General features: G+C 31.6%; 3 protein-coding genes, 1 long non-coding RNA gene and 3 other non-coding genes across 7 annotated transcripts; 3 read left to right on the top strand and 4 right to left on the bottom strand.

Moving 5' to 3' along the window:
- The first annotated feature begins 15,441 nt into the window (after nt 1-15,441).
- On the top strand, nt 15,442-16,287 carry LOC124933453. Its single transcript, XR_007098971.1, has 2 exons — nt 15,442-15,890; nt 15,967-16,287. It is a non-coding gene; the product is annotated as an uncharacterized LOC124933453 (long non-coding RNA).
- Nucleotides 16,288-19,504: 3,217 nt separating this feature from the next.
- LOC124937238 lies at nt 19,505-19,701 on the bottom strand. The gene has a single exon (XR_007099342.1). It is a non-coding gene; the product is annotated as a U2 spliceosomal RNA (small nuclear RNA).
- Nucleotides 19,702-22,946: 3,245 nt separating this feature from the next.
- Nucleotides 22,947-23,143, bottom strand: LOC124937115. Its single transcript, XR_007099227.1, has one exon. It is a non-coding gene; the product is annotated as a U2 spliceosomal RNA (small nuclear RNA).
- Nucleotides 23,144-42,859: 19,716 nt separating this feature from the next.
- On the bottom strand, nt 42,860-43,057 carry LOC124937240. The gene has a single exon (XR_007099344.1). It is a non-coding gene; the product is annotated as a U2 spliceosomal RNA (small nuclear RNA).
- Nucleotides 43,058-44,009: 952 nt separating this feature from the next.
- Nucleotides 44,010-44,642, bottom strand: LOC124934736 (zinc-finger homeodomain protein 9-like). Its single transcript, XM_047475248.1, has one exon. The coding sequence runs from the start codon at nt 44,640-44,642 to the stop codon at nt 44,010-44,012; it is 633 nt and encodes a 210-aa protein (XP_047331204.1).
- Nucleotides 44,643-48,389: 3,747 nt separating this feature from the next.
- On the top strand, nt 48,390-50,764 carry LOC124936274 (protein LIKE COV 3-like). The gene is made up of 6 exons (XM_047476757.1): nt 48,390-48,599; nt 48,777-48,829; nt 49,115-49,224; nt 49,692-49,859; nt 50,012-50,236; nt 50,655-50,764. The coding sequence occupies exons 1-6, from the start codon at nt 48,459-48,461 to the stop codon at nt 50,759-50,761; spliced, it is 804 nt and encodes a 267-aa protein (XP_047332713.1). The 5' UTR covers nt 48,390-48,458; the 3' UTR covers nt 50,762-50,764.
- Nucleotides 50,765-66,238: 15,474 nt separating this feature from the next.
- LOC124937036 lies at nt 66,239-68,002 on the top strand. Its single transcript, XM_047477548.1, has 3 exons — nt 66,239-66,531; nt 66,730-67,068; nt 67,413-68,002. The coding sequence occupies exons 1-3, from the start codon at nt 66,244-66,246 to the stop codon at nt 67,896-67,898; spliced, it is 1,113 nt and encodes a 370-aa protein (XP_047333504.1). The 5' UTR covers nt 66,239-66,243; the 3' UTR covers nt 67,899-68,002.
- The last annotated feature ends 4,087 nt before the right edge of the window (nt 68,003-72,089 follow it).

Here is a 72,089-nt window from a genome sequence, read left to right as displayed (position 1 = left end):
GTAATTTGCTGCTTTTAGTTTACATATAAGAAGAGTATTTGGTAATTATATAAATGTTTGTTATCTGCTGAAATATATATTTACAAACTAGTTTATATGAAGTTAAAATGTTTGAAGATAATTATCAGTAGTTCATATCTCTTCATTTTTAGTATATGAACCTTATTAGTACAAAACTAAAAATTTTGGTAAGTATTTGTATCTTAAACGACTATTTTCAATAAAATCCACTTCCATTTTTTTTTATACTTTTTGTCACGGAATTTCAATTTTTTAAATTTCTTGTTGTATTTATTTTGTAGTTAATTGATACCAATTATAAGTTGATATAATTGTAGACTGGATTTTTATGTATATACCCTTCTAATTCTTCCATCTATATTTGTTTTTATTGTTATATATTTGTTAATAATTTAAAAACTAAAAGAGCTGTGTAAATCCATGGGAAATTTCAATCTAGGTATCTCATATATAGAGATAAATTGGAAATACTATCCCAAATGCACAGAGGTCTTTATAGAACTTTATTGTCAAGAGTTGGAAAATGGTAATTTGATGAAAGTTGCCCTTCCAATTTCCAAAGATACATATAAAACAATTAGGAGAGGGTTATGGGACCAACTCCAAGTCCATCATTACTTAAAACATTAAAAATAAATGTAATGAAAAAAATAGGTATGGAAAGCTTGGTTATTTCTTAAATATATTCTAGTAGAAATGTCAAGTCTAGGATGAGACGTTAAGGCACTTAGTTATTAATGAAAAATTATCGGATTTTGATCAGATATTTTATCAGAGTTTATATATTGTAATAGGTTTTAAGTTTTTTCATAATTTTAAAACTAATAATTTAATATTTAAGAGATATTTAAGAGATAAGTGGAGACAAACAATTGAACATCGAGAAGAATATTCATGTAAAAGTAATCAATGAAATGACAATATTAAGAGATAAATTGTCATCTAAAAGTCGTCAAAAAATCAATTAAAAATAACTCATGTATTATTCAATTAAAAAAAATAGTTATTTATTGTATCATTATGTTAAAATAGAGTGAGATATTAAAAATGACATCACATTCATCAATTTGTTGATGCAAATTTTAATAGTGATTTTTTTTAAAAAAAAAATATATAAAAATTACGTTGTTTTTAGACACAGTAATTACTAAGTATTAGTTGAAAACATATTTGGAAAAAGTTAATTTAATAATTTGAAAATGAAATCAAATAATTTCATTGAGTTGGAGGGGTGCGCCAGCCTATTGTCACTCACTGTGCTTTTATCTTCTTAACCGAGGGAGTCTCAATCGTCTAACTAGGCACAATCAAAGAATATTTTAGAAGCATTGGGAGAAGATATGCCCTAGATTAATGTACCATTAATAAAGTAGTTGACTAATAAGTTTAAGACTAATAATTTAATATTTATGTCTTTTGATTATTTTTATAAATAGATACATTGTAAGTTGTAACATAGAGTTGTTTGGACCATATTTCATGGAAATATATATATATATATATATATATATATTTTTTAAAGTGTCCGGATTGCCAGGTCGAGAACTGTGGTTAATTTGGATATATGTGAGAGTAAATTGATACCTGGGTCGGATTGTGGGTTGACCCGCTCATAAAAAATTTACCGTAATATTTTTTTCACGGTTTTTTATATTATTACTCGTGCAAATGCACGGGATACATGCTAATTTATAGAACTAATTTATAGAATGTACGAGTCCTTAAAGTTGTAGGCATTTATTGGTCGAACCTTCGTTATATCTTGTGTTTATTATTTTTTACATCTTTATCTCTATATTTTTTTTTATCATTTGTTTAGATTATATATTTTCTTAACAAGTGCTATTGATGGAAATAATGAAACGAAATTACCAGCATAAATGGAATATATGGCAAGGAATTACTACCTCAAATTGAACACCTCTATATCTTAACTTATAACAAGGAATATATGGCAGATTCAAATAAATCCAAGTTCACGAAATGAATATGTTAAAAAAGAAGCAAAATTTGAGGTGATCAATTTCCAAACTTGTTAAAATATTTTTAAGATATTGTTAAATTTTATTTATGATTCTAATTAACATTTTGGTTTCAATTATCATTTTGAAACAGAGTCAACTAAAAGATTATAACAAGGAATATGTGGCAGATTCAAATAAATCCAAGTTTACAAATGTGTATTTCACCAATATTTTGATAAAGAAAAACATTTATCATGTACTGGAGAAGAAATAGTAAAAATTGTCGTAGAGGGAAGAAGATGTGAATGTTGATATTAGAGATCGTTTGACAACTTGAAGTTTACTTTGGATACAAGATATCTTACAACACAATGAAATTTGTTTCTTTAGGTTTTGTATGGACCTTTTTTTCATTTTATGAGTTACTAAATGATTTACCTCAAAATATAGACTAAGAATGCAAAATAAAGGATTAATTCTAGAAGAATCGCTCGTCGTCTTTTTACATTGCGTAGGTCAAGGCAGGGCGGAGCCAAGATTTGAAACCTACCCGGACTAATTTTTTAACAAAAAAATCTACCCGAGCTAGTTTATAATAATATCAAACAAACAATCAATAACGACGGGAAACAATCAATAATGACGGTAAATTACCGTCGTTATTAATGAATGCATACATAATATCTAGGGCTACCCGGGCTACAGCCCGGGCCGGCTTGTACTTGGCTCCGCCCCTGGGTCAAGGTGAACCAAACATGGCTCAACGGTCAATTTTCTATTAAAATTGCAAGATCATTATTGGGCAGAAAGGTCAACTACAAAATATCAAGATGTTTGTGATTTTGACATCTATTTGCCTTTTTTATCGGTTGGATGCGAAGGATCGTTACACGATGCCTCAATTCTAAACAATGTTAAATCTAATAGATAACACAATATTTCATATTCAATTGGAGGTAATATTTTATTCTTAATTTATTATTTTCCATTTCATTAGAAATATTTATTAACTAAACCAATTTAAATGTTCACGGATAAATATTATCTACTCGACTCTGGATACACTATTACAAAAGGATATTTTTATTTCCTTATCGTGAAACCCGATAACAATTGGAACAATCAATACGAGCAACACTTAACAATGCACATTCTTCTTTAAGAAGTTGTATCGAGCGAACATTTAATATTTGGAAAATTGTCAACATGTGTCATTATCAGATGCATGTTCAAATTCAAATAACTATTGAGTAATGTCATTACACAATTTTGTAAGAAAATGCACCATTAATTAGTTTCGAGAAGAATATTCATGTAGTAGTAATCAATGAAAGGACAATATTAAGAGATAAATTGACATCTAAACGTCATAAAAAAAACAATTAAAAACAACTCATATATTATTCAATTAATAAATTAGTTATTTATTGTATCATTATGTTAAAATAGAGTGAGATATTAAAAATGACATCAAATTTATCAATTTGTTGATGCAAATTTTAATAGTGAAAAAATATTTAAAATAGATATAAAAATTACGTTGTTTTTAGACCCGATAATTACTATAAATTACTATTAGTTGAAAACATATTTGGAAAAAATTAATTTAATAATTTGAAAATGAAATCAAATAATTTCATTGAGTTGGAGGGGTGCGCCAGCCTATTGTCACTGTGCTTTTATCTTCTTAACCGAGGGGAGACTTAATTGTCTAAGTAGGCCCAATCAAAGAATACTCGAGAAACATTGGGAGAAGATATGCCCTAGATCAATGTACCATTAATAAACATTGGGAGAAGATATGCCCTAAATTAATGTACCATTAATAAAGTAGTTGACTAGTAAGTCATTAATGAGATAGTTGTCTAATATATCAATAATGTGATAGTTAACTAGTAGTCATTAATGTAGTAGTTGAGTAAATCCTATTAATACATCAAATGTATTACTTTGTAAATCATACAATATTCAAATAATATAATACTATTCTTTGTAAGAGTTCATCTTTTCTCTCTAAAGTCTTTGTATTTATTGAAGCAAACATCGAATGTTATTTCAAATAAGGCTGATTAATTACTCATTTTCGCGAAGATCGTAACTAGTACTGCACGGATCGTTGGTGGAAAGACCGAGCACGTGATAATCCGTATCAAAATAGAATGACAAAGAGATTGAATGAAAGTGCAACTACTAATAACGTGGATGAAGTGGGGAAACTTCCCAAGAGATCGAAAATGATATTAGGAACCCTTGTTAGGTTCAAGCGGGAGGATCCAAAACTATCAAAGAAAGAGAGAAATCAAGAGATGATATTGTCGACATTATCGCAAGGTTGGAGAAGATAGAACCCATCGTGTCATATGGACAAGATAACTTTAGGAACCTAGAAGAACGCATCGTCGAGCTTGAGAAGGAGAGAGACGAGCTCCGAGAAAGGATGCAAGGTACCTTGAATGATGAGTTGTCCAAATGTCGAGAACAAGCTCTAACCATGGATCAAACCTTCCTTTTTGAGATTAGTACCTTGAACGAGAAGCTCGAGGGAATGACCTCCAAGTTACAAACCACTCAATAGGAAGTGTTGATACTCAAAAAGGCTATCGCACAAGAGTACAAACGTGCGCCTATAGGAGTCCTTAATCTGATAAGGATAGATGTTTCAAGGCCTACAACGTATTTAGGCGAGAGGAACGCAAAAACGATCGACAATTTCTTATGAGGTCTGGATCAGTTTTCAAAGTACTCAGCTTAGTAGAAGAGGCGAGAAAGATATATACTGCAACGACATACCTAGAAAACACCGCAATGCTGTTGTGGAGGCGAAGGAGTAGTGACATAGAAAAATGTATATGTTCTATCAATATGTTACGCCTTATTTGTAACTTAGAATTTATGGGTTCTTGATTTCAAGAATCGAGTTCTTGATCTCTAGGACCGGGTGGGAAATATATAAACAAAGGGCAGCGGAAGTGTTTTGTAGTGGAGAATTTGGGATGAGGGGAAAATAAGAATCAAGGGTGAGAAAAAAATATTGTTGGTCTATCTCAAATAGTCCAAAATAAAGGTTCAAAACCTAAAATAAAATAGGGGTGAAGAACTTTCACAAGAAAATTTAAATATTCATTATTCTATGGGTCCTTAGAGAAGAGGGATCAACTTTTTATAGGTGATGTCTTGCCCTAGAATATTCAGTTACAACAACTACTAGAAATAATATAATTCAGTTTGAAAAACAGAAAGGGAAAGCAAAACAAATTATTAAAATAAAAAACATAAATTTAGCCCAAGTGCACATTAGGACCGTGGAGGGTGCTGGGATTATTTTGGGACCGCAACCTTTATTTCTAGATCGTAGCATTATCCCCTCCTTCAAAATTCGTCGCACTCGACGAAAAGACCGTGGCCTGGTCAACCTCTAATGCGCATGCCCCTATCTTCAAAGAGAACTATTTTCTCTTGCTTCGGTTGGACTTCAACAGGTTCAACAAGGGTCGGAGTATAAGACCACAATCCATTATAAGCCTTTGATAACATCTTTTCTGTAGTGGAGTTGGCCGGGTCCTTGTAGTGTTTAGCATTGCCGGGTCAGTCGCCACTCCGCCCATGTGGGAAATTTCCGTGCACCCAAAGTCGAGTTTTCTGTTGTTAAGAGTTGACCTTTGTTGCTGCAGTCTCGCTAGGACCTGGAGTAAATATATACAAAACTTCTTCTAGTTCCGATTATACTCTAGAGTATCTTCAACAATCCAGGCTAAGTCTTTCTTCTAGACCATCACCACCGGCGCATCAAAGAAGCCATGACTTCTAATTATTCTTCTGAGTGGTGGTCGGTCTTCGGGTAACTGGAATAGAGCATTGAAGACTTCAAATAGTTTCTAGAGATCTTCAGGAATTTCTTCCAACGTTATTGTCGCAAGTGAAACAGTTTGGCCTTCTCGCTGGTTCGTTATTTGGATCATGGTAGCAACACTATATTTTTCCAAGGTCCTGTCCAGATGGTTGTCATGCATTATATTGACCTGTGTTTGAGGAATACCCTTTAGGACCGTGGTTCTGCATTGCTTCTCATAAGAAAGGGTCAGCTTTTCGAAATTCCAGGATGAAGGACCTAAAGTAATCAACCATTCAATGTCCAACACAATATCATATCAGTCTATGGAAATTACCTTCATTTCTGTTTGGTAGTCATTGCCTTCCATTGACCATTTAAAGTCTTTGCAAATGCTAGAGCATAAAATATTTGATCCATCAGCCACTCTAACCAATTGCGCCTGGGTTGCCATGCTTTTGTGGCCTATTTTCTCCAAAATCCTGCTATTGATAAAATTATGGGTGCTGCATGTATCAATCAGGATTACCACTGGTAGGTTCCTGATTTTACCAAGAATCTGGAGCGTTTGAAAAGTTTTAGAATCAGTCAATGCATACAAGGATATGGCTGGTTCATCCCCTGCCCCAAGAAAAAAATGTAGATCATCAAAAACAGGTTCTTGAATGGGTTCTTGGACTTCTTGATGATTGGTACCATGAACAATTTGGATTTGCACATATTGTTGGGCTCCCACCTTTCATTGCAAGTATAGCATAGGTTTTTCTTCCTTTTCTCGTCCATTACAGTCGGGTCTAATTGCTTAATTTGGCCCTGGTTTGTGCTTGAAGAAGACGCATGTGAGGAATTCTTGATGTCAGTATTCTGGTTGGTGCTCGGCCAGGCTGTGTTAATATTGGATGGCTTGGGCAGCAGCGGTGCTTCAACGTCGTACAAGTATCCGCTGCTCATTAGGAACCTGTACGTTGCTTCTTAGACATTTTCCATGGCCATGGCTTCGTTTAGGGACCCAGGAAATTACAATCTGATGCAATTCACAATCTCCTCCCTCAAGCCGAACAATTAGCAATCTATTACGTATTCCCTTGGCATGCTATATAAATTTTGAGAAATTGACATGTATTGCATATTGTATTCTTGAACAACAGCAACCTGTTTCAGATTCATTAGTTGTCTAATTGGAGTGTCACGTATAGAGGGCTCAAATTGCGTCATTAGGTCTCTCCTGAACAAAACCCATATCAATGCTTCCATATGGTCGCGGTTCTAAAAATATGACTCATACCACATTCTTGCTTCTCCAGAAAAGTGAATGGGGCGATTTCTAGTTTAGTGGCATCCTTAATCTTGTCCACCTTGAAGAATTTCTCGACAGATATTAGTCAACCCTCCACATCGGGACCATCAAACCGAGGAAAGTCGACATTGGTTAGCCGGGTTGAAGGAACATAGTGTGCGTCGCGATTCTGGCCAGGGTGTTGGGGCCTAAACGGGGAAGAACCGTGGCAAGAATGATCATCTTAGGGTCTAGTGCGGGGATCTTGACCATTTCCAGACGCACTACTTTCAATCGTTGCAAGTCTTTCTTCGACAACATCAAATATTTGGTCCATTGAAGCTTGCATAGCAGCCGTTTGTTGGGATAAGCCTTCGATTAGGGTCTTTAGAGCATCCATCTCTACTTGCTGGCGGGTTTCTATCATTTAAGGATCGTCTTGCTCTGATACCAAGATGTTACGCCTTATTTGTAACTTAGAATTTATGGGTTCTTGATTTCAAGAATCGAGTTCTTGATCTCTAGGACCGGGTGGGAAATATATAAACAAAGGGCAGTGGAAGTGTTTTGTAGTGGAGAATTTGGGATGAGGGTAAAATAAGAATCAAGGGTGAGAAAAAAATATTGCTGGTCTATCTCAAACAGTCCAAAATAAAGGTTCAAAACCTAAAATAAAATAGGGGTGAAGAACTTTCACAAGAAAATTTAAATATTCATTATTCCATGGGTCCTTAGGGAAGAGGGATCAACTTTTTATAGGTGATGTCTTGCCCTAGAATATTCAGTTACAACAACTACTAGAAATAACATAATTCAGTTTGAAAAACAGAAAGGGAAAGCAAAACAAATTATTAAAACAAAAAACAGAAATTTAGCCCAAGTGCACATTAGGACCGTGGAGGGTGCTGGAATTATTTTGGGACCGCAGCCTTTATTTCTAGACTGTAGCACAATACATGGGGTGAATTCAATGAGGAACCTAAGAGACAATTCTATCATTAAACTCCATTCAAGAAACAATGGCCAACTTGAGGCGGCTCTCACAAAGAGGGGATATCAAGGAGTATGTCAAGAAACTATTTGCATTGATGGAGAAGCAAGAAGCCAAGAACGCCTTCATAATGAAACTCGATTGAGGTCGTGACACCTCCTTAGTGTCGCTAAATCAAAGTTTGAAAATCCAAAATCTGTGAAGAAAGGACGACTGTCATGAAAACAAAAGTAAGAACCACGTGGTTAAAACTTTGTTGGACACGGGAGCCAACACCAACTTTTTAGAGGTAAAAGAGGTGGGAAGACTGAAGATCAGGTACACTAAGGAGCATGGGTGACTTAAAACAGTCAACTTGGTACCAAGTACAACTTATGAAGTTGCTCGTAATGTAAACGTCAACTTGAAAGAGTGGACTGACATCCTAGGTTTTTCCATTGTTCACATTGACGACTACAAAATGGTCATCGACATAGAGTTCCAAGACAAGGTAAATGCATTCTTATTCTTTTTTATCAATACTATGTAAATTCTAGAGCAATACAATATTTGCATGATACCTTTAACAAAGGAGGGAAAGATAAGAGTTAGGAAGCTCTCTGTCATGCAACTCTAAAAAGGTGTGAAGAAGGCCCACCCAACACCCTTTGCTGCCTTGAAAGAATATGAGAAAACTGCGTCTAAAAAAAACACTCCATAAGTTACAACTGTCCTAGATAAATTTCAAGATGTAATGTCAACTGAATTACCAAAGAAGCTCCACCCTAAGAGAGATGTGAATCACAGAATAAAGATATACAAGCTCACATTCAACCAGGACTTTGCCTGGATAGGTCTTTTTTATTTGGTATGGTTGTGGATTCTCTTGAGGAACCTTACTTACACCATCAGTATAGGTTAATTTTTTAATCTTGGTACCCATTATGATGTATAGTTCATTGATTAATGTTTCAAGGACCTTACCCTCTCTAAATATTGAATTGAATACAACAGACAAGTTTCTTTATCACTGAGAAGCTCAGGTTGTGTTTATAGTTTGGTTGTAAGAAAAAAAGATGGAGGAATGAACATGTTGCTTGATACATAACTATGCATCTTTTGTCTTCATTGAGTTATTTGTCATTTTAAAACTGTGGCATTTAAAGGTAGGACATAGAATGATTGTTTTAACCATTTCCTGTGTTTGCAGGTTCAATTGCTGATTTACTTAATGCTTAAGCATGTGATGGAGATTTTACTTTCAGAATCGAGTGTGATCACATCATATTACTGCAGTTGGTCTACAAGTGTTGTCTCTATTTTTCTTGCATCCCTTGGCCTTACAGTTCTCCCAGTGAACATTATTATTGGGACATACATTAACAACATGTTTGAAAACAGGTATTCCAATCTTCACATTTCTCAAAAAAAAAGAATTTACAGGGTTCTTGAATACAAGTATTGTCTAATGCATGCATGCAAGTTCTCTTGGCATCACAATTATTTGGAATTTATTCTGTTGAGAATTACATTGTCAAGTGTTCATGTTCGAATTGTCTTTCAGATTAACCCGAAAGGGTCGAATATTCAATGTAAGGTAGTAGTTTTTGGAAGGTTTTGTTGCTGCACCCTATCTTTTCTTAGCATGGTGAATTCACTTTCGAGTGTATTCATATATTTGACCTTCTTTAGCAATGATGATTTATAGTGTTCTCAAGTTTTGTATTTTGGTTATAGGTATTAGAACTTGCAACTTCTTTAAACAAATTATTGTATACATCTTTAGAGGAATTTAACTTCTAATTATTCTATATATATATATATATATATATATTGTACAATATCAAGACAACACTTGGGTCTATATATCTGTTTTTTTGTCCCTGGAAGTTGCTTGAAAAGCAATCCTCATTCTTTGTGTAAAGAATATATTAATAAAATGTTTATTTTAATATATAAATTACAGTATAGTGATTACCTCACATATTTAATATTTAATTGATATCCTAACTCTTTTAACGGAGTCATTAGTTTCTTTTTAGCCATCTTGCACAATTAAATTTATATATAAGCAATACATCTAGGTAAACACAAAGTCCCTCAAGTAGCACATTTTTTTTAAATATTCAATTGTAACATCATTAGAACTTGCATTATCAACTGTAACAGTAAATACATTGCGTAAACTCCAGTCAACCCAGTACAATCCAATAGTTATTCTAATATCTTAATCCTTATGACTTATATAGATTGAAAATTTAACACATTTTTATGCAATTTCCAATCATTATAATAAAATGTGCAATGAGACACGTGTTATTAGTCTTTTACAAAGATGTCCAAGTATACGTCGTCAAACAAACCCTAAGAGTTGTTTGTTTAAGTTGACCTTTAAGTTTAGTGATTTTATCCCTAAATAGTTGATAATAATATCTAGTCACAGTACTTCTAGATGGCACAACAAGTGAAGGTTGAGATGTTTTCATACATCGTCTAAAACTAGCATTTTCAACAAACTTAAATGAAAGTTCATCAATAATAATCATCTCAATTATAGCCTTCCTAAAGGCTTGTTGATCAAACTTTTAAACCAATAAGAGATAAATTGTCATCTAAACGTCGTAAAAAATCAATTAAAAACAACTTATATATTATTCAATTAAAAAAATTAGTTATTTATTGTATCATTATGTTAAAATAGAGTGAGATATTAAAAATGACATCACATTTATCAATTTGTTGATGCAAATTTTAATAGTGAAAAAATATTTAAAATAGATATAAAAATTACGTTGTTTTTAGACCCGATAATTACTAAGTATTTAAATTACTATTAGTTGAAAACATATTTGGAAAAAGTTAATTTAATAATTTGAAAATGAAATCAAATAATTTCATTGAGTTGGAGGGGTGCGCCAGCCTATTGTCACGTCACTGTGCTTTTATCTTCTTAACTGGGGAGCTCAATCGTCTAAGTAGGCTCAATCAAAGAATATTCTAGAAGCATTGGGAGAAGATATGCCATATATTAATGTACATTAATAAAGTAGTTGTCTAGTAAGTCATTAATGAGGTAGTTGACTAATATGTTGTGATAGTTAACTAGTAGTCATTAATGTAGTAGTTTAGTAAATCCTATAAATACATAAATATATTACTTTGTAAATCATACAATATTCAAATAATATAATACTATTCATTGTAAGAGTTCGTTTTTTCTCTCTAAAGTCTTTGTATTTATTGAAGCAAACATCGAGTGTTACTTCAAATAAGGCTGACTACTTACTCATTTTCGTGAAGATCGTAATTAGTACCGCACGGATCGTTAGTGGAAAGATCGAGTCCGTGACAATTGATATCAAAACAGAATGACAAAGAGATTGAATGAAAGTGCAACTACTAATAACGTGGATGAAGTGGAGAAACTTCACAAGAGATTGAAAATGATATTAGGAACCCTCGTCAAGTTCAAGCGGAAGAATCCAAAACTATCAAAGAAAGAGAGAAATCTAGAGATGATATTGTCGACATTATCGCGAAGTTGGAGAAGGTAGAACTCATCGTGTCATATGGACAAGATAACTTCGGGGACCTAGAAGAACGCATCGTCGAGCTCGAGAAGGAGAGAGACGAGCTCCGAGAAGGGATGCAAGGTACCTTGAATGAGGAGTTGTCAAAATGTAGAGAGAAAACTCGGATCATGGAGAAAACCTTCCCTTTTGAGATTAGTACCTTGAACGAGAAGCTCGAGGGAATGACCTCCAAGTTACAAACCACTCAATAGGAAGTGGTGATACTCAAAAAGACTGTCGCGCAAGAGTGCAAACGTGCGCCTATAGGAGTCCTTAATCCGATAAGAATAGACGTTTTAAGGCCTAAAACGTATTTAGGCGAGAGAAACGCAAAAGCGATCAACAATTCTTATGGGTTCTGGATCAGTTTTCAAAGTACTCATCTTAGTGGAAGAGGCGATAAAGATAGATAGTGCAACGACATACCTAGAAAACATCGCAATGCTATGGTGGAGGCGAAGGAGTAGTGGCATAGAAAAATGTATATTTTCTATCAATATGTTAAGCCTTATTTATAACTTAGAATTTATAGGTTCTTGATTTCAAGAATCGAGTTCTTGATCTCTAGGACCGGGTGAGAAATATATAAACAAAGGGAAGCAGAAGTGAAGAATTTGGGATGAGGGGAAAACAATAATCAAGAGTGAGAAAAGAATATTGTTGGTCTAACCAAAACAGTCAAAAACAAAGGTTCAAAACCTAAAATAAAATAGGGGTGAAGAACTTTCACAAGAGAATTCAAATATTCATTATTCTATGGGTCCTTGGGGAAGAGGGATAAACTTTTTATAGGTGATGTCTTGCCCCAGAATATTCAATTACAACAACTACGAAAAATAACATAATTTGGTTTGAAAAACAGAAAGGGAAAGTAAAATAGAATTATTAAAACAAAAAACAGAAATTTAGCCCAAGTGCACATTAGGACCATGGAGGGTGCTGGAATTATTTTGGGACCGCAGCCTTTATTTTTAGACCGTAGCACAATACTTGGGGGTGAATTCAAGAAGGAATTCAAGAGACAATCTATCATGAAAATGTCATTCAAGAAGCAAGGCCAAGTTGGGGCGGCTCTCATAAAGAGGAGGTATCAAGAAGTAGGTCAAGGAGTTCATCGATACTCTCCTTGAGATCCCTAACTACTCAGACGACGAAACCTTTTTCGCCTTCACTGACAGTCTACAAATGTGGGTGAAACTAGAGTTAGAATGACGTGATGTCCAATATTTAAACACCGCTATTTATGTGGCTGAATCTCTTATTGAAATTAGAAGGAAAGTCAAACCAAAGTCGACCTATGAGAGGAATGACAAGGGGGGAAATGGTGGAGACCATTTCTATAACAAAGAAGACTCAAATAAGTTTTACCAAGCCCAATGATAGAGGAGATCGGGATGAGAAAAGTGGAGAGAGACCCTAAATATTGTACTTCTTTTGTGAAGGGTCGCACAAAGCAAGAGAGTGTCTTATGAAGGACAAATTATCCGCATTGATGGAGGAGCAAAAAGCCAAGAATGACTTCATGATGAAACTTGATTGAGGTCGTTACACCTCCTTAGTGTCACTAAATCAAAGTTTGAAGAGCCAAAGTCTGTGAAGAAAGGAGGACTGTTCGTGAAAACAAATGTAAGAACCACATGGTTAAAACTTTGTTGGACACGGGAGTTAACACCAACTGTCTAGAGGTAAAAGAGGTGGGAAGACTGGGGATCAGGTACACTAAGGAGCAGGGGTGACTTAAAGCAATCAAATCGGTACCAAGTACAACTTATGAAGTTGCTCATAATGTAAACGTCAACTTGTGAGAGTGGACTATCCTCCTAGATTTTTTCATAGATCACATTGATGACTACAAAATGGTCATCGGCATAAAGTTCCTAGACAAGGTAAATGTCTTCCTATTCCTTTTTATCAATACTATGGAAATTCTAGAGCAAGACAATATTTGCATGATAACTTTAACAAATGATGGCAAGATAGGAGTTAGGAAGTTCTCTTCCATGCAACTCTAAAAAGGTGTGAAGAAGGCCCACCCAACACCCTTTGTTACCTTGAAAAAATATGAGAAAACTGCGTCTCAAAAGAAGACACCCCCATAAGTTACAACTGTCCTAGAGAAATTTCAAGATGTAATTTCAACCGAATTACCAAAAAAGCTCCACCTTAAGAGAGATGTGAATCACAAAATAAAGTTATTCAAATGTGTTAGACCATTGGCGGCGGTCCTTTATCGCATAAAACTTTCCAAATTGGATGAGCCGAAGAGGCAATCGAAGGAGTTTCTCTTCAAAAAAGAGATGTGTGTAATTGTCAAAACCGTTTAAAGAATGAAAAATGGGAGGACAAGAAATTCGAAGGAGACTGAGTGCTAGTAAAACTCCTCCTTCATCAAGGGAGACGATTTTCAAAGGTTCACAGGTAGCTTGTGGGCGATACGAATGCCATTTCTTGGGAAAGAAATGGGTTGGAAAGCAATATTTATTGCTTAAAACTTTCGTCGCATTTGAAGATGCACCCATATTCCATGTGAGTTTATTAAAGACACCATCCAGACCGATAAAGAAGATGCGACGTGACGAGGACACTGTCAGAACCACGTGAGTTTATTAAAGACACCATCCATACCGATAAAGAAGATACAACGAGAACAATTAAGGGAGAATGTTACGGTAACATTCTCTTCCTAGCTAAGGTAGCATTAGGCAAAAACATGTTCTAAATTAATGTACCATTAATAAGGTAGTTGGCTAGTAAGTCATTAATAAGTACCTACTAACCAACCACCATATTAATAGTACATTAATGTAGAACATTAATGTAAAAATAATTTAATATAACTTAATCTTAACAAAAAATACCAAAAAAAGGCATGCTTAGTTTATTTAATCAACTTGCATTTTATAATCTTTCTCCTGAGCATGCTTACTAGTCTTCTAACGATGTGGGATAAACAACAGGGATGGCTTTAAATAAGTGTTACCCTTCCTTGATACAACTTTCTTTTCCCATATCTATTTTCTTCCTTTCTCTGCCTGCGTATCCTGGATATGTAGATGGATATCGACAAAGCTAATCAGGAGAAGCCATGAAAAGAAGCTGTAAACTAAATACAAATCGCCATCCAGTGAAAGAAGCTGACATATTATTTTTTCTTGTTAGGTTAAGTTGCACAATTTTATCTTTTGTAGAGAACATATTTCTCTATCAACATATTAATCTTTTGTTTATTATAATATATACAATAATACTTTGTGTTATTATCAATAAAAATATTTGTCCCACATTGGTGTTAGTACCTTTTAAAACACACATTTATATAAATTAAATCCAAAAAAAAAAATTAATCCAAAGATTGCCACACAAAATATGGCCTATAAGAAAAAAAAAATGTATAAATATATGTAACTTAAAGTTTTATATGTGACTATTATTCAAACAAAATTTAAAGAAATTTATGTTTGTGTGATTAATTTATAAAGATTGCCACACAAATTTAACAATATAATTTATAGGCAATTTATTTTGTATATATTAATAGTAATTATTATTTTAACAAAATTCTACATCAATTATAAAGATTATATTTATATATATATATATTTTTTAATATACGATTAAGTTTAATATTGATTAATTAATTTTTTTTGGTTATTATAAGATTGTGTTTAATATTGACTAATTAAAAAACTCAGAGATACAATTGTAAAATTTTACAACTTTAGGATAAAATTATATATTTTATACTTATGATTTATATATAAAACGGACACAGGCCCAAAGGTTAGCTTCACATTCATTCTACCCTAATTATCTTTCTTTTTCGTCTAGCCGCCGCCTTCGCCTTCTTATAATAGTTCCCATCTCAAATCAATGAACCAGTTCCGATCTCAACCCGTCTTCCTCTCCTAGTCCTGTCTCTTAATTTTTTTAAGAACCAATTCCGATATCTAGCAGTCTTCTTCTCCTAATCCTATCGTAGTTTTAGATCTCTCAAAACTTTGAATGAACCAGTTCCTTTCTCTAGTTGCCTTTTTCTCCTAATCCTTTTGTAGTCTCCGATCTCTCATGATTTTCAATGACCCAGTTCCAATCTCTAGCCGTATTCTTCTCTATAAACATAGTTGTCGTAGTTTTCAATGACCCAGTTCCAATCTCTAGCCGTATTCTGCTAAAGAAGTTTATGTCTACGATGGCGTATATAGAACTTGAAAAACCTAGTCCTAATTAAGGAGGAGAAGAAACCGTCCTGGAATGCATGGTGAGAATTCCTAATTAAGTGCTGGTTACGATTCAAATGTTTTATAATTTGTTTCTTGATTTGTGTTTTTTTTTAGATCCAGATGCTGAGGTGATTGCTTTGTTACCTGAAATTCGGGTAGAAATTCAGAATTACCTAAAGATTACAAACGGATACAAAATCTGAACTTTCACCGCCGGAGCTCCAGGAGACGTAGGGGAAGAGATAACAGAAGTGAGAAGGCCAGAGATCTCTTTATATATAGAGAAAATAACACCTCTTTGTGGGTGAGAGAGAAATAAAAAGTGTATAAAATTAGGGTTTCATTGTTGTTATTTTTTATTTCCAACTAATTATGTGTTTTGGTTGTGATTTTGAACTTTAATGAAACGTCCCTCCAATAATTTGGTTTGTTTCCCTTTACTAATGATACTGTACTTTTATTCATAAGTTAAATTTATCTACAGTAATAACAAATCCTTAATAAGATTAAGTCAAATTTAATATTAAGTAAACAACATTTAAGAAAAATAAAAAAAAATGTAAATCAAAATTATCTATAACAATAATTAGATCAAAATATGAATTCACTCAGACCATACACAAATAGGGCCAGCAATTTTGGACACGATAAAAATACACGACCCGGGCCAAATACGAAAAAATCAGGTTAGAGTCAGGTATCTTTTTGTTCGGGTCAAAATCAGGTCGACCTGTTTAATCTAATTAATAAACATGTCAAAATCGGGTCGACCTGACATTACCCAAAATAGACCCGATAGACCCGATTACCCAACATAAATAAACAGGTTAGGTTTAGGTAAGAGATTTTTTACCCGAAATATTAAATATATCAAATTTAGGTTAGAATCGTTGAACCCATTAACCTGTCAACCCAAACCCGCCACAAGGTAGCTCTACATAAGTGGTCTAAAAATAACAAAGATTTTATTTAATATTTAAAACAAATTTAGTATAAAGATGACTCATTTAACCAAATTAATTTTTTATAAATTTATATATTTATTAATTTAATATTATTATCTTTCTCTCTCCTTATTTTTATTAAATAATTAATCAATTTCTCATTTTACTTTTTTTTTACTAATTAATTAATTTTATTATTTATCTACAAATTTATATATTTATTAATTAAATATTTTTTAATCTCTTTCCTTTTTTTATTAAATAATTAATTAATTTTTCATTCTACTTTTTTCTTTATTAATTAATTAATTTATTTATATATTTTTCTACATTTCTAGGTTCATATTTTAATATTTAATATTTGATTATTTTAATTTTATATTTTTCTAAATTGTCATATCAACATTGAATATTTTAAAATTATTTATCTTTTGAAGGAGATAATACTTGAAAATTAGTCAAATTATAATGACTCATCCCCTTTATTAACAAAATATCACTTAATTTGAATAATAATGTATATTAATTTATCAAACATAATAGTAATAATCAAGATTATAAAAAAATAATAACTCAATATTTTTGTTTATTATTATTAAAAACACGAATAAAAATTTAAATAAAAAAGACTATTAATTTTATTTTTTTATATTAAAGAAAAAAGAAAAAAGAAAAATCTCACAAATATATTATGAATAAAAAGAGAAAATTTTCACAAAATATTATAAATAAAAAGAGAAAATTATAAATAAAAAGAGAATATTATAAATAAGTTAAAAAATAATACAAATCGCCATCCAGTGAAAGAAACTGACATATTATTTTTTTTTGTTACGTTAAGTTGCACAATTTTATCTTTTGTAGAGAATATATTTCTCTATCAATATATTAATCTTTTGTTTATTATAATATATACAATAATACTTTGTGTTATTATCAATAAAAATATTTGTCCCACATTGACGTTAGTACCTTTTAAAACACACATTTATATAAATTAAATCCAAAAAAAAATTAATCCAAAAATTGCCACACAACCTATAAGAAGAAAAAAGAAAAAAAAAAGATGTATAAATATATGTAACTTAAAGTTTTATATGCGACTATTATTCAAACAAAATTTGAAGAAATTTATGTTTGTGTGATACTTATAATCTTCATTTTTTGAACATTAAATTATTTATCAATAAAAAGAGAATATTATAAATAAGTTAAAAAATAATATATATAACTCTTCCGCATATGTAACTGTTTTCGTTTATTTATGTTCACGTTTCAAACATCCCGCACTCAGTCTTGAAAAATAGGAATTAGGGATGTTACAACACTAATAAAAAATAAAAAATGATATTTAACTTTAATAAAGAAACTCAATACCAATTGGAACAAGTAATACACTTGGTATTTGAAAAAACAGTGGAAAAATTGTCAACTTGTGTCAATATCCGATGTAAATTCAATTTTAATAAATATTGTGACAATGACACTACACAATTTGTAAGAAAGTGCATCATTAATTTAGTCGAGGATGATATTAAAACAAGTGGAGACGAATAATTGGACACCGAGAAAAATATTCATGTAGAAGTAAATAATAAAATGACAGCATTTAGAGATAAATTGACATCTAAGTTGGGAGACGTTCAAAGAAACAATTGAAAACCACTCATGTATTACTTTATATGATTAATCATAACAATATATTAATTAATATTAATTAGTTTTGGACAAAATTGATCAGTTGTACAAAATTGATTAATTTTTATTATTACATATGGTAAAAAAACAAATTTAATTAATTACTGTGTAGATTTGTACCATATAATTATATATGTTTATTTAATTTATTATAAGACAATTGAATAATAAAAATAAACATAAAAATACATAGAATGAAAAATCGAAAAAGAAGAAAACAATTATTAATTTTTGTTTTTCACTGGACTTGCAAATTAATTCTTATCAAATTGTGAGAAAAGTTACAAAATTGTTATAAAATAGACTTACAAAGATGAGCTCTAACCCAACAATGTGAGGAGAAAGTAATTATTTTTACTATATTTTCAGTTATGTTTTAGCTCTTGAAAATTGAGATTGTTGAACATATATTATGTCAATCTGGTAAAGGTTCGAGAGTTAAACGTTTCAATACTTTTGTAGTATAAAATTACTAAGTTTGTCCAAGGGATTGAATATGAAAAAAATTCAAAAGACGGTAAATAAATTAAAACAGAGAGTTATAACTATACCGTGTTGATAGATCTTAAAATTAGGAAAAACAACCCTAATCATATTAATAAAGTAGGTGATTTCACCATATAATATTAATGTATAGTTTGAGGATGTTTGAACTTATTTAATGGGTAGCAAAATAGTGCAATTTATTTTCTTTACTGGGGAGAGATTTTTTTTTCAATTTTACTCAATTAAAAAATTTCAGTTATTGTAATATGAGTAATAATTTCATCTATCAAAAATTATGTCAAAATAGAGGGAGATATTAGAACAAGAACCTACACATTCATTTGTTGATGCAAATTACTAATGAAAAACATTTCAAATAGATATGAAAATTAAGCTGTTTTAAATTTATATTTTTAGAACTGGTAATTACTAAGTGTTTAAATTGCTATTAGTTTGAAAACATATTGGACTTAATAATTTGAAAAAGTAGAAAAAGGAAATGAAATAAGTATTGAACTGGGTTGGAGGGGTGCGCCAGCCTATGCAGTAGTGTAACGCAAAGGAGACACGCGAAGAGCCCCAGCAGCAAGCTACTGATATTGGGCCTTCACCCATAAAAAATTAATTTAATATCATGTGGACCGATGGCCCACGTATCAGATATTAAACTGATAAGAACAGATACTACACTTGATCTTAGCCAAAAGGCCGAGAAAGGTATGAGTGTTCCATTACATCAACTTGCATTTTATAATCTTTCTCCTTAGCTAGCTTAATAGTCTTCAAACGATGTGGGACAAAAAAGGGAGATGGCTGAATATCAGTTTTACCCTTCCTCGATACAACTTTCTTTTCCCATTATCTATTTTCTTATTTTCTCTGCCTGCGTATCCTGGATATGTAGATGGAGAAGCGATGAAAGGAAGCTGTAAACGAAATACAAATCTCCATCTACGTTATTCTAAGAGCACTTTCTCTCTGTTCGTGTTTTAATTTCTTGCATTTCTACGTCCTCCTACATCTGTTCTCTGAATGTCTTTTTTCCGATGTCAATTCCACTGAAAGGAACTGATGGCAGATTGAATTACCAAATGTGTAGGACCTGTGTGTAAGCAATTCCTAGTTTGTATAGTATTTTATAGGATTGTTGAAATCCCATGAACATTCTTGCATTGCATTGTGGATAGATTGAAGGGTATAAGTATCCCACTATCAAGTTTGATAAGTTGGTTTATTTTTCATAGGTAGGTAATTGAAGAGTTTTCTTTAACTTCAATGGTGGGTTAAGATTCAACTGTGAGTGCTTTGAATTGATCGTGTTAAGTATGTTGCTGTAATTTGTATACCTGATGGTGATACTTTGACACTGGAGTTGGTCTTTATAGGTTCTGCAGGTTGGCCAAGAATAATCCTTGTCTATTAAGTTCACCTGGATATGGCCATCTTTCATGAGAGTTCATATCATTTTGTTTCATGGCAATGGCATAATGAAATGATATCTTTGTATGGAAAGATAGACATTCTTCTTGAGCAGACAATAAGAACTCTTGTGGATGGGTAGAGTTCGAATTTGTTGTTTGTTCTGTAAATTTTATTAGGTTTAAAATATCTATCTATAAGTGTCATAGAAAGTAACTGTTTACAAGTTTGATTATGTCAAATAAAAGTAATAATCTTCCTAGTTTTGTTGAGCCATAGTGAACACAACTCAAGCACCAAGTTTCTATTATCTTGAAATTATTTTTTCAAATAATTTTATCGATTTCTGTCACATTAGAATGTAAAAGTTTAAGTCCCTTGAGAAGCTGGGTTTTTATTAAACCCAATTAGCTTGAATATATCTTGTTTCCATAAGAATTCACTTGTGCAATTAAAAGATTTAAGAAAAGTTGATCAAAATAATACATATATAAGATTAGATCACAAAAGATGTATGATTTGATATATTGGCGTAGAAGACAATTTGTTGGAAAAAAAAACTATTAAAGTATAACCTTATAATTGGAGCAAAACTAACCATTAAATTTTGGAGTAATATTAAATAAAAAAATGTAGAACTAGTGTCATAACTTTAAGACTATAATTAATGGTAGACCCTTGCTTAGAAGCAATATTAATGTGATTTCCTTGTCAAACATACAATTTTTTTCACAAACACCAAACCAAAACGCGATCATTTGTGGGTCCCGAACGACTTGAACCAACCATTCTTGTTTTGATTTATTTTTATTTACATCATATACTATATTTTTTTTTATGAAGTTCGTTATATGTTTCGTGTTAAAAATAGATGTTTTCATTTGTATAAAATGAATATAATGAAACATGTTCACCGAAACAACTTTTAATTTGCATAACTAAAAGAAAAACATTATAAGTTCTTTAATACTATTTATGTATAAACTCTTTATAACAATAACGGTATCAAATAACTTAAAATATACACAATTCTAGATAACGATCCATATTACTATTAAGTATTACAATAAATGGATCGTATGATTAATAATTATAAGAAAATTTGAATTTAAATCTCACATTCGAATAGTTGTAATTCAAATTCTACATCTAAACACAAGATTAAAACAACAAAAAATAATAAAAACAAGGTAATTTCATATTTCATTCAAAAAAGTATACCAGTTATATTTTAAGAGAAAAACAATAAAAAAAAATCACGTCGAACCTAAGTTATTCATTACAATAATATAAAGTTGGATGTTTTATATGGACATACCAAAACAAATTAAATTGATTAATTTATAAACATAGCAAAATAGTGAGTTTATATTTGCAAACAAATCACTACTTTTGTTAATCCATCCCCACTCAAAATTTCAACTTTTTTTTATGAGTTCTGAATGTTTCCAACACAGTTGGTGTTCTTCTAAGTTCTAGTTAAAAAATTCAAAAAGTTTAAACATTAATATTTGAGTCAATAAGTGCAACATTCAAACCCTCTTTTCTCTCCAACATTAAATTAAAGTACATTTACTCACTCTCATCCCACTTCTTCTTAATTGTTCCTGCTAGAATTCTTCGCAGATCTAAAATAGATCACAATATTTACGGAATAAATAAGTTGTTTATGCGCAAATCTAAAAGAGATATACAAATGAAATCAGTTGTTTCTGTCATAGATCTAAATTATATATAGAGAGGAATGAAGAGTATTGACGCAATTAATATAGTTTAAACTTTTTAGTTTGAAATTTAGTTTAGACTTTTTTTTATTTATAGACTTAATTTTTTTATAGTTTACCCAACTAATATAACATATATAACATCTGTTTTGAATGTGTGAAGCCAACTCATCCCACCTTTCTGTCTGGCTCTATTAAGATTACTATATTTAAATTGAATATGTTTGTACAACTATTTAGTTTATGAATGAATCATCTACTTCTATTGGAATATCTATCCATTTAACACTTATACAAATACAAATTAGATATTCTACTTGACAATGAAATTAAGTTGTATGCATATTAGAATTGGAGATTCTACTTGACAGATCACTAAGTTGCAGTATGCAGATTCAAATTGAGGATTTTGCTTTTTGTTTCACTGCTACGTATTATAAAATTAAATGGATTTCATATATGTATAGAAAATTTAAAATTGAAATGCATTATTCTAGTTACATTATATTGTAAAATCAAACTGATATTTCTAGCACAAATAAATGCAGATATATTATTAATATAGAAGCATATTTATGCATAATTTATAATCACATTTAAATCAACAAAAGTACTGAATAAACAAAAAAAAAACATTTGGTATAATATATTTATATTTTACAATCACAATTTTTTTTTAAATATTATATATACTAAGCTTAATTAATAAAAATAGGTAAAATTAAATATAATGAAAATATATAACTATAATCAAGCTAAGATATTTTTAATTTTTATTATATAAGATATAAAATCAGAGAACAAAATATTAAACTAAGAATTGGAGGGGTGCACCAGCCTATGCAGTAGTGTAAAGCAAAGGAGACACGCGAAGAGCCCCAACAGCAAGCTACTGGTATTGGGCCTTCACCCATAAAAAATTAATTTAATATCATGTGGACAGATGGCCCACGTATCAGATATTAAACTGATAAGAACAGATACTACACTTGATCTTAGCCAAAAGGCCGAGAAAGGTATGCTTTTTTCATTACATCAACTTGCCTTTTATAATCTTTCTCCTTAGCTAGCTTGGTAGTCTTCAACCGATGTGGGACAAGTAACAATGAAGGAGTTCTATAATTCGCTGATATTCGCTGATACAACTTTCTTCTCCCAGATCTATTTCCTTTCTTGAGATCGACAAAGCAATCAGGTGGCCGTAAACGAAGCACTTTCTCCTTTGTATTCTTGAGTGTATGTAGTTTATCCGATGCTAGTCTTTTAATTTCTTGCATTTCTTCAGTCTCCTGCGTTAATTGGTTCTTCTCTAAGGTCTGTGTTTGTTATAATTTTCTGAATTACCAAATGAGCAGCATCTGTGTTTAAGCAATTCCTAGTTTGTATGATATTGTAGGAGAAAATGGTGAAGGTCAACACTATAAATCTGTTCTTCCTTAATTCCAATATGTTTTGATGTTCTTATTGTTAGTATTTAAAGGATTGTTACAATTTATGAACATTCTTTCATCCTTTTTGAAGGGAATGAAGAATAAGTTAATTTTGATAAGTTGGTTTCTTTCTTTGCTGGGAGTTGAAGAGTTGTCTTTTTAGGGAAGGTACCATGTTTAAGAATGATAAGAACAAACTTCATAATATTTACAAAGGAAGATTTTAACTTAATACATAAAAATGCTATCTTCATTCTACTTAACTAATACACCACCACTTATCAATAAATATATATATTTTTTTTTGTTGTTAGATAATAAGTTGATAAAACAGACCAATATATCCACAAAAACCGAATAAATAATTAACCATTTGGTTAACCTAGGTCAACTGTTTGACTATACATTTTAGTAAAAAAAAAAAAAAAAAAACAAACAATCAAACCGAACTGATTATGGCTTATTGAGGTAAGTATTTCTTACTTTTTATATAATTTTATACTAACTAATTTGGGTAGATTATAGTTTAAAGATTATTAATGAGTATAATAATTATAATATAATACTTAAATATAAAGTAATAGTTTGAGGACTATTTTATAGTTTAGGGTGTATATAAAAATACTGTAGCACTGTATTTAAATATCATTTTTTTTGGTATATAAAAAAATGGTACAGTAACAATATAAAATTATTGGTACGGTAAAAAAAATATGCGATTTTCAAAATTTGGATATATTAGTATATTTTGAAATAATATTTATAAATTAAAAATATATATAATAATTATAAATAATTAAGTTTCAATTTTAGTTACAAAATTAAATTTCACGGAGCCATCGTAAACGAATAAATCAATCTTACTAAGTTTATTCTATTTTTTAAACAGATTTGAAGGTCAGTCTAAAAGTATATTTTTTTATAATTTTAATATATTATATCATTCTCTAAATAAATTTATGTTAATTTAATTATAGAAAACTATTTTTTGAAAATAAAAATAAAATATTATTAAACTTTAATATTATTCGATAAAAATACGGTCAATATTCGATATAATCAGTATGTTATTTGTATCCTACCAAGATTCGGTATATCAAAATAACGGCACGGTAACGGTATAATTTTTAATATACTAAAACTTTTGGTACGATATACGATATGAACAAAAAATTACGGTATATCGTATTGATTCACCCATAATCCATAAAGTTGGCAATACACTAGTGTTGATTAGCACTTCACTTTATTAGACCGTTTTTCTCCAACTACTCTCAACGATTATTAATCTTGATTTATTATATCAATGTTGATTCTTCAAGTTTTATTTGGTATTAGAGCATAAAGGAATAATATGGAAAAGACTTACTGAACTACAATTCGTTCAACTATGATAACAATGATCTTCTAGACGAATGATATGAAGATTTTGAGCCCTAATGCTAAGTTAGGGCATTCAACTACTAATTCAAGACTTCATCAAGACTCAAGTGTTGACCAACCACTAGTGGAGGATCAAAACCCTAACACAATTGTAGAAAATTATTCAAAATCCATCTTCTCTTTGTTTTCAAGTTACAGGAAAAAAGTGTGATCGTACTAATCCTCTATATCTTCATGGAGGAGAATCTTCTTTAACCGTTCTTACATTGATAATCCTTAGAAGACTCCAACTTTGAGTTGAGTACGAGCGTTTACTAAGAAGAAGACATGGTTCATAGATGATTCTTGTAAGATACCGAGTGATAACATATAAAATATACTTTGGAGGATTGTCGATGCAACGGTAAGAACTTAAATCATGAATATTATTGATAAATTGAATAAGGTCAATTTTTAGAGCACTTTTACAAGTCACAACAAGTAAGGGACAAAATTAAAGTACGTTATGTAGTTGAGATGAAATTTTACATTTACAACCATACATAAACTATACTGGTGATTTGAGTAATATATAAACGTGTTGGATGTAAATTAGAAAAACAAGTGATAATGGATTATGAAAATAACAATTTATATTTGTTCTTATTAGGCATTGATGACTCTTTTGAAAACATCAAGGTTCCACACTCATGATGGACCCACTATCAACTCTTTACAAAGCCTTCACCATGCTATTCAACATTGAGTAGAAAAAACACATTAATATTCAAAATCATGAGCATCATTAAGCCATGTTCGTAAAGTCAAATGGAGGACCTATGAATAATACAACGAGACCCAATGATGATAGACATAATATTAAGAACATAGTGTGTAATCACTATAGGATTAAAGGGCATACCAAAGAGTAGTGTTTCCGATTTTTAGGGCTACCTGAGTGGTGGAAAAAAAAGAAAAGAAACGAATACAATATATGCAACAAGCACACCATCATTTAATGATGAAGATGCACCAATTGAAATATCTCAAAAAAATTTAAAGTAATTTAGAAGCTGTTTAAAGAATTGAGGATGAATAGAGTAGCAACATCAAATAGAGTATGAAATTCAAAATGACAAAATATAAACTTTGAAGCATATAAGTATACTAACTCTTATATTTTACCGCTATTAAATTAACCATTAGCCTAAATCATGTAGAGAAATGGAAGAATATATCGCTCATAGACTAAGTGCTAGCAATCACATACGCAATAATAGAAATCTTTTTATACAAATACATAACTTAGAACAAAATAAATATTTATACTATAATAAATATTTATACTTTATAGATGGATCTTCCAAATCCAATATTGAAGTTGGAGATTTAAAGTTAAATGAGAATTTTAACTTAAAAGAAGTCCACGATGAGGAGTATTATGAAGGTATCAAAGTATTCTTTTTAATACAGACCAATGAGTGATGATAGGAGACTACATGAATTGACAGACACAGTTGACAACAAATGCTAGTTCAGGTCAAGTATGTAGAAAATATTGGAGAGCACCAACAATGTTGTGATTCATAACGAATTTCAATGTAGTATATCATTCACGAGGAACTTGCTTGAGTCCATATAGTACTTTTTAACATTTGTACACATGATTAGGATAATCATGATGAGTGAACCCAAGGGGTTAAGACATAAAAACTTTCTCGTGTAGAGTTCCATGTAGAAAGACATTGCTAACATCGAGTTGATGAATAAACCATTGACGAGTGACAACAAGTGAGAGGATAGTTCGGATGGTAGAATGTTTCACAACTAGGCTGAATGTTTCAAGATAATCAATATATTTTTGTTGATGAAAACCCATTACAACTAAAAGAGCCTTATGATGTTTAATGGAACCGTCAAATTTTTATTTGATTTTGAAAACTCATTTGTAACCCACGATATTCTACGAGGATCGAGGAATAAAAGACCACGTCTTGTTTTGAATTAGTGCATTAAACTCATTTTCCATGGTAGAACGTCATTGAGTATCTTTATTGGTAGTGGAGAAACACGTGGGTGGATAGGTGGAGATGGTGTCAATGTTGGCGTTGTGAAGAGCATGAGTTTTTGCATTTGTGATCATATGATGAGAGAAACATTTAAGAGCATGTATAACGTTGGAACGTCCATATATGGGAGTAGGAGGATTGATTAAAGATGAGTTGGTTGTTGAGGATGGATGATATGAGTTTGGTGTTGACGAGTTAGTTGGTGAAGATGGATGGTTGAATTTTGATGATGAGTGTTTGGATATTGGTAAATATTGTAGATATGAGATTTATGATGTTAAAATTAGAGAGATTTGAGGTGATGAACGTGGCATAAAAAGAAAATGTGGTGGTGTTAGAGAGACTGACGATGTAGAAAGATTGGTAGATTATGGTATTGTATTTTTAAATGGAAATGTTTGTTCATCAAAAGTGACATGACGAAAGATATATATTTTTTCGGAAGGAAGATGTATACAACGACAGCCTTTGTGATTTGCACTATAGTAAAAAAAAATACATTTTAGAGTTCAAAGATCCATTTTGTGAGAGTTATGTGATCGAGTGAGTGGAAAGAAGGAGTATCTAAAAGATTTGAGGAATAGATAGTTAGGAGGACGATTAAAAATAATTTCAAATGGAGATTGACGAGCCTTACTATTTGAAGGAAGACGATTAATGAGATACGTAATTGTCAGAAAAGCATCATCCTAATAAGATAGGACATATAGGCATGAGCAAGAAGATTAAGACTCATTTATGTAAGGTGGTGAATTCTGAGTTCAACAAATTCATTTTGTTCACTTGTATGAGGGCATGTTAGACGATGTTGGATGCCACGAGTTTCAAAATAAAATTTGAGACTCCTATATCTGCCTCCCCAATCAGATCGTAAAGCTTTAATGGATATGTTGAATTGATTTTCAACAAGTATTTTAAATTTGATAAAATTTGGCAATACATCAGATTTTTGATAGAGATGATATAGCTAAGTGAAGCGGATGTAGTCATCGATAAAATGGACAAAATATCGAAAACCGTTAATAGAGAAAAGAGGAACAAGACCCCAAACATCAAAATGTATTAACTCTAATGGAGAATTACAACGAGATTGAGAAACATGAAAAGGAATTTGTGAGGTTTTCCAATTTGACAAGATTCACAAAAACTTAATTGATTATTTCCAATAATAGGTAAATGAAAATAAGACATAATAAAGGTTGATGTTGATGATGAAGTATGTCCAAGACGATGATGCCAAGAGTTGACAGATGAACGAGTTCCAACAAGAGCTTATTGAGTGGGCAGATGGTTGATAATTGAGTGTAGACAATATAACTCATTTTTAAGTGTGCCGCGAAAAAGTTCCCTCTTCGTGACCTAATGCTTGACAATGCAATTATTTGGATGAAATTTTCAAAAAATATATTATTATCGACAAAAATTAGAAACTCTTAAAATATTTTTTGTGATTAATGAGACATGTAATATATTACGTAGGTGAAGATTTTTATTGGAACATGGAATGAATGATTGCACAATATTAGAAATATGAAGAGGGTTACCGTATCCCATTTTAATAGTTTATTTACCATTATAGGGAATCAGATGCTAAGGTTTTTAAGATTCGTCGTGAGATGTTCTGTGGCATTAGAGTTGGGATACCAAACCGAGTTATAAACAAAAGAAGGTGTAGTCATCATAGTAGAGAGTGTTGTTAAATTTTGATTCTAACGACGTCGACAAGTTTCAATCGAATGGCCTATAAAGTTACAAATCTGACAAAATAGACTCGGTCAACAAATATTAGCCGCATGATCAAAAAAATAAAACAATTGACATTATACTTTATTTTTATTGGGCACACGACCCAAAATAGAAGGCCCAATAGTAGAAGGACCCCTTAACTCGATAGTAGAAGCCCGATGGAGTGTGAAAATTTTGATGAACTTGATGGCCCATTTATTTAATATTCATTAGAATTATGAGAGCCCATATATTGACAATTTCATTTTCTACATTATAATCACTCGGAGAGGAGACCAAACATCGTAATTATTGGAAATAAGATGGTTTCGAAATCCCTCTTAATCCAAAATCAAGATTAGCGTTAGAGAGTTAGAATGGAGTGATTCAAGGCGAATTGCATGTGTAAAAAGCATTCCTTAGAGGTCTTTGATGGTGATAGGATCAATGTGAGTGGTTACCACTACGATGAGGGATTTGTATTCAAGACTGAGTCCTCCCAAAGCTTAAATGACGAACTCTTGTTGATATGCTTTTCCTGTCACTAGAAAGCCTATCGATGATTGATTTTATTTATGCAAATATTCCACCATCACTGTATAGAGTTGAAGACGAAGATGCATTAGAAGAGCTTGAGATTGAGAGGCGAATGTGCGTTCTAAAGCATACCATAATGCATGAGGATGAATTCTGAAAGGGTGGAGAGAATCCATGAAATGATCCTTTAATATCCTAGATGGTAAAAGCAAGATTTGGAGTGAAGACACTAGATTCGTTAGTAATATCGGCTTAGAGAAAGGCTTCAAGGAAAAAATTAATTCTAGTAACATATGGATAGAGGCCATAACCTTTAGGGTAAGTAATATTTGAGATATTCAAAGAAGAAAATGTTTATGATCAAGTTTAATGGATGTGAGATTGTGGAAAAGATGAGTGGTTGAAGTGGAAGAGGATGAATAAGAGGCCATGAATACATATGTTTTTTAAAATTGAATAATAGCTTTGATACCAAGTTAGAAAAGATAAGTATCAAAAAAATTTGTTGTGGATTAAGAATGTATTTATAGTGTGTGGTTACAATTACAAGAGTATAAATTTATACAAAAATAAGGGAAACTAAATAGTTAGAATATGTACCCATTTTAAATACACTTATGAGCTAGAAGATGAAAACCAAAAGACTCAAGTGAATTTCTCTTTGTTTTTAATTGTGGAGTATTTAATATGTCCAATTACAAAGTTTCATAGGATACCCTTTTAAAATAGTTTGATCTTATAGTGGTCATTATAAAAAAAAAGTATTTGACAAACACCTCTTATAAATTTATAATAATAGATGATTTTCAAGATGTACGTGGACTTTTATTCTTAGAGACAAAAAAATGTATTTGATAAAATTACAAATTTCATTCTAATGGTTATAAATCATTTTAATAATAGTTTTAAAACAATGAGAAGTGCCATGGAACATAATTTTTAATACTAAATGTTCTCAACTTTTTAATAATATTTGAATAATTCATTAAAAGACACGTGTTTATATTTTAGTCTTTATCTCTACTTACTATGTAAATCACAATGCCTACTGGAAAAACACTTTTATATATATATGCTCACTTAAACCAAATTTGATTATAACTATCTAAAAATTTTTGGTAGTCTTTGTTACATTGTAAATACTCTACCGATAAAGTCAAAGTTTTAAGACAGGGTCATAAAATGTATTTTTATTATATATCCTTCAAACTAAAAATGATATATTGCTTATCAACTTCATTATGGAGAAATGCTACATCTCGAGATCTTATTTTTCACTAAGACATTTTTCTTTTTTAAGAAAACTATAATTTCAAATAATTTACCTCTAAACAAAAATCAAATGTCCATCTCGTCATTAGAAGATGAATTTGAAAATTTAAATCTAACATCAATAAATGAAAATATTTTTGAATTACCTTTATATGAACACATCACTAAAATATTTTATAATGTTTTTCAAACAGATATTACACAAAATCAGATTATTTCTAAAATAAATTGTAGAAGAAGTCATCAACACAAACACGATCCAACTTGGATGAATGATTTTGTTGTTAATTAAGTTGAGACTCACACAAACAATCTAGTAAATACTTACCGTTTTTTAAGAGATAATGAATAAATTAATTTTTTTATCTAATATTGATCATACTTCAACACCACAAACTTATTTAGAAGCTTAAAAAAAATTATATTGCAGAAAATTATGCATAATGAATTAGAAGGTGTAAGTGTTAATAGAACATGTGAATTAAAAGAATTACTAAAAATTGAATGTAGATGAGCTTTTAAAACTAAATTGAATTTTAACGACACATTAAACAAGTACAAATCAAGACTTGTAGCAAAATGCTATAATCAAAATAGGGAAATTGATTTTAATCAATATTTTGCACATTTAAACATCCATTTTTTACGTTCTCAATTTATAATTTTCAAATAATTTTGAACAAACAAAATTAATTTAAAAAATGTTAAACGGACTCATATATGGATTTTAAATAATTAATTATTTTTGGTAACGATGTTATATCGATAAATTCCGGGCTATTTTAAAAATAAAATGAAAACAAATATTAATTAAAAAATATGTTAAATAAGGTATCTATTTAGCACTAATAAAATTAATATTTATTTTGCAAGAAAAAACAAAAATAAATATAGATTAGTCAAACGTGTTCTAGGCCATTTGTCCTAAACCAAACATTCTTATGCCAAATGGCCGGACTAAGGCATGAACCCATGCTAGACTTAGGCTAGGCAGACGAAGAGCCAAGTGCTCAACAAGCAAAGGCCAAACTCCTTCTGTCAACACACGCATACCCGATCAACCGATCCTAAACGTCGGCATTGACTTGTTCCTCGTGTGGATAACCTTGGCTGATTTATTTGAAAAGAAATGATGAGGTCCAAAGATGATAAGAAAGATTCTTGATCATTTTGCCTATAACCTTAGGCCATTAACTACCATAAACGGATATAATTCGAAATTCAACCGCCTTAACTACTTTCTTGGTTAACAATGACTATAAAAAGGATCCCCGGGTATGATAACTGACAAGGATCTCATGTATGGAGCATGTCAAACATCTTTAAGCAGCAATATCGACCCATTGCTTGATTCTAGGCAAACATCTCCAATACCAATACCCTTACTTACGACATTATTATTACCCATCTTCAATACTCCAAAATTATCAGAAGTATATGATTTAAAATAATATTTCTTTGACATAACATGTATGACAACTCCTGTGTCAAACACTCAAGTTGACTCATCACATACAAGGTTAATTGTATTCTGGTCGTGAACAGTGAAGATATCATAAGTAGTTGCTGAGATGCGATCTTCATAATCATCTTTCTTTTGCTTAGATTCGTTCGCTTTATATTTGAGCTTATAACAGTTCTTCTTCATGTGTTCACTTTTACCACAATGGTAACATTCAGTTGGCTTGTACTTTGACTTAGACTTGTTCCAACCCTTATGTCTCGACTTATCTTTCTCGCCTCTACTATCTTGTCTTCCCCGATTTTCAGCAACAAACACATTTGACTGTGATGAAGAGTCTTGAGATTTTCGTCTCAATTCTTCATTTAAGACACCACTTTTGGCCATCTCCAATGTCAAATAGATTTTAAAATAAAAACACACAAAATGATTTTCATAAGGACAAGTTTGTTTTTAAGTATTTAATTGACATTTGTACATACAAATAAACTTTAAAAATCCCCAAAATTTAAACTTTTATGTGATTTATCTGAAAATTAATTTGGTTAGTTTATTTTTCACGTACAAAATTCAGTACAATCTTATTTACATGTATAATTTAAATTAATAATTTTCAACGCCTTTAATAATTTGGATCGGAATAAAATAAAAGTGTAAAATAATAAATTTTTAAACTTGTCTAAATTTTAATGTAAAGACGTCTTTTGACGGAAAATGAGGAGTAAACGTGAAAGTCATTTTCTAAGTATAACCAAGTCTCAAACCATAAAATAGAATTTATAAAATGCGCTTAAATACACAAAATGTTTTTCTAATTTCAAAAATTAGGTGGTGACTCTATAACTTAAAGTTAGAGTTATCAATTTATTTAAAATATTTTCTATAATTAAATCGGGAATTAAAAAACCTTAAAAAATAAAATCTTAGACATTTTTGGCACTTACAATACATGTTGCCAATAATGTTATTGTTAGTCTAATTATTACTTAATATCTCTAAAAGATGTTTTTACACCAAATTGATATTGTTAATGTTTTTTTTTTGGAAAAACGGTTAGAACCATTTAATTAAAATCCTAAAAGTGGGAGGGTTAGAAATCAAAGCTAGACAAACCTAGCTATGATTAAGGATGACAATCAAAAGATTCTATAAAAACTTATTAGTAACATTCCTACATTCTAAAAAAATAGAGATTACAAACAAAAAAGACTACATTCAAACTTAACTATCCGAGTCTAGTATTTTCCCATGCCATCCGTTTTCATTGAGAGGTCTTCTTCCCCTTCATCTTCCTCTTCCCCTTCCTCTAACGAAGAAAGGAGGTTGTATTGAAGAGGATGATGGCTGATGAGTATTGTTGTTTCTTATTTTGAATTCTCTCTTTGTACGAACCCGTTGTGATTTGATAGAAATAATTGTTTTTAAGAATTTTAGGACTTTTATCTTTGTTATCTTCAACTTGAATTTATGTGTTATTGTCTTCCTTATATTCGACTTCAGATTCAGACTCCACATTGGTTTTATAATCTTCTTTATCGGTTTTAGAATTCTCTGTTTCAGCTTTGAAATTCTGGATATTTTTCTCTTGAGTCTCCTCAACAACAACTTGAGGTTCATCTTCCATTTCCATCATAATCTTTCGCATTATAGCAAATTTTCTTTCCTCTTCACCTTGATTCCATTACTTTCTTTCCTTCACTACTTTCCTTTTTCCCAGAATCCTTCTTACTTTCTTCTACAATTATTTGATCTTTGAGTTTAGCCTCCTCTATTTCCTTCTTTTTCTTTTTTGGTTTTTCTGCTCTACTTCTTTAGCTTTATTACATTTATTGTGTAAGAAAGTGTTACAAAAAACACACCTCTTTGGTTTCCATTCATAAGAGATCTCTATGACATTGTGCTTTCCTTTCCTATCAACAACTTCCATTTTCATTGGTAGAATACTCCTAGGATGCACTTCAATGCTAATTCTAACAAAGGACAAGTTCTCTCCTCCTTCAGTTATTGGGTCTATATATAATGGTTTCCCAATTATACCTGCGAAGTGACTAATTGCTTCAGTATTGTACATGTGGGCTGGAATGTTCCAGAGCTTGAACCAAGTATGGGTCGTTTCCTTTGGTCTGTTTTATAGATTCATCTCTTTTGACCACTTTTCCAACTTCATGCAATTTAATCCTATGTATGTATGCCCTTTCTCCAGAATTTCTTTCAGATTTAAGCCATTTTTGAACTGTAGAAAGTAGAGGTCATGTATGTTTGTAGAAATTTTTTCAAGCCCTTTTTCTCCCCACTGTTTAGTTAGAGCCTCTTTGGTAGTTGGGGATGATACTATATTTTTCCCAATGAAATTTCTAACCATCACAAACTCCCAGTCTTCAATACATTTCTCCTCTACTTTAGAAGGGAATTTGAATTTAAAAGGAGAGTTGAGTACCTCTACCTTTATTTGGATATCTCTCAAGTAGACTTTTCCTTTGTAAGCATGGTCTTTAGATTTCTTTTCTGCTTTATTCTTCTATACCTCGTTGATTTTCCATGTTGAGTTCCCCGTGATAGTGTAGGTCTTAGTTTTAGGAGTCTTCATCAGCTCCTTCATTGCATCAACTAACCATTTAACTATCTCCACATATTCTATTTTCTTCGGTAAATTCCAGTCCTAGAGATAATGAATATTGAGTTGTACTGTTATTTGCTGAGTTTTCTCTTTATTGATTATAATTTCTCACTTCTTAGCATGCATTAGGAGTTCGGTAATCTGGTTTTAAGACTAAACAGATTGGCTCTTTCATTATAACAAAATTTCCAAATTCCCTCTTTCTTCCCATATTTTAGTGTTGCATATTCTTCATAATTTTTATCAGCAATTGGTTCCATACATTTGTTGCATTCTTGTTTTTTATGGATTATTTTTCAGCAATCCTATCAATTTTCTTTTCAGCTAGCTCTCTTAAACCTTCCATTACAAATTCTTCCCATTTTAATAAAAAATGGAACACAACAACAAAGCAACAAAGAAGAGCAATTACAGAATAGGGTACACCAGAAATCCAGAACAAGGTAAACCAAAAAACCTAACCTTCCAATCAAGCTTTATAGATGAATGACCAGCCTAACAATTAGAGCCAATATTTGTCATTCGTGTCGATTGTGTTGTTCGTTTCGATTGTGTCGATCGTGCGCACGTTTGAAAAGCGACACTGAGCAACTAACAACGTGACCACAATAAGTAAACCACAACCTTGATACCGTGCAAATCGTACCGATCATTCCGTTTGTGCCGATCGTTTCGATCGTTAAAATGGAATGTTTTATTTTGTGGATTACTTGAAAACGAAATTTGCATGAAAATTTAAGATGGTTTTTAATTTAAGAACATTATTTGTAAGATAAGTTAAATAATAGTCTTTATGGACTCAACTAGTTTTTTGACAATGACATCCAAATATCTTCTAATTTAAATCAAATGAGCTTTCGAAAATTATAATATAATCATTGCTTATACATCAAACATTGTGATGAGTCAATTATTGCCATACATACTTATGTCCGATAATATATTGATAGCTAAAAAATCAATTGATTCAAAATTAAAGATTTTAGAATTGCAAAAAAATAAATAAACTAGAAATCATAATGCTACCAATGAGACAATGACATTCATGTAAATCAAAATAAAACATATTGGATATAATAAATGGTGTTGGTCTAATGGGCCGTACAGTTAAGCGGACGCATAAATATGTTTAGGGGGCTAAATTAGTTATACTTGTACTAATTTTTAATTTCGGTTAAATAAATTTATTTAATAACTAAAACTTTACAATGATAATATAAAATCGAAAAAAATACCTTAATAAACACAATTACAAAGTTATTTTTGTCGATGAGTCATTACAAAAGAAGACAATTATATTTTACAAGACTCCATTTGTTGAAAATATTGCAATATTTGCTCATTTTCAATTGTTGAAAAAATATATTTTTCAACATAAACTACTAAACTATCATTCATCCATTCGTCTCTCATTTGATTACGCAAATCAATCTTCATAGTCTTCATTGCAGAAAAAACTTATTCAACGGATGCAGTTGCAACTGGTAAAACTAAAGCCAACTATATCAAACGATAAACCAATTGAAAGACTAAATATTTTTATGTTGCAATCAGTGTCTTAGCAAGAATTCTCAAGTCTTCAATTGAAGAAAGTTGAGGATTATCCCGTAAATTAAATAAGTAAACCCGAAGTTGTTGTTCCAAAAACAAATAATAAGTGCCTCTAAAATCTTTGGGATAAAGTTCAACAAGGCGGATAGTTTACAGACATAAAATTGGAAGAATAAATTTTTTGGATGAAGACATGATATGTAACCAAGCAATTCCGTATTAACTTCTAAAAAACGATTATTCAACTCTTGCATAATCAAATCAATAACCTAACATTAAAATTCAAAATTATGAAAAAATTAATAATAAACAAAAACTATTAACAAATAAAAAATAACTTTATTATAATAACTCAAAACAATTTCAACGCGATAATAACTATCAATTAGCATATGCTCATTCATATCAAGTATTGTGATAGAGTGCAATTTACAGAATTTGTTAACTTGGTCTAAAATATAATTTCATTCATTTCTCTAAAATCTTATAATTGACGCTTTGAACTCGCAATTAATGACATCGCTTAAACAATATTTTGATCTTATTTTTTAGGCAAAGTGACAACTCATTTGTAATTCCCAATATATTTTTCATCAAATACAATACAAAAACAAATTCATAATTCTGCATCCTCTTAAGTAAACCACTGGCAAAACCTCTATCCGCATTAGACAATGCATCATTAACTACATTTATCCACACTTTTTGCACTTGAGACCACATTGAGCATAGACAAAGTAATTTCAAATAGTGTGATCCCAATGAGTATCTTTAGGTCTTGCTAAACTAGTTTCTTGATTTTTCCCTCTCCCAACAAATGTTTCTCAACTTTCTAATACATCAACAATCTTGTTGTGTTGAAGCTTTCGAAGTTGATATCTTTTTTTACAAGATGCTTCAGATATGTTCACAATCATTGTGATATATCTAAAAAATTCAGTCACAATGAGGTTGTCACGAGCAACAGCAACAAGAACTAATTGAAGTTGGTGAGAGAAACAATGAACATACATTGAATATGGATTTTCTTGCGATATTAGATATTTTAATCCCTTGAACTCACCGCGCATATTTGAGGCCCCATCATATCCTTGTCCTCTTAATTTAGACAACGACAAAACATGTTGCACAAATAAAGCATCAATAGCATTTTTAAAGACTCAACAGTAGTGTCAGGCACATGCACAATAGAAAGAAATCGTTCAATCACACATCCTCTTACATTTACATATCTCAAAAAAACTCTCATATGTTACTTCACCGAACTATCTCGAGCCTCATCAACCAACAAAGAAAATAATTTATCTCCAATATCATTTATTATAGCAAATATGATTTGTGAAGCACAATCATGTACTAAAGCTTTTTGAATTCTTGGAGATTTCATTTGATTGTTTTCGGGAAAATTTTGTTTTACAACTTTAAAATTCTCTTCATTTCGTTGACTATACCACTCAATCAATTCAAGAAAAATACTTTTATTTAATGAACTATTTGACTCATTATGTCCTCGAAAAGGTAATCTCTACCTCAATAGAAAGCGTGTCACATCTAACATGGCTGTTAAATGGGTGCGATAATTAATTTCTATAACACGACCATGTGCCCGTAAAATATTTCCCACGCTATGCCTTTGATTTTGAAAATATTCAAATTGTATTCTAGCTTCATTATGACAACTATTTGCAGTTCCCATATGACGATTGAATCTTTTTAATGCCTTTTTCCAATTATTGAATTCATCTCTTATAAAGGCATCATCTACACTTTCTTTATTTAAAGGTTTGAAAAAGTAACACCAAAAAACAAAATATCGCATATTTTAATATGCTATATTTTAACCATGTGTATTTTTATACCAACTTGCTTGAAAACTCCTTTCCTGATTACCAAAAGTTGTTTTTGGATATAAATGGTCATTTAATTGACATGTCCCTTGAAGAACATATTAGCAACATCAAAGTTCTCAGTTGATTTCCTTATTCTTAGATCATAATAATATCACCTAATTTAATTCTGCACGAGATTGATTTTCTACTTGTTCAATAACATTATGCTCAATAGTAAGCTCATTAAATGATGAGGGAGGCTCGGCTTGGGAATGAGAGGTAGAAAAGTAGGAATTCGTTTATTAAACCTCTCCATATCCTAGTGATGAGTAGGAAAATAGAATATGAAAGTTTTTAAGCCATTTTGCCCAATTTGTTGCCTATTATCAATTATCAAACAATCAATCGGACGAAGTTTTGACCATAAAGTAGTTAAACTTAAAACAGAAAAAGAACCCCCTTCAAATTCCTAAGCCCTAAATCATTAATTGAAATTGGTTACCACTTACCCAAAAGTGAAAACCCTGAATGGCTAAATCCATAATCCAATGTTATTGCTCAACTATTTAAATATGAAATACCTAAAGAGAATAAGGCCTCAAATTACATGTGTCGTCTCAGATTACGGATAGTTGAAGACTGAAGTAGTGAATAACTTCTGAATGTTGAACTGGTGAGTGGTGATAAATCTCTAAACTGACAAACTAAAATCTTCATTGAGGACTGAAGAGCAGAAGAAGATTGACGCAACTAATATAGTTTAGGCTTTTCTAGGCTTTTTAATTTGAAATTTAGTTCAGGCTTTTTTTTATTAATAGGCTTAATTTTTTTTACTTTACCCAACTAATATATTATATATAACATCTGTTTTGGATGCATAGTGTCAACGGGCTCGGTCTTTCTACCAACGATCCGTGCGGCACTAGTTACAATTTTTGCAAGAACGAGTAACTAGTCAGCCTTACTCGAAACAACACTCAATGCTTATTAGAAATTACACAAGAATTCTAGAGAGAGAATAAACTCTTACAAATATTAATAATATTATATAACTTGAATACTTAGTGATTTATAAAAAGTAATATCTTTGAGGTATTTATAGGACTCATTAGAGCTACCACATTAATGACGCACTAATTTAGGTCATTCCTTCTAATTTTCAATTAGTGTATCACTAATTTGGGGTATTCCTTCTAACTACCAATTAGTGACGCACTAATCTAGGACATGTCTTTTTAATGTCAATTAATGATGCATTAATCTAGGTCATTCCTTTTAACTACCAATTAATGACACTAATATAGCACATGCCTTCCAACTAGAATATTCTTTGGGTTAGGCCTATTTCGACTATTGGGCCTCCCCTTGGGCTAGGAATATTGGGGCACCGTGACATTCTCCCCCACTCATTCCGGCGATGTCCTCGTCGCGTCCTCCTGGTAGGTTTGGATGATGTCTCCACATGCGATAGAAGTTTTGAGCGATATGCTAGCTTTCCAACCCGTTTCTTCTCTAAGAAAGGGCCTTTGTATTGCCTCATAAGCCACTTGTGAACTTTGGAAAATCATCTCCCTTGATGGAGGAGAAGTTTTACGATCACTTGATTTCCTCCGAACTCCAAGTGTCTTCTCTTCTTGTCTTCCCATTTATTCATTCTTTTGGCGGCCTTGACTATTTCGCACTTCTCTTTTTGAAGAGCAACTCCTCCGGCTGTCTTTTCAATTCATTCAATTTGGGAGGTTTCATGCGATAAAGAATCGTCGCCGATGGTTTAGTACATTTGACTAACTCTTCTATGTGATCCACCCCTCTCTTATGGTGGGGTTTCTTTGATAATCCAGCATGCATTACATCATGACCTTTCTCTAGGAGAGTTCTAACTTCTGGAGGTATCTTTTCTTTGGACGCAGTTTTCTCATCTTCTTTCACGCTGACAAAAGATGATGGGTGGGTCTTCTTCGCACCTTTTGAGAGTTGCATGGTATATAAGTGTCTAGTTTCTCTCTTGACCTCTCTTGTTAAAGGTATTGTGCAAGTATTACCTTGCTCTAGAATGTACATCGTATTGGCAGAAGGGAGTAGGAAGACATTTATCTTGTCTAGGAACTCTATGTTGAAACCATTTTGTAGTCGTCCATGTCAATAATGGATAAATTCAGAAGGCTAGTCCACTCCCCCAAGTTGATCTTTACATTACGAGAAACTCCATAAGTTGCACTTGGTGCAGAGTTGACTACTTTAAGCCACCCTCGCTCCTTAGTGTACCTGATCCCTAGTCTTCCCGTCTCTTTTACCTTTAGAAAGTTGGTGTTGGCTCTCGTATCCAACAAAGCTTTAACCATGTGGTTTCTTACTTTTGTTTCCACGAATAGTCGTCCTTTCTTTGCGGACTTTGGCTCATCAAACTTTGTTGTAACGACACTAAGTAGGTTTAACGATCACAATTGAGCTTCAACGTGAAGGCGTTCTTGCTCCTCCATCAATGCTGATAGTTTGTTCTTCATAGGGCACTCTCTTGCTTTGTGCGACGCTTCACAAAAGAAATACTTTATCCGGGGTCTCTATCCACGTTTCTCATCCCTATCTTCTCTACCATTGAGTTTGGTAAACTTAACTGGGTCTTCATTATTGTAGATATGGTCTCCACCATTTTCCCCATTGTCATTCCTCTCATAGGTCGACTTTGGTTTCTCTTGTCTTCTCATTTCAACAAGAGATTTAGCCACGGTAATAGTGGTGTTTAGATTTGGGACACCACGTCGTTCCAACTCCAGCTTTGCCCACATTTGTAGACCATCGTTGAAGACGAACAATGCTTCTTCGTCTGAGTAGTTAGGGATCTCAAGGAGAGTAGCGATGAACTCCTTGACATACTCCTTGATACTCCCACTATGTGAGAGTCGCCGCAATTTGGCCATTGCTTATCGAATGGCGTTTTCAGGATAGAACTGTCTCTTGAATTCCTGATTGAATTCACCCCAGGTATTGATAGAATATATAACCTCTTTCTATGTCACTACTTCTTCTCCTCCACCACAACATTGCGGTGTCTTCTAGGTACATCGTGGCAGTATCAATCTTTCTCGCCTCTTCTACTAGGCCGAGTGTTTTGAAGTACTGATCCAGACCTCATAAGAAGTTGTCGATCTCTTTTGCGTTCCTCTCACATAAATACGTTTTAGGTCTTGGAACGTCTATCCTTGTCGGATTAAGGAGTCCTATAGGCGCACGTCCGCACTCTTGCGCAACCGCCTTCTTGAGTAACGTCACATCCTCTTCAGTAACTTGTAACTTAAAAGTCATTACCTCGAGTTTTTTGTTCAAGGTACTGATCTCACCAAGGAGGGTCTGCTCCACAATCTGAGTTTGCACTTGACATTTGGATAACCCCTCATTCAAGGCACCTTGCATCCCTTCTCAGAGCTCGTCTCTTTCCTTCTCGAACTCGGCGATGCGTTCCTTTAATTCCCCAAAGTTATATTGTCCGTAAGCCATGTTGAGTTCTACTTTCTCCAACTTGGCGACAATGTCAGCGATATCATCTCTTGATCTCCCCATTTCTTTGGTATTTTTGGAACCTCCCGTTTGAACCTGGCTCGGGTTCGTAAGATCATCTCCGATCTCTTGAGGAAGTTTCTCCACTCCATCCCCATTGTTAGTCATTGTACTTTCCTTTGATCTCTTCATCATTCTGTTTTAATACCACTTGTCATGGGCTCGGTCTTTCTACCAACAATCTGTGCGACACTAGTTACGATCTTCGCAAGAACGAGTAACTAGTCAGTCTTACTCGAAACAATACTCGATGCTTATTAGAAATGACACAGGAATTCTAGAGAGAGAATAAACTCTTACAAAGAATAATATTATATAACTTGAATACTTGATGATTTACAAAGTAATACCTTCGAGGTATGTATAGGACTCATTATAGCTACCACATTAATGACGCACTAATTTAGGGCATTCCTTCTAATTGCCAATTAGTGTGTCACTAATTTGGGGTATTCCTTCTAACTGCCAATTAGTGACGTACTAATTTAGGACATGTCTTTTTAGGTCATGCCTTTTAACTACCAATTAATGACACTAATCTAGCACATACCTTCCAACTAGAATATTTCTTGGGTTGGGCCTACTTCGACCGATTGAGCCTCCCCTTGGGCTAAAAATATTGGGGCACCGTGACAATAAGAGCCAGACTTAAAATATTGGGGCACCGTGACAATAAGAGCCGGAGCCAACCCATCCCACCCTTTCCGTCTGGCTCTAATAGGAGATTACTATATTTAAATTGAATATGTTTGTACAACTATTTAGTTTATGAATGAATCATCTACTTCTATTGGAATATCAATCCATTTAACACTTATACAAATACAAATTAGATATTCTATTTGACAATGAAATTAAGTTGTATGCATATTCGAATTGGAGATTCTACTTGACAGGTCACTAAGATCAGTATGCAGATTCAAATTGAGGATTTTGCTTGTTGTTTTAAATGGATTTCATATATGTATAGAGAATTTCAAATTGAAATGCATTATTCTAGTTACATTATATTATAAAATCAAACTGATATTTCTAGCACAAATAAATGCAGATATATTATTAATATAGAAGCATATTTATGCATAATTTATAATCACATTTAAATCAACAAAAGTACTGAATAAACAAACAAAAAAAAACATTTGGTATTATATATTTATATTTTACAATCACAAATTTTTTTAAAATATTATATATACCAAGCTTAATTAATAAAATAGGTAAAATTAAATATAATGAAAATATATAACTATAATCAAGCTAAGATATTTTAATTTTTATTATATAAGATATAAAATCAGAGAACAAAATATTAAACTAAGAATTGGAAGGGTGCGCCAGCCTATGCAGTAGTGTAAAGCAAAGGAGACACGCGAAGAGCCCCAGCAGCAAGCTACTGATATTGGGCCTTCACCCATAAAAAAATTAATTTAATATCATGTGGACCGATGGCCCACGTATCAGATATTAAACTGATAAGAACAGATACTACACTTGATCTTAGCCAAAAGGCCGAGAAAGGTATGCTTTGTTCATTACATCAACTTGCCTTTTATAATCTTTCTCCTTAACTAGCTTAGTAGTCTTCAACCGATGTGGGACAAGTAACAATGAAGGAGTTCTATCCTTCGCTGATACAACTTTCTTCTCCCAGATCTATTTCCTTTCTTGAGATCGACAAAGCAATCAGGTGGCCGTAAACGAAGCACTTTCTCCTCTGTATTCTTGAGTGTATGTAGTTTATCCGATGCTAGTCTTTTCATTTCCTGCATCTCTTCGTTCTCCTACATTAATTGGTTCTTCTCTAAGGTCTGTGTTTGTTATAATTTTCTGAATTACCAAATGAGCAGCATCTGTGTTTAAGCAATTCCTAGTTTGTATGATATTGTAGGAGAAAATGGTGAAGGTCAACCCTATACATCTGTTCTTCCTTAATTCCAATATGGGTTGATGTTCTTATTGTTAGTATTTATAGAATTGTTACAATTTATGAACATTCTTGCATCTTATTGTCAAGAGAATGAAGAATAAGTTAATACCCATTCCCTATATCAGTTTTGATAAGTTGGTTTCTTCCTTTGCTGTAATTTCCATACGCAGGGACATTAAGAATGAAAAGTTGTCTTTATGGTTTAGGGAAGGTCCCATGTTTAAGAATGATAAGAACAAACTTCATAATATTTGGACTTATACATAAGACATCATCAATATCAATAAACATATGTTTTTTTTTTTGTTAGATAATACATTGATAAAACAGATCCAACCCACCAAAAAACGATTTTCTAACTGAAAAAGTTTGAATATACATATCTTAATCAACAAAACAACCAAATCGAACAACTTATGACTTAGTTAAGCTTAGTTAAGATGTTTCATTAATCAATCAAATGAAACAAAAACCATGACCTCTAAATCTAATCTACATTTCCTTAGATATTAACAAGTACAGATCAAGAAAGCAAGTTAATTTTGGCTTACAATCGTTTCATCTTCTTCATAGCTTGTTTGCTATTGTTCATCCACACCTTGAAAACTTGTTTACTCACTCCCAATTCACTACACAATCTCTCAACTTCATCCTCATCTTTCTTCTCCATTCTCCATCCCAAACTCTCACCCAATTCCCTCATCTTCTCTTTCTGCTCACCTGTGAATCTTGTCCTAAACCTCTTCTTACCACTCTCCTCCTCCTCTTCCTCCCTCTCCTCTGCCCTCCTCTGACGTTGATTCTCCTTTAAAGAGACCTGAATCATACCAGCAGAAACTTCTTTCCTGCTGTGGAAATTCCTGTCGAAACATATAACCCTCGCCGGAGTAGATGTGTTTGCACGAATCGGAACGCCGGGAAGAAGCAGGGGATCAGATGACGACGACGGCCACTGTTCAGGGGAGGATAGATTGACAAGATGAAGATTGTCTAAGCTTGAAGGGTTGAGAAATATGGAAGGAAATGAAATATTTGTTTGATCAGAGGTGGAAGAAGATGGAAGCTTGAAGATTGAAGACGGAGATTCCAAGTTTTGGGTGTTGGGTAAACAGTAGAAATTGGAATTGGGTATTCCATTTCCATTACCATTAATTTCTCTCTCTTCTCCTCTTCCTCTCATCTCACTCCTTGTTTCTTGAAACTGGATCGGTGGTAGCGAAATCATCGATATTTTGGTTTCTGACTTGATTAGTGTGATTAAGACATGTGTGGTGAGGATGATCCTGATTAAATTAAACCCTCTCCACCAAATCCATTTAAATAATATAACCCACCAGCCTTAACATGCTTTGACTGACACTAATTTCTAAAGGTTCATCTTCATTCAAAGCTTGCATCTTGGAGAATACCCACCACATTATGTTAGTGACATTTCTCCTTATTACTGTTTGGTAAATGGTGTAAAACATTTTGTTTTGTTTGGGTAGTACTATTTGTTTTTTTAATAATATTTTAATGTTGGGTTTTATTTGTTTTGTTTGATTGATCCCTAAGAACAAGAACATGACAACTCACCTAACTTTAGTACTGTTGTGTCTTTAGTTAAATCAAACACTAGTTTACATTTCCTTCACTATTAGGGTTTGGAAATGAATTATTTTTAGTTGGAAATTGTTCATAGATTTGTTTCTTTTTAAGATTGAGAAATGATCTTCCGTTTTGTTTTATGTGACGACTCTTATGAAACCTACATAGGCAATGTTCAAGTCATGTGGTATACTAATCTAGCCACTACGGTCTCAACCCAACATATTCTGGTCATTACGACCTCAACCCCCACACTATTCTGGTTACTATGGCCTCAACTAGTTTCATGGCCTCACACAATAATGGTCAATATGGTCTCAACTTTCAGGCCCCATTTGGGGTGCCTATGACAAGTTTAATTTTGTGTGGGAGAGAAGTTAAGTTCTTGGTGTAAGTCACAATTTGATCAAATCATGCAATTAACTCGGAAACGGAAAACAGATCAAGTTATATACCTCCAACCATTATTTAATCCTTTTAAATCCTTCTTCTATGATTTATCTTTGGTCTTCTAAGCTCTAGTTTTCTCTCTTAGATAGTGTATGAGACTTGATAAAAAAAATGAGCCTAAGGACCTTTTATATACAAGCCATGGAAGAAACCTAGAAACTTCTCTCCATCAATAAAGTTATAGATATGTGTTGCTTTCATATTTGTACAAGTGGATATTTAGCCATGTGAACATTTGGCTAAGTAAGGATATACTTGATCCTACTATGTGTTATTTCTATGTTCGTACAAGTGGACATTTAGTCAAGTGAACAAGTGGATATTTAGCCAAGTGAACATTTGGCTAAGTAGCTTAATCAAATATGACACATTTGGCTATTACTCAAATATAACATTTGGCTACTACTCAAATGTCAACAAATATGACATATGAACCACTTTATTAATTAATTTAGAAGATATAACTAACACTTGGATCCAATTTTCTATATCAACAATCAAGTTCTATAATCATCCTAAGAATTCTCAAGGGATTCTTTGATTGTTCTAGATGCAATAAAAAAAAATTGTTATGGATAAAGACGTTTTTGTCTAAATTGATATACAGTCTATTCTCTTATCATTGGTATCATAATTGAAACTCAAAATCTCCCTAATATATCTCCCATTTTCTTTTTTTATGACACTCTTTATGTATATTCGGATATCAATAACAAATATTAAGAACATATTAGGACTATTTTGGGTGATTTGACATTAATATTAATTTTAGTAAGTCTAATATTTGATTCTCTACAAATAATTTTTGAAAGGAGAAATATCACACTTATATTTTGAGATTCACCATTGGAGTTTTTCTCACTACTTATTTTGGGGTTACCTTTTATCACTAAAGTTAGTTGGATCATGAGATCTTATTATAATATAGATGAAGAAAAAATCGGTTTAAGAGACCAAGAGATTACGAGTTCAATTCTATCTGAAAACGCTTTGAATGAAGAAAAAACATGACTCTGAGTCTAAGGTGTCATAATTCTCTTTAATTTAAAAAAAAAAATTAAGAAAAAGTTATTCATGTGTATTAGTAAATTCTTAATAAAAATGGGACAATGATCGTTATAAAGAGTGTCCTTGTTTTTATACCTACGTATATGAGACCATTATTTCGAATTTCTAATATAGATCTTATTATAATATAGATGAAGAAAAAATCGGTTTAAGAGACCAAAGGATTACGAGCTCGATTCTATCTGAAAACACTTTGAATGAAGAAAAAACATGACTCTGAGTCTAAGGTGTCATAATTCTCTTTAATTTTAAAAAAAATGAAGAAAAAGTTATTCATGTGTATTAGTAAATTCTTAATAAAAATGGGACAATGATCGTTATAAAGAGTGTCCTTGTTTTTATACCTACATATATGAGGCCATTATTTCGAATTTCTAAATGTGTGGTTGGTAAGTTCGAGAAATGATGTTCAATTAAATATAGATTCTCTTTGTTGTTTTATCTCAACTATGCATTAACTCCATTCATTTTAGAGTACACACTATCAATATTAACTTTGGTTAGAATACCATTAGTTTTTTTGTTTTTAATACAATTTTTAACTACTCATTGACAATTTAAAAAAACTTAAAAAGAAAAAAAACTTTAATTCAAATTTTTGAGTCTCCAAACTAAGTGTGAAAATTCAAGTCTTTGTCGAGCTCAACTTGAGCAATATTAACCTGAACATGACATGTGTAATAATTCGGGTCAAAATCTCTAACATGAACATGTCCTATTTATTTGTAATTAACCCATCTTCGACCCGATTAACCTAACTGAACTCGAACCAAATTCAATTTAACCCGATATAATTAATATCACATCTCTTTATTTTAATTAAAATGACATTAAAAAAAAGGCAATATAGCTAAATCACAATTCTGTTTAAACAAATTCATAAAAAATGATTAAGTTAATAAAAATTGATAAACACAAAACCTTATAAAAAAAAACAATATATATATATATATATATATATATATATATATATATATATATATATATATAATTATAAACGGGTTAGTGGGCTTTAGGTGATTTCAAGTCAACCCGATTTTGATTTATTTATTAATAATGTTAAATATGCTGACTTCAAACCGAAAAAATAACTATAACCTGATTTTTTCTTGTTCAATTCGAATCGTGTTTTCATGTCGAGTCAGAAATTGACAACAATACAAAAATACATAACTTTAACCTGATTTTTTCGTGTTCAGTTCGAATCAAGTTTTTATGTTGGGTCATAAATTGACGGCTCTACTTCAGATTATGTAACGATCAAATAAATCTTTTAATCCCCTCTTCTAGTCTAGCGGGGAGGTGGATACCCCATGCCCTCAGCTTCTCTGAATTTTTGGGTTCGAACCCGTCTGTTAATTAGTTGAGTAGATTTGCGGGTTATGTATTTAATCCGCGGTAATTAATCAAACTCCCTCTTCTAACCTAACGGGGAGGTGGATACCCCATGCTCTCAGTTTATTTGAATTTTTGGGTTCGAGCCCGTCTGTTAATTAGTTGAGTAGATTTGCGGGTTATGTATTTAATCGGTAATTAGTAAAACTCCAAAAGAGAAGTAAACCCAGCGTTTTAAAAATAAGTTAAGAAATAAAATTATTGATTTTAAATAATTAAATTAGTAATAATATTAATAGTAATTTAAATGAACGATAAGTAATATTTTACCCACCCAGATTTGTTCGGACCCAATTAGCCGGGCTCAAAAAATGACCCGTAACGGCGTTACCTTGTAAGCTGATTATGACTTAAAAGAATAAGCAATATGGCAGTGAATAGACAATCGGTGAAGTTCGTTACTGCTGGACCGGTGGCGGGAGGAGGAGGAGGAGAGAAACCAAGACAAACGAAAATAGCCAACCGGGGAGGGAGAAGAAGAGAGGGAGTGACAAAGATGGGACCGAGAGAAATAGACAGAGATCTAGAACGTCTTGTACCAGCCGTAGGTTTAGGTATCCTTGACAATGGAACCTCCAAATTGCTATCTCCATCCGAAACCCAGATCGCATCATCTTCCCATGCCGCAGGCAAAGAGGTACCCATCTTCTTACAATCATCAATCATGCATTCATTCATTCCGTATACGATTGAAATCATCTTTGTTTTGATACATGTTCATACGAATAGCTTTACCTTCTCAGAGATTATGCATGCAATCCTGTTAACAATTGGAATATTCTAAAGAGAAAAATGTCTTCTTTTTGTGATGCAGGCGTTTTGCAAAGTTTTTCGTATCTGGGCTTCAAAAAAGTTTGTAACAGGATGGTAAGTTCTAGAATTGGAAAGTTCACTTATTTCTGCTCATTTCATGTATTCACCTCATAACATGAAACTATAACACACATTTGGCTTTGTGGGAAGATTAATGCTCTAAGCTTTTACAAGATAGGTGAATCTGTTCCTGAATTTTCAGGAAAGTTGGTCCTTTTGATCATCTAGAAACATATACAAAAGTGTTTTCCTGTTTTTCTCAGATATTCTTCTTCATGTAACTATTGCTATATTATGTCTTTTGTGAAAAATCTTTAAAATTTTGACATTGGTTTGCAGTGTTATTTTACTTCCATTAGCAATCACATTCTATACTACATGGTGGTTCATTCATTTTGTGGATGGCTTCTTTTCACCAATATTTGTTCATCTCGGGATCCATTTATTTGGTAAGTTCATTTTAAAGTTAATGTAGTTGACTATATATTGAAGAAGCAAATGATGTTTCTGATTCATTATGTTTTCTGTTGTAAGAAAATCATCATCTGCTGAAAATAGACAAGAGAAGTGTCTTGACTAAATTTATTCCATGTACTATTGAGTTTAATTATAAAATCCATTGCTTCAGATGCTTGCAAATGATGTGATCTTCATGAGAATCTTTAAGCCTTGTTTGATGAAGGGTTATTTGGATTTAATCCAAATAATCCCTTGTCTCATCATCAATCATTTCATGAATCAAAATCTTTCAAATCACCTGCTAAAAAACCAAATTACTTATTTTTATAACATTTTAACTCAAATAATCCTAAGCTTCATCATCAAACTAATAATTCCCCCTCCCTAAAATGGTTTATTTAAAAAAAATACATCAAACAAGCTCAAAATTTTCTGTTATTTCCATTTTGGTTATCAGGTCTAGGATTTGTGACTTCCATCACATTCATCTTCTTGGTGGGTGTGTTCATGTCTTCTTGGCTTGGGGCTTCACTTCTGGGTCTTGGAGAATGGTTTATTAAGAAGATGCCCCTAGTGAGCTACATATATTCTGCTTCAAAGCAAATCAGTGCAGCAATATCACCAGGTTCACAATTCTTAAGTTTAAATGTTTAACATCATCCCTTAATTCTACACCTAGGGTAGCTCAAATGGTAAATTTGTTGAGCTACAAGAAAAATCAACCCTTAACCCTCCTCATATTTCTGATTATTGTGTTTAAAATGACTCCTAATTCAGATCAGGGTTCTCATGCCTTCAAGGAAGTGGCCATCATAAAGCACCCACGAATTGGGGAGTATGCATTTGGCTTCATCACATCCACAGTCATCCTTCATAAGAGCTCAGGTGCAGAGGAATTGTGCTGTGTTTATGTTCCAACAAATCATCTTTATCTTGGAGACATTCTCCTTGTAAATTCAAAGGATGTCATGAGACCTGATCTCTCTGTTCGTGAAGGAATTGGTAAGAAACTAAGTAAATCATATAGTTTAAATTAGCTCAATTTCTTTGTGGTGGGTACTGTTAGATCATATAAAATATTTCCATGTCAAGTTATATAGAAACAAGTTAAACCATTTGATATGTTCATCAAGGGGTTGTTTATTTTAGTTATCTGGGTTCAAATAACTAAAATATCCTTGATATTTTAAAATGTTATAAAAATTAAAGTATCAAACTAGCACTTGGATTAGATCCAAATAATCCAACATCTCATAAACTCCTCAAACCAAATCATCAATTTTTATAACATTTTCAAGATATCAAATACTAAGGGGATTCTAATCATTTGACCCAAATAATCAACTTTCTCCATCAAACAACAAGCCCCAAATATTGAAGTTAGAAATGGGTATAATTCTTTCCTTTGTGCATGTTGCAGAGATTGTGATTTCGGGTGGCTTATCAATACCACAAGTATTGACAACAACAAACGCACAGACTATGCGTTCGCCAAGAACTGGGAAATTTGCAGTGCCGCAGATTTAATAACATATAAGAAAATCTCTTACACATTCAAACACTTGATCGAGGAGTTGTGCTCGGGGCTTTAACACAAAATTTACACGTCTTGAAAGTCATCTTTTATGCAAACAAACTAACCAAGGCATTCTAACATTTCAGTTAGGTAATAAATTTCATCAAACCTCCTTACTTCTTAAGTGCTTATGGCAAACTCTTAGCTATATATATATTAGCTTGTGATAGATATGGTATTGTGTCTTTTATTCATTAAATTTAAATCTACTGCTGGAAAAAAGGCATCTCTTATGTTCAAATGTGGTTATGGATAACATGAGTTTGGTTAGATATATGATCATGATCAATGCTTAGGTTGAAAATGAATCAACTCTGAAGTGACTGAATGAAAATATATAAATTTGAAGTATATAGATCTATAAAATTTGTAAATAGAGACAATTTGACCATTATAAAAATGTAATTGATTATTTATGGGTTAAAATTGTAATTGATTATTCATAGTTTATTAATTTAATTTGAGTGAAATTTAAATAATTAATAGTTTTAAATAACAGTTATTTAATCAAATTAATATAATTAAACAGTTAATCAGTTTGGTTAAGTGATAAATTGTGGTATTCAATGTTAAATGACTAATTATAGTTTTGTTTTACCACAATACTTTTTCTTGGTTCAAAGGGCCCCTAAGACTTGTGCAATTTTTTTGGTGGCTCTGAAAATAAATAAATAAAGTTGTTGTTCTAAAAAGTCAAACAATTATATTAATTATAAATTTAATATATAAAAATATATATAGATAAAATCAAATATAAAATTGTAATAATTATTATATAAAGTTACATGAAATTAAGTTTTTAGAAAAGAAAAATTAGAAATTTTAGAAAGGTAAAATTAAATTAAGACAAGAAATTAGTAATTATCGTGAACGGTAAATAATTGGGAATTTACGAGTTTAACTAATATAATACAGCACTATTCAATATGACTCATATCTATTTATATGAATAATTTATTTATGTTTTTTTTCTGTTTTTTTTTTTGTTTTTTTGTTTGTTTTTGTTGTTTGGATCAAATTTTATATTTTAATTCACGTTTAAATGAATTTTATTTAATTTTATTATTCATATTTTAATTTTTATTCATTAATAAAATTTATAAAATTAATTTAAAATTTTTAATCTTTTTTATTTGACTTAACCACATCAATATATAGAAAATATGTCTAAAAAATAATTAGTAGTCTAAATTATAAGAACACTTTGACTTTATACAATTTTTTCAATGATGAATTATTAAAAATAATAGTTAACACGGCTAAGATGCAATATGAGACCATATCTATATGAATAATTTAAAATATATATATATTTTTTTTAATTTGGATTAAATTTTACATTTTAATTCATGTTTAAATTTTATATGAATTTTATTACCCATATTTTAATTTCTATTCATTAATAAAATTGATATAATTAGTTTAAAATTCTAATTTTTTTATTTGACTTGGTCACATCAATGTGTGGAAAATATGTCTAAGCCAACTCCATTCTAAGGTTCGAGGAATGCAAGGGAAGTTGAGGACTTTCTTTGGATAATGGAACGGTACTTTCGGGCATCGAACATACTTGATAATCGTACCAAGTTAAAAACAACACATTTTTTTCTTTCTGAAAGAGATGACACTACTGTGGTGGAGGAGGCGTGAAACAAACATTGAACGAGGCATGTTGTAGATGGAAACATGGGAAGACTTTAAGATCGAGTTCAAGCGCCAATTCTTCCTAGAGAACGCCGATTTTGAGGCTCGGAAGTGGCTAAGTCAACTTGCGCACAACATGACCATCAAAGAGTATGTGAAAGAGTTCTAAGAATTGATCCTCGAGTTACCTAGTCTAATAGAATAGGAGGCTCTATTCGCGTTTATTAATGACCTAAAACTTGGCATAGTTAGAGTTATAAAGGGCCAAGGTACAGAACGTCTCTGAGGCAATTGTGGTTATGGAGAGGCTGATCGAGCTCAAGGTGTCCGTGGACATGTCGAAGTTCAATAGAGATGATGAGGAGAAAGGTGGGGGAGACCGCCCACCCAATAAATGACATCCACACAACAACTTAGGGAGGCAAGCTGACGAATCGGATAAACCAAAAGTTTGTCATATTTGTGGTGCTACTAATCACATAAAGTTATGTGCCCGTTTAAGAGGAAAAATATTCCAGCAATTAAGAGAATCAAGTCCTTCTAGGAAGAGGAAGGGACTCGAGTGGGATCCCTAAGACTGCTCAATGCTATGAAGGATAGTATTGCAGAGCTGATCAATGGAACAAAGATGAACTTTATTCTTCGTGGAAGCCTTGATCGGGGGAAGGCACATCAAAACATTAGTCGATATTGGAGCTACTCACAACTTCATGCGTGAAGGAGTGACTAAAGCATTGGGTCTTTCGCATCAACCCAACGAGAGGGACAATCAAGTCCGTCAATACAACAGCCAAGCCGATGGCCGATGAAGCTAAGGGAGTGCAAACGCAAATCGAAGATTGGAAGAGAACAATCTCGTTTACGTTAGTCCCTATGGATGACTACGATGTAGTGTCGGGACTACGATAGTTTGATCAAGTACGCGCTTTTATAATGCCTTATTCTGATTCACTAATCATTTTGGATCACGGAAAGACTAGCATGATACTAACAAGAAGAGAATTAGAGGGAATGAGAATATTCTCGACCGCGATTCAGCCGAGGTCGCAAACTGGTAAAAGGACATTTGCCACTTTTTCCATGATGGATGATGGGGACGATTCCAAGGGAAAATGGGAAGTACCCGAGAAAGTCCAGATAGCGTGCGTGAAGGCCTTCGAGGGACTCAAGGATAAAGACACCAAACAACCATCAACTCCACAAAGTTTGGCCACATGTTACGTTGGTGAAAGTTAGTTTTCCTTCACTTTCGCCAAATCTTTAAGAGGAGAAGCAAATCTTGCTCGGGCAACTTTGGATGTCACCAATAAGATGAAGAAATGGGCAAATCTGAAGTGGCGTACAATCGAGTTTAAGGAGGGGACTGAGTAATGAGAAAATTACTCCCATAAAAATTTAAGTCTCTACGATCTGTACTCAAGGGGCTTTTGCCCAGATACGAGGACCGTTTAAAATCAAGAAAAGTGTGGGAAATGTCTCAATACGATTGGAGTTGGTCGCCATAAGTCTACCCAATGTCGAGAATAGTAGGGTAAGGAAAGATCATTTATGGAAGTGCCGGAAGATGATGGGATAATATCGGTCCAAGGTCGAGCCGAGGACGACCACAACTCAAGTGAGGGAGAATGTCACGACCCATTCAATTGGGTGATCAAAACCCCCAAAGATGAAAGACCATTGATGAACACCCTAGAATGTTCTAGATTTTGCTAGGATTTTTGCTTTCATGGAACTCTCTAGAATTTTCTAGAAGTTCTTAAACCTATGTATATATGATAGAACTCTCTAAAATTCTCTAGGAGTTCCTAGGTCTAAGTAGATAATAGAATTCTTTAGAAAACCCTAGATTATAAGGAGGATATAGAAAGATCCATCAACTTGTATATAAACAAGTATTGACCATAAACCAAACAACTCACACTTGTAATACACAAGCAATACAACTTCATATTCTCCAAACTCTTTCTCTCTCAAAGTGTTCATTCTTCTTGCATCTTTTAAGAGGCTGACTAGCTAGTATTGAGGCAATCTAGCCTAGTGCCGCACGTGACGAGGAGTTATTCGGTGACCGAGTTTCTGCCCGTGACATAAGACTCTCCAACTAACATAATAATATAACGCTATTCAATATTGGCCCATATCTATATGAATAATTTCAAACTTCTTTTATGTTTTATTTAGATCAAATTTTACATTTTAATTCACATTTAAATTTAATGTAAATTTTATTACCCATATTCTAATTTCCATTCATTAATAAAAATTATAAAATTATTTTAAAATTTCAATCTTTTTTATTTGACTTGGCCACTAGAATATATGTCTAAAGTATAATTAGTAGTCTACCTTGCAAGAAGACTTTGACTTATATTTTTTTTAATTATGAATTATTTTTAAAAAAATAGTTAAGACGGCTAAGACTCTCCTAACGTAATAATATAGCGCTATTCAATATGGGCCCATATTTATATGAATAATTTCAATTTTTTTTATTTGGATCAATTTTTACATTTTAATTCACGTTTAAATTTTATTTGAATTTTATTTAATTTTATTACCCATATTCTAATTTCCATCAATTAATAAAAATTATAGAATTAATTTAAAATTCCAATCTTTTTTATTTGACTTGACCACATCAATGTGTGAAAAATATGTTTAAAGGATAATTAGTAGTCTATCTTGCCAAAATACTTTGACTTGATACATTTTTTTTTTAATTATGAATTATTTAAAAAATAAATAGTTAACATTGCTAAGACTCTTTAACTAACATAATAATATAGCGCTATTCAAGATGGGCTCATATCTATATGAATAATTTCACACTTTTTTTTGTTATTTGGTTCAAATTTCACATTTTAATTAACATTTAAATTTAATATGGAATTCAACAATAAAGAACAACCATCCTGAAATACAGTTACTTCACTCATGAACTCAATTTAATATGTTTTTCATTTGATTTTATTACTCATATTCTAATTTCAATTCAATAATAAAATTTTAGAATTAATTTAAAATTTAAAATTTTTTTATTTGACTTGCCACATAAATGTATAAATGTGTGGAAAATATGTAAGGATAATTAGTGGTCTACCTTGCAAAAAAGACTTTACTTGATACAATCTTTTTTAATTATGAATTATTTTTTGAAAAAAATAGTTAACACAACTATGACTCTTTAAAGAGCATAGCATGAAATAACATTTTGATTTGCACTAGTAAAATATGCACAATTACCGAGAGCGAAATAATGTTCTCGGAAATATTAATATCACTGAGAGCAACAGGTTGCCCTCAATGATACTTGTTAATATTACCGAGAGTAAAAGGTTGTCCTTGGTAATAATTATTATTACTAAGAGTAATTGAATACAACTCTCGGTGATAATATTCTATTTTTCCCTCGCTTCAACTCATTTCCCACAATCAAGAAAGAAGAGTTACTATCGCGCATGTGAATCAGATAAGGAACAAAAGAAGAAAAAAGAAACTAAAGAACGACCAGATTGTGGATGGATCGAGGAATTTTGAGGAAGATATGCAGTAAACAAAATTTCGGAGTTTTCGATGGTCTAGTAGAAGAGAGGCGACCGAGGTAGAACACCACAAATCTAAGTCACAGTTTCCAATAGAAGACCAACGCCTTTTGAATATTTGTTTTAATCGATCAATCTAAGGGATCCACACGTTGATTCATAGCTAGGTATTGGTTAATAATTCTTCTTTAATTCCTGTTTTAGAAGTTGTGAAACAATTTCAATGTAACAATGTTAATTTGATGATTATGCATATTGCTTAAAATTTCTGAAATGAAAATCTAGAATTATTGATTTAGTTTGATTCATAGTAGTAAATTATTGTTCAGTTTTGAAGAAATAATTGATGAATATTGTTAAGTGCAAATAAGTGTTGTTAAGAAAAGTTAATTAATTGCTAAGAATTGTTAGAAGTGTTGTTACGAGCAGTTAACTAACTGCTAAGAATCGTTAGAAGTATTGTTAAGGGCGGTTAAGTAACTGCTAGAAGTTTTAAATAACTAAAAGTACAGGGACCACTTTATATAAGTATAAATACACTAATAAAAAAAATAAAAATATCATCGGGTTATATTTTCTCATTTCACTCTTCTCATATCTTCCAACTATTGATTCTTACATCTATTAGTCATTTTGTAAACAAATTCAGATTGAATTTGTTCATGGTATTAGAGCCTAGTTGAGTGAAGAAAGAAGATCAATCCAAAGTTACTCAAGACATGACATCCAATTTCGTAACTCCACCAGTAAGTCCCAACCCTAACTCAAGCCCTAACGAAAATCCGATGCTATTTCCGTCCATCCCTACTATTCCAATTCCGATTTTGACAAATCCAGTCCAGATTCCTGTTGATACACCGATTCCGATCGTCAACCACATGCCATCAAAAAGAAAATACAACAATGATCCACTTATCATTCATTCAACTGATCATCTTGGTCTCTACATTACTACAACGATTCTCACTAGTAGGGAAACCTACTTTGGATGGAGTTTAAGTGTCAGACTAGCATTACAAGCCAAAATCAAGATAGGTTTCATTGATGGCTCTTATCCGCAACCAAAGGAAATTGATGAAGGTGATCAATGAGGGATTGTAGATGCGCTTGTAAGAGCATGGATTATGAATACGATCGAACCAAAGATTGCAAGAAGATTCCTGTCAAAGAAAACAAGTCGTGATCTATGGCTTGAAGTAAAATCTCGCTATGAAGGCAACAATGGACCGAGAAGGTATGGATTACAAAAGGATATAAGCTTCGTGCAATAAACAGATCTAGATCTTGAAGAATATTATTCTAAGGTAAGACTTCTATGGGATGAGATGATGGGATTGAAACCACTTCATAGATGTAGATGTCAAGGAATGAAAACTGATTGTGATGGATGTTTTCTTGAAGCACAAATGCTTCAAGATGACGAAGAGGTGAAACTATTACAATTGCTAATGGGCCTAGAGGAGAGGTACGAGTATGTGAAGGATCAGATTCTGCTTCAAGATCCTTGGCCGGACGTTTACAAATCATTCACAATGCTACAGAATGTGGAGAAGAAATCAAAACAGAAGAGACCTTACCAATAGTCAGCAATGATAATGAAAGAAGAAAACTCAAAGACTGTAAATCAGTTTATTGAAAAGAGTAAGAACAAAAATGCATATTGTTCTCATTGTGGAGGAAAAGGACATATCAAGGAAGGTTGTTTCAAGCTTGTAGGTTACCCTGAATGGTGGAAGCAACCTAAAGAAGAAACTGTGAAGAGAAAGAACACATGAATTGCAGTAAATTCAGCTGCTGAAAAGAAAGATGTTGAAGACATGTCGATGGAGGAATATCGAATGTATAAACAGTTTCTGAAAAATATGCGAGAGATTAAGAATAAAGAAAGTGGCTCCACTTCCTCTGCAGGTAAGTCATCTTATCATAATTCATTTAATTTGAATATATTTGATTATAACCTTAGCATTAATGAACATATAGGCATAGAAAATAAATGGATAATTGATTCTGGAGCATCATACCATATATGTAACAAAAAAAGTTTTTATACTGATATTAAGAATCTTGATTTGCCTAAGACAATGTACTTAGCAGATGAAACTTGTAGAAACATAACTAAAATAGGAACAATGAAACTTTTTGAGAACTTTGAACTTAAGGATGTATTATTTGCACCTTCTTTCAAATATTGTTTAATAGCAGTATTCAAACTTACAAAAGAAAAGAAGATGAACTGTATTTTCTCAGAATCCAATTGTTTTTTGCAGGACCTTAATAAAGAGGTCAAAGTGAGTATTAGGAAAATGATTGGAAATCTATATTTTCTTGAAGACAGTCCATCTTTGAACAATTTTTTCTTTCATTTCAATTCTATTAATAATGTTGTTGATTTCTCTCTTTTCCATAAGAGACTTGGACACCCAGCAGATGGTGTATTAAAATCTGTATTTCCTGACTTGGTTAATAAAAAAAATCATTGTTCCACATGTCCTCTTGCAAAAATGCAAAGATTACCTTTCAAACAAAGTGTCTCTAAAACTAAGAATTTTTTTGAATTAATACATGTTGATATATGGGGATCATATCGAGAACCGTCCATTATAGATTCACCATATATGTTGACTATAGTGAATGATTTCTTTAGGTGTACTTGGATTTTTTTAATTTCAAACAAGATTCTTGTATTTGATAAATTACAGTTTTTATGTTAATGGTTAAAAATCAATATGATACCACTATTAAAGTTATTAGAACAGATAATGGAACTGAATTCTTGAATGAAAAATGTTCAGATTTGTTTAATTTTTTAGGAATTGTTCATCAAACCTCTTGTACATATTTACCACAACAAAATGGTGTGGTTGAAAGGAAACATAAACATTTGATACAAGTTGCAAGGTCATTAATGATTGAGTCAAAATTAGAATCAAAATTTTGGCCATATTCTTTATTGATTGCAGCATATCTTATTAATAGAACTTCCACAAATGTTTTAAATGGTAAAACACCAATTGAAATATTATGTGGAAAGAAACCAGAATATAAGACACTTAAAGTCTTTGGATGTATTTGTTATGCAACAAATATTATGCCTAACAAATCAAAATTTGATAGTAGAGCTAGCAAATGTATGTATTTAGGATATCCTTTAAATAAAAAAGGATATACAGTATACAATATCAACATTGGAGATATAAATGTCTCTAGGGATGTAGTTTTCCATGAAGAATTATATTTTTCAAAGGAATTCAACGAAAATGAAACTGAAACATTTGAATACAAATAAAGTGAATTACCTTATTTTTTTGATGACAATATAGAAAATTCAGATTCTGATGAGATTAATCTGGATCATCAGAATACTGAAATTATTGAAGAAAATGAAAAGTTTTTTAACTCTCCAGATTTAGAATCGGTTGATCAGCCGAATGTTATTCCACAAGAAGATATACCTTCTGTAGTGTCTATTGATGTTCCAAATGATAATTGTAGAAGAAGTTCTAGAAATATTAATCCACCAGTGTGGATGAAAGACTATGTTGCAAGTCAAGTTGAAATGAATGGAAAAAATAAATTAGTATATTCACCACCTTCTTTTCCATATGTTTCAACCTGTACAGATTCAAAGTATATAGAATTTCTTGGTAATATTGATCAATTCACTGAACCAGTGAATTTAAATTAGAACAAAACTTGGACATTAACAGAATTGCCTAAAAGAAAAAAGGCAATTGGATGTCGATGGATTTATAAGATAAAATTAAATGCAAATGGAAGTATTGATAAGTACAAAGCCAAATTAGTGGCAAAGGGGTATAATCAAGTAGATGGAATAGATTTTCATCAAGTTTATGCTCCTGTAGCTAAAAATGTAACAATATGAGTATTGTTTGCATTGACAACTGCAAATAAATGGTATTACATCAAATAGATGTAAATAATGCTTTCTTACATGGTTGTCTTGAAGAAGATTTATATATGAAAATACCTGAAGGTTGTAAAGGTACTTCACCAAAACAGGTATGTAAATTAATAAAAGTTTATATGGATTGAAACAATCATCTAGACAATGGCATTTACAGATATCTAATATTTTGAATGATATTAGTTTTATTAAGTCTGAAAATGACCATTGTTTATTTATTAAAACTGAAGGCATTCATATCATTTGTTTATTAATGTATGTAGATGATATTCTTATAGCAGGGAATTCATTACAACATATTAATAATGTTAAAGAATCTATTAACAGTAGATTTCAAATTAAAGATCTAGGAAATGCTAAATATTTTTTAGGTCTTGAAATAATGCAAACTGATACAGGAATTTACATAAATCAAAGAAAGTATATACTTGATTTGGTTTCAAATTTAGGTTTGATTGGTGGTAAACCAGCTTTCACTCCTATGACTAAAGGTATTAAACTTACCAAAGAACCAATTGATGATTCTCTTTGTGATTGCGAAAAATATAGAAAATTGGTTGGAAGACTGTTATATTTGAACTTTACTAGGCCAGACATTGCGTATTCAGTTCAACAGGTTAGCCAATATATTAATAAGCCTTTTCAATCACATTTTAATGTAGCAATTCAAGTTATCAAATATTTGAAAAGAACACCATCATTGGGTTTATTTTATTCATCTCAGAATAATCTTAAAATTGCTGCTTTTCCGGATAGTGATTGGGCATCATGTTTTGACACTCGTAAATCTCTTTCTGGATATTGTATATATGCAGGGAATGCATTAATAACATGGAAGACTAAGAAACAACAAACTGTTTCTAGATCTTCAGCTGAAGCTGAATATAGGAGTATGTCAGTCACAGTTTGTGAGTTACAATGGATTAGTTTTTTGTTTGCTGATTTTAAAATGCAGGTTAAATTACCAATTGTTCTTCATTGTGACAACAAAGCTTCACTGCATATAACGCATAATCCGGTATTTCATGAACGAACAAAGCATATTGACATTGATTGTCATGTGGTAAGAAATAAGTATAAAGAAGGTTTTATTTCTTTAACATATATTGCTTCTGGTTTACAAAATGCAGATATATTTACCAAAGCACTTGAAGTCAAACAATTTCAAGAATTGAGATTCAAGTTATTCTTACAAGATTTTCATCTTGAGGGGGGAGTGAAGAAATAATTGATGAATATTGTTAAGTGTAAATAAGTGTTATTAAGAACAGTTAATTAATTGCTAAGAATTGTTAGAAGTGTTGTTAGGAGCAGTTAATTAACTGCTAAGAATTGTTAGAAGTATTGTTAAGGGCGGTTAAGTAACTGCTAGAAGTTTTAAATAACTGAAAGTACAGAGACCACTTTGTATAAGTATAAAAAATACACTAATAAGAGAAATAAAAATATCATCGGGTTATATTTTCTCATTTCACTCTTCTCCTATCTTCCTATCATCGGGTTAGTCATCTTGTAAACAAATTCAGATCATGTTTCATCAAAAGTTTGACTAAGTTGATTGAAAGACATCCAGGGGTCGCGGACCGACCATAGAACCCTGTTCAATAAGTGGAACGCATTAGCTGTCCGCTCTCAGGTTGGGCAGTAAGGGTCGGAGAAGGGAAATCACTCATTCTTAAAACCAGCATTCTTAAGACCAAAGAGTCGGGCGGAAAAGGGAGGAAAGCTCTCCGTTCCTGGTTCTCCTGTAGCAGGATCCTCCGGAACCACAAGGCCATTCCATTTCGACAAAAGACCCACACCCAAGTCCAAGTCCCATAGCTTTTGGTCCGCTATCCCGATCATGATTTTCCTACTCCCAGAGGGAAAGGTCCTTCCGGCCGGTTGTGGGCGAGGAGGGATTCGAACCCCCGACAATCTATGAAGATAGAATTAAATCTCAACAGCAGAATCGGTGTTTTACTACCAATCATAAGTTTCATGTTGAACGCAGTATTCATACTGATCCGCTTGCCCCGAAATGACCTGGACCAACAGGGAAATCCCAATTCGTTGGGCCTTTCGATCCATAGAAAGCCCCAAGGGCGCCATCTTCTAGGAGCCCAAACTATGTGATTGAATAAATCCTCCTCTATCTGTTGCGGGTCAAGGGTTCCTTCTCCTTCTTCAAACTCCGATTCGCTATTCGATAATGTCTGTTTAGCAGACTTCCCGCTAATCCGAGCGAACATTCAAATATCTGTTTATTTTATTCAACAACAACGGAAAATCTCAAAATGACCTCTCGACAAAGAAGCTTGGGTCTTACTTGGTTCATTCTCAGTTGCAGGTTAGTTGGCCATATATCCATCTGTTTCTAATTATTGCGCACTTTGAATGTCATGTCCATATTATCCTTAGCATAACCTATTGTGTCATAAGAGATAAGACAAAGCTTTTTTTTTTTTGTAAGAGTGGTTTTTAATTCTATCTCTTATCATATTTGTCAAGTTGATTTGGTTCTGCTACTAGCATATATGAATACATTGCTCCTTTGTGAATTGTGACAATCAGTAATGATTAAATTAATATAAATTCAATTCAAACCATGTCATTATTACTCCACTGGCTTCACTATCTTGGGTGTTCCTGCACATATTGAGAGATTTGTTGATCTTGTCATTAATACAAATTCTACATAATTACAAATATGGGTTTTGGCAGATTTGATTTCTCTATGGAAATTTGGGAATTTGCAACTAAATTAATTACCTTCAAAACTCTTTTCCAGACTGTCAGTTCATTTGAAGAGCTGATCATAGTGAAGTCTGCAATACAATACCCCTTCAAAGGAATTGTAGCTCTCAAGCTGCCGTGATGAATTTCATCCATCAATAAAGAAATATTTGCTAAGAGCATGACAATTGTTATGGTGGTTTTCAGAGAAAGAACTAAGAAGAGAGTACCTTAAGGTTGCTTTTACAGTGAGGGCATCGGAAGCAAGCCTTATGGAAGATACGGTTATTAGTCGTGAGCTTGTCAACTAAATAAACTGTCTTCTCGCATAAGTTGTACTTCTGGGTTGTACCTGCAAATGCCATGATCACTAAAAATCTCTTTAGAACAAGGAGTTCAGTCGGTGGTGAAAAAATAACAGTGGGAAAGATAAGGGGGTACAAATGCCAATTATTATAGCAAGATAATAATTAGTATAACTGAGAGCTAAAGAAAGGCTCTTATTAATTTTTTTAGGATTTTCATCGAGAGCATTGTCTCTGCTCTCCATAAAAGAATTGAATTATCACAGAGAACCCTAATTGCTTTCGATGATAATATTATCTTTGAGGATAACAAATGCTCTTGGTGATACTAATTTTTGGTTCACCGACAGACGAATTATCGACTTCTTCCGAGAGTATTTATTGCCCTCGGTGAAAACTATCACCGAGAGCAAATAATATTTCATCGAAAGTTTTTACCCTCGTTAAAAATTATTTTTTTATTAGTGTTGTTTTCTGTTTTTGTCTTTTTAACATATACAAAGAAGAATAATGATAGGGAGAGCGACGTTGGGATAATGACTCCCCAACGACCCTACCTGACAACTACATGGACAAAATAAGCCACAGTGAAATAAATAAATAAATTTATCATCTAAAAATTTAGAGAGAAAAAATTATAAATGTAAAAATTAGAGAGAGAAAGTTAGAGATAAAAAGCCATGTTTAGGATCATTCTGTCCCGAACATGATTTTCTCTATCTAACTTTCTCTCTAACTTTTTACATGATAATTTTTTTTTTCAACGTGGCTTAGTTTTCTACGTGAATTCCAGGTGAGGGGTCGCTAGGGAGTCGTTGCCCCAGCGTCGCTTTCTTTATCGTTACTCTACAAAGAATCACTAAACTTTTTTAAGTAACTTTACATTTTATTCACTAATTTTCTTTTATTTTTTTTAATTATATTCACTATTTTTTTTTAATTTTAAAAAATCGGTAAAACTTTTTTTAAATGATTCATTTAATAAAAAATTATTTAAGTATAACGATAAAAACATAAAATGAAAAAGAGTTATGTACAAATTGAATACATTATATAATTATTTGACTCGAAAATTTTCAAGAAAAGCAATCAGATTTCCACACAAATCCACAGGTTTTCCAGATCTAATCTCCGACATCGTCATGATAATGACATTGTGAATAATTCTTAATGACCTACTTTCGTTGTTAAAAGTTCTCCGATTTCTTTATAACTAGATAGTTCACCAGAAAATTATAAAGATATAAACCTATCTTTTAAGTATCATATTTTTAATCGCCCCAATCCATACCTCCCAATAACCACTAACAGTTTCCGGTATAACTCATTCTATTCTAGTCAAATTCTACAAAAGACTATATACTTGCAATAACGTGATAATATAAAAGTAGATGAAAAGTCGTCTCAACCTCTTTATAACACATACGACATTGGCTCACAATAATCATGCATTTTTCCTTACATATATCGTTAGTGAGAATTCCGCCGTGAATAACACTCCAACCAAAAAATGAGATTTTGGTAGGCATCTTAGACTCCCATAAATTTTTCCAACAAAGATCAATCGGGCTAACTTTATTGAACAAAATGTAACAATGTCCCACATGAAAGTTATTCAGATCACGTTACCGCATAGAATTCTGAGAAGACGAGTTTAATCCTTTACCATGAACAAAAGTCTATCATTGGACATGCTTTCCTCACTGTTCAGCCTTCTTCTATATCTGATACGGTTAGCAAAACCACTAGACCAAATGTCAACATATCTTTGACCAATGCATCTCTACAAATAGAAATAGAAACAAGTTCGGGAAAAACCTTCGCTAAACATTTAACACCATACCAAGTGTCGTCTCAAAAATTAACGAACTTCCATCTCCCATAATAAAAATTGAATGCTCACAATAAACCTTCCACATGACAAAAATACCATCCCAAATGTTGCATCCCTCAGGTCTATAAGAATTCTTGTGAACCAACTAAACTTATCGTAACCATATTTACATTTAATCAATTTAGCCTAAATACTGATCTCTTGCTCATATGTAAATCCACTACACCATTTGAATAATAATGCTTTATTAAAAGAAACAATATCGCTCCATACTCTTTTATTAATTTAACCTTATCATAACTCATTAAACGAGAAAATGAGAAATTCAATGATCTCCATAAGAATTTACACATAATTCTCTCCATCTTCACGACCATACACTTTGGGAGGACAAACAAATAGAGAGATTATATAAGTTGACATTGAAGAAAAAACGCTATTGATAAGGACTAAACGACCTCCCTTAGAAATCATCTTACTTTTCCAAATGAGAAGCTTCCTCTCAATCTTACTAATGATCGGGTCCTAAGAAGCTTTGAAGTTAGCTTTAGCCCTAGAGGGAGCGCGAGATACGTAGACGAAAAATTCCAATTTTAAATATGAGAATACATGCCAATCTAATATTTCTCATAAACAAAACTAATTAGAGAAAGAATATATTAGATTTACCCATATTAACACCTACACTAATTTATCTATTTCATTCACAAAATTTCCAAATCAATTTCAAGTTCACCATAAATATTTTTCAAACTCACTGTAACTTTAAATCTTAGATCCCTCCTTGCTTCTAACTTATTCAAAGAATTAATTCTAAATAAAATGTGTTAACTTGAACAAGTTTTTTTTTTTCATTTACTCAACAACATTGTGACAATAAAAAAAAGTAAATTAATTAAGTTTTTAGTTGATTGAATTAAAATAATATATATTTATTTAAAATTTAAGTTTATAAAGATAAAATAAATATATTTTGATATTAGTTAATAAATTGAATAAATAGACCGTTATTTTTATAGAAAGTGTGAAAATAGTATTTTTTTTTTTCAAACTTTTAATATTTATTACTATTTTTAAAATTAGATTAATAGAATTTATATATATATGGATTAGTTCGCATACTAACTAACAACTATAAGGTTATCCAATGACTTTCCTTAATTATCGAGGATAATGACTATCTTCATTTATCATGCCCACACGACAACTACAATAAAGGGTAGCCTTTTAAAACACTCATTCTCTCTCTACTTTTGTCCATATTCTTTAGAATGAAACCTTATTATCAAAATACACAATCTCTTCCAAGTTTTGTTTTCAATTTATGTTACATATATATACACATACTTTTTTTGAAACCATTCATACATTAAACACAACAAACCAATACAAAATCAAAGACAGATCGAGACATTAACTAGTTGTGTCTATCATTCTTTAATCAGATCTACTAATTTGATTCTTTTACATGAGGAAGTTGTGTCCTAATTTCGATAGAGAAGACTCCTTGGAGACCATCCTGGAGGTTCCAATACCCGATGAAATGTTTGCCAGTATGGGCAGCTCTGCTGCCCTACGTTGGCAGAATATGGCTGCATGGATGAAAGCGCAGGCACCCGATAAGTGGTTATCGCCTGTCATTGTTGGTCGTTACAATGAACTTAGCTTCCTTCTCTACATCGTTGGTTGCCCTCTCATTCCTCTCCAAGTCCAAGTCGATAGTTCCATCCAACGTCCCGTTCGCCATTCTTCTATAGTAAGTTCTCTTCCTTTCATTAGGGTTTGATGATTGTTAAAGATAATGATTTGTTATTTAGAGATCAAATTAGTCCGAGTTTGAATTAGGTTAAATCTATAAGGAAAACAAATTCAGAGTCTATCTTTGATTGTTAATGTTTTTTCGTGGTACTTTAACAAAGATTATAATAACATTAATATTGGAAAATTTTGGTAGGAAGCTTCGACGGCAAAGTACATAATGTCGCAGTACGTAGCAGCAACGGGTGGGCAGCCTGCATTGAATGCCGTGCAAAGCATGTGCGCTGTTGGAATGGTTAAAATAAGTGCGTCGGATTTCCACCAAGGTGACGAGAATGTGAACGTTCAAAGCACAAATGAATCCGGAGGATTCGTCCTATGGCAAAAGAACCCCGATCTATGGTGCATTGAATTTCTTATTTCCGGATGTAAGGTTATCTCGGGTAGCAACGGCACGATCTCATGGAGACAATCTTCGAACGAACAAACACCCATCTGCACCGGCGCTCCTAGACCTCTTCGTCGCTTCCTTCAGGTAAGTGTCGATTCAATTAACCACACGATCTAAAAAAAATAGAGAATTAACTCTATTGTTTTAGATGGTGTGATTAACTTATAGTTTTCTATCCATCACGGTGACCCGGTGGAAAGAGTCGATCTTACGGATCAAAATATCACGAGTTCGATTTTTATACAATTATTTTAATGAAAGCAAGATTGTGGGGGTGTCATACTAGTTTTTCTTAATTTTTCTTAATTTTTTTTTATAGTTATCTAGAATTAAAACCTTACCTTACATGAGATATATAAACTACTCATGACTCCAACCTATTACTTAGCAATTAGCATGACATCTTTATTATGACAATTTTAATCTAGGGTTTGGACCCAAGGGCAACGGCTAATCTGTTCATAGACGCGGTATGCATAGGCGAAAAGATCATAAACGAAGAAGATTGCTTCATCCTCAAGGTGGACGCGAGCAAAACAATTCTCGAAGAACAAAGTGGACCAAAGTACGACATCATCCACCATACTATATGGGGATACTTCAGCCAAAGATCGGGATTAATGGTGAAGTTCGAGGATTCAAGGCTGATAGCGGTGAGGACATCGGAGGACGAGGATGGTGATAGCGTTTTTTGGGAGACGAGCACGGAGTCGGTGATAGAGGAGTATAAGTATGTGGACGGCGTGAACATTGCACATGGTGGAAAGAGCTTTATAAGAGTGTTCAGATATGGGGAGCAATCTGCTAATCATAAGAGAGAGCTGGAAGAGTCTTGGAAGATTGAGGAGATGGATTTCAATATTGGTGGCTTGAAATCTGAATTCTTCATGCCTCCAACTACCTTTAAAAGATGATCAATAATGCAATAGTATTTATGTTTTAAAAAAACAAAATTATTTTTGTATGCATCAAAATGATTTCTATTTTGGGATAAACTCATGAGTGTGTACAAAGTTGACTTTTGTGCAATTTTATGTTAGTTGTTGCAAGTTCATTATTTGAAAACCTTTTTTTTCTAATTTGGTCAAAAACATGCAATTGATCATAGTTTGGTGTAAAATTGAGCATAACTAATTTTGATAAAAATAAATAATAAAGTCATTAGGATAGGTAGCTAAAGGTAAGAGACATTATTTTGTTTTTCAACAATTATATATGGTTACTATAGAGAAATATGAGCAATTATAGGCGGAAGAGGAAGGGATCGAAGTTGGCACGAGTCCCAAGTGACAAAAGATGACACATGTTATGTTCCTTACCAAACAAAGAGGAATGTGCCCTCCCTATGATCGGTCGATACTCTATTGTCAACTTAACATGTTCCCATGTTCCCCTCGTAACATGTTTCCATGTTCCCCTTTCACAAGGGGAGAGATAATATGGTTACCATATTATCCCTCCCCTTGTGAGAGGGGAACATGAGAACATGTTAAGTTGACAATAGAAGATCTCATGAGCCCTGTGATATTACATTTTTTTTATAATTATTTTTTAAATTATTACATTTTTACGCTGAGGATAAAGAGATTTCTGATTACATTGGTTTTTGATCCAAATGGTTTGGTTTGAGAATTTTTTTTTTCGAGTTCAATTGTGATTTCGTAGTAAATCTAAATTTATTTTGTCATAATAATATTATATAAAATAATATTTTTTAGAATATAATATAAATGATTTCATGTGAATATTTTTTTGAAAATGACGGTCTCTATTTTAATATTTTTGTCAGTTTTAAATTTTTATTATTTTACACATTTAATTTGTGAATACTTTAAATAATAATTATTAAAGATATTGAAATTTTATGATTTAAATAATATTATTTTTTTTCCCTCATTCTCTTCCTCTTTTATTTTTTTTCTTATATATATATTTTTTTCAATGGCTTCTCTTTTTTTTTTCCACCATTTTCTCCTCCTCTTCTCTTCTCTTCTCTTCTCTTCTCTTCTCTTCTCTTCTCTTCTCTTCTCTTCTCTTCTCTTCTCTTCTCTTCTCTTCTCTTCTCTTCTCTTCTCTTCTCTTCTCTACTCTCCTCTCCTCTCCTCTCCTCTCCTCTTCTTCTTCTTTTTTATTTTTCTCCCTTTTTTTTTATGACTTTTTATTTATTTTTATTATTATTATTATATAATATTAATTTTTTTTTATCTTTTACACGTAAAACAAATATAAATTAAATTAATGTTAAATTTAGTATGGTTTTTTCTTCTAATTTTATATTTATTTCGTCTTTTATTATTATTTTTTTAAAATAGTCTAAATTTATTTTATTTTTATTTAAATTGAGAACCTAAAATTTAAGTGACTATAGTGTAAAAAAAATATGTCTAAAGATAATTAATGGTCTACTTTGCAAGAAAACTTTGACTTATACAATTTTTTTAATTATAAATTATTTTTTAAAAATATAATTAACACGATTAAGACTTTTCAACTAGCATAATAATATAAGGCTACTCTTTTTCTTCCTCTTTTTTCTTTCATTTTTTTTTTCCCTCTCCTTCTTTCCTTTTTCTTTTTTCTCCTCTCCTCTCCTCTTCTTTTTTTTCTTTTCTTTATCTTTTTCCTCCTCTCACTCTCTTCTTCTTCTCCTTTTTTATCTTATTTCTTTTTCTGAATTATTATTATTATTATTATAATCAAATTTAGCCTTTTTTATATTTATTTTAATTTTATATTTGTTTAGATTTTTTATTTAATTTTACTTTAAAAAGTTCAAAATTATTTTATTTTTATTTAAATTGAGAATCTAAAATTTATATGTTTATAAAAAATATGTTAAAAGATAATTAGTGTTTTACCCTGGAAAAAAACTTAGAATTTATACCATTTTAAAAAAAAAATAGTTAATATGTATAAGACTTTTACAACTACCATCCTCTATAGGGTTATTTTTTCTTTTTCTTTTTATTTTATTTTCTTCTTCTTTTTTCTTTGTTTTCCTCCTTTCTTTCCTTTTTTTTCTCTCTCTTCTCTTATTTTTTTTCCTTTCCCTTCTTATTTTCTTTTCTCCTCTCCTCTCCTCTCCTCTCCTCTCCTCTCCTCTCCTCTCCTTCTTTATTCTTTATTCTTTATTTTTTATTCTTCTCTTTTTTTTTCTTTTTTTCTTCCTTCTCTTTCCACCTTCTATTTTATTATTATATTATATTATTTTTTTTATCATGTAGTACAAATATATATCACATTTAACTTTTTTTTTTTTTTTTTTTATTTTTTATTTTTTTAATCTTTTTATTTTATTTTATTTTAAAATAGTTCAAAATTATTTTATTTTATTTTTATTTAAATTGGAAAAATAAAAATTTATGTGTCTACCGTGTGAAGAGTATGTCTAAGAATAATGAGTGGTCTACCTCATAAGAAAACTGACTTGATATTAATTTTTTTAATTATAAATTAAGTTTTAAAAAAATAATTAACCAACTAAGACTCTTTCAACTTAATAATAATATAGCTCTATTTAATATGGGCTCATATCTATATCTATATAAATAATTTCAAATTTTTTTTGTGTGTATTTTTTTGGATGAATTTTTACATTTTAATTCAAGTTTAAATATTATTTGAATTTTAATTAATTTTATTATTTATATTTTAATTTTCATTCATTAATAAAATTAGTTTAAAATTTTAATAATTTTTTATTTGACTTGACCACTAAAATGTATAGATAATATGTCTAAAGGATAATTAATAGTCTATTTGCAAAAAAAACTTTTACTTATAGAAATTTTTTAGTTATGAATTATTTAAAAAAATATTTAACACGAATTAAGACTCTTCAACTAACCATATAGAGTTATTCAATATGGGCCCATATCAATATAAATAATTTCAAATTTCTTTTTGTGTTATTTGAACAGAATTCTATATTTTAAATATTATTTAAATTTTTTGTGATTTTTATTTGATTTTATTACCCATATTCTAATTTTCATTCATTAATAAATTTATATAAATAATTTTAAATTATATATATATTTTTTTATTTTACTTGTCATAAATATATGAAAAAATATGTCTAAAGATAATTATTGTTCTATCTTAAAAAAAAAAAAAAAAAAAAAAAAAAAAAAAAAAAAAAAAAAAAAAAAAAAAAAAAAGAGAAGAGAAGAATAAAGAATAAAGAATAAAGAATAAAGAAGGAGAGGAGAGGAGAGGAGAGGAGAGGAGAGGAGAGGAGAGGAGAGGAGAGGAGAGGAGAGGAGAGGAGAAAAGAAAATAAGAAGGGAAAGGAAAAAAAATAAGAGAAGAGAGAGAAAAATACAAATAACATATATAACTTATACCTCTTAATACCCCTTATAACTTATAACCCATACAATTAATACCTATATAACTAATACCATATAACAAATGCTACCCTTGAATATTATTTATCTTTACACCATGGTGATGGTAAGAAACTCTTTCTCTTATGTGTTTTAATGAATTTTTTAGTTTAATTATAAGATTTTATTTTCTTTGTGGTATGTTTTGTCTTTATTTATTTATATAAGCGGGAATTTATGATTAATTTGTGAATTTTATCTAAAAAATATATAGTTAATAATTAACTACTTAGTCAAAGTAATAATAGTTGTACATAACTTTCCTCACCAATAATTTGCATATATTGTCATCATAAGAGATTTTAATAAATGATTAATCCAATACCATATCTCACATATCTCATAAGTCATAACGTGTGTGTGAGTGTGAGGGCAATTCAACATTAATGAAGAGATACCTTATAAAAGTTTTTTTTAAAACGATGGTTCCGCTGAAGAGTGCGACTAATCTGTAAACACACTTAACCATTTAACTAGGTGCAGAACTTGCGCAGAACTTGTTGACGGACTCAACCCAGGAATTCATAGAGGCTTGAGGATATCAACCTTTTTGGTGCATCTTACCCAAAGACTCTGTCTTGGAATGAGAGTAGCACAAATTGCTGCTCATTGGGATGGAGTCACATGCCATGATCGTAATCTTAGTTGTAGCCAACTTTCTGGAACCTTCCATCCAAACACCACTTTCTTCCAACTTCCCTTAACAAGTCTTAACCT

Source organism: Impatiens glandulifera, chromosome 4 (genome assembly GCF_907164915.1).
Source record: "Impatiens glandulifera chromosome 4, dImpGla2.1, whole genome shotgun sequence".
In the NCBI taxonomy this organism is placed as follows: domain Eukaryota; kingdom Viridiplantae; phylum Streptophyta; class Magnoliopsida; order Ericales; family Balsaminaceae; genus Impatiens; species Impatiens glandulifera.
The sequence above is the reverse complement of the archived record's forward strand: the minus strand, read 5'-3'. Positions and strand labels throughout refer to the sequence as shown.

What these genes read in the sequence shown, in the direction of transcription:
- LOC124936274 (XM_047476757.1), top strand. Translation starts at nt 48,459, where the DNA reads ATGGGACCGAGAGAAATAGACAGAGATCTAGAACGTCTTGTACCAGCC. An exon ending in CCCATGCCGCAGGCAAAGAG is followed by an intron (nt 48,600 to 48,776) that starts GTACCCATCTTC and finishes TTTGTGATGCAG; the next exon opens with GCGTTTTGCAAAGTTTTTCG. An exon ending in AAAAAGTTTGTAACAGGATG is followed by an intron (nt 48,830 to 49,114) that starts GTAAGTTCTAGA and finishes ATTGGTTTGCAG; the next exon opens with TGTTATTTTACTTCCATTAG.
- LOC124937036 (XM_047477548.1), top strand. Translation starts at nt 66,244, where the DNA reads ATGAGGAAGTTGTGTCCTAATTTCGATAGAGAAGACTCCTTGGAGACC. An exon ending in CCGTTCGCCATTCTTCTATA is followed by an intron (nt 66,532 to 66,729) that starts GTAAGTTCTCTT and finishes AAATTTTGGTAG; the next exon opens with GAAGCTTCGACGGCAAAGTA. An exon ending in CTCTTCGTCGCTTCCTTCAG is followed by an intron (nt 67,069 to 67,412) that starts GTAAGTGTCGAT and finishes ATTTTAATCTAG; the next exon opens with GGTTTGGACCCAAGGGCAAC.
- LOC124934736 (XM_047475248.1), bottom strand. Translation starts at nt 44,642, where the DNA reads ATGAGAGGAAGAGGAGAAGAGAGAGAAATTAATGGTAATGGAAATGGA.